Below are 72,089 nucleotides of genomic sequence, written 5' to 3' on the forward strand. Positions count from 1 at the left end.
AAACATTTGTTCCCTTACCTCAAGGCTGCATTGCGGCTGCACTGGTGCTGGTAAGTTGAATAGGATTGGTTCCTAAAGTCAGGACAAAAAGAACCTCTTCAGTGACTTTTGCCTCTTGAGGGCAGTTCCACACTTTTTGTCACAGATATAATTATAGCATGGCCACAGATGTTGTTTCCCACAGTAAATATGTAAAGTGTTTGCTGAGGAAAACATTGACACAACACTGGTGTTAACAACAGCATTTGTGCTAGATGCCCAAAGTGTGTGGAGTTGTTCTGAGTGACTCATTTGGGAAAGTGGAGATGTGATTTCTCCAGCTCCTCTCATAAAATCAGAAGCTGATTTTCAGGTCCTGAGCCAAGTTTGCTAACACCTGACTGTGTGTCCAATCCTACCCAACTTTCCAGCACCAGTGCAGCTGCAGTGCAGCCCTGAGGTAAGGGAACAAATGTTCCCTTGCCTTGAGGACTGCCTTCCCACCACAGGATGCAGTGCATGCCCTTTTAGCATGGCTATACCCACATCGGAAAATTTGATAGGATTGGGCTCTTTGCCGCCCAGCTCAGTATTTACCAAAATTCTCTGCCATCTTCCCAAAGACAGGAAATGAAGGAAGGGTTCCTTCAAGCTTAATGGCATTAATTATGGTGGTTTTAAAATAAAATAGAAGGTTTCTGAACTGAGGCAGCAGAACATTCAAAATCTGTTTTTGATTGCGGGAAAGTGATTAAGATTTTATCTCATCCATCACTTGAAACACTGAAAAATATCTTCATAATATGCCTGCTTTTTAAATAACTTGTAAATAACTACATTCATAAGCCAGGCTTAGCACAACACTCTGTTGTATTGCATTTGGCATCGCTTGCAAGAAGTGCAAACTGTAATCCAAGGGTGTGAATTTGGCACAGCTTTCTGTCATAAAGGTATGTGTCTGATGGCATGTCAAAGCTATCGTTTTTGCAGTGACTGATGAATGACACTCAAATCTTAACATTTTATGGAATATAATTTTGTAGGTAAGAGTACAGTCAAAGTAATTACAGAATAACCCTGTTCTTCTCACGATATATTCAGGGTGAGAGAATGTGCATAGAGAAGAGGTATGTGTGCTGTTAACAGAACCCAAACATTGGTTTCTTGCAGAGTCTCTTGGAAAAGATGTTCTGTGCTTGCAGGAAAGCCAGCCTCCTTTATACTTCAGAAGACAAGGGATTCAAGTGTCCCTGTGAAAGCATGCCCTGTGCTGTCTGAGAACTGATATTCTCATGGCTATTTAGAAGCTCTGCCAAAGGCAGCCGGGTACATGAATATTGTGTCACCCCAAAGTTGGGCAGCTGAAGTGTGTCAGCTCCCTCACCTCAGAATGAACTTCTTGTATGATGTTTGATAAGAAATAGAAATAATTAGGGTGCCTCTTTTAATTGACAGTTCCCTTCCCAAGCATGATTTATGGTATAGTTTTTAGGCCCCTTTGGATTAGAGTCAGAGGTTGGTCAAACAAGTATTGGTTTTCCCTTGTTGGTGAAATTTTAATCCTCCAGTGCAGGGGTGCCCAAACCCCGGCCCTGGGGCCACTTGTGGCCCTTGAGGACTCCCAATGTGGCCCTCAGGGAGCCCCCAGTCTCCAATGAGCCTATGGCCCTTGGGAGACTTGCTGGAGCCTGCACCAGCCCGACACAACTGCTTTCAGTGTGAGGGCAACTGTTTGACCTCTCATGTGAGTTGTGGGATGAGGGCTCCCTCCATGGCTTGCTGTTTCACTTCTGTGATGCAGTAGTGGCAGCAGAGGAAAGGCCAGCTTTGCTTTGTGCAAGGCCTTTTATAGGCCTTGAGCTATTGCAAGACCATTCATTCATATAAGTTCATCTTTAATATATTCATTTATGTAAACTTATGTAAATTTATTCAAATTTTAAATGTAAATTAATTCTTTTTTCCCCCAGCCCCTGACACAGTGTCACAGAGATGATGTGGCCCTCCTGCCAAAAACTTTGGACACCCCTGCTCCAGTGCACCAATCCTCTGCAGCCGAGGCCTCGATATTGTCTTCCACACCCCTACTACTTCAAGGTCAGTTAAGTTCCCTGCTGGTGTTTTGTGTTGTCTCTTCAAATTTTACTCCTTCTCCCTCACAAGTAAAGTTCCTTAGAGCGCAATCCTGAAGGTGCGCTCGGCCAGTGCAAGTCCCTTGCACTTGCCTGGGAAGGTCACAAACATGCTGTAAAGCACATTTGTGCCTCCTTGACTGTCCGTTTGGCGGGCGCAGGGATGTGCTCTGGCCTGCAAAGGCTACATCCCGCCTCCGCTGCACCGACAGAAAGTAAGTTTGCGCCGGTCGAGCTCAGCCAGCGTGGGGGATGGGGGGGTTTGTGGAGAGGGTGGGGAGGAGGTGGGGAGGAGGCGTTTTGAGGAGGCAGGAGAGAGGGGGTTGGGACCAGGACCTGGAAGTGGTGGGGGGTGGCGTGCTCCAAGCTGCTCAGCTCTGCTCAGATCTGTGCCACCACTTTAGGTGGTGCAGATCCAAGTAAACCCTTGGGGTTGCAGTGGCTCTCCCCAGGGTAAAGGGAAGCGATTCCCCTTGTCCCAAGCTGAGATGCTTGCAGCCCGAAACTCACACTGGATACACGGCAGGCCTGCCAGCCTCCCTGTTCCAGAGAAAGTTAGGATTGCTCTGCCTGACAAGTAACTTCCCTCTGCCTCAGCTTCCCCTCCCTTTCCTTCTCAGTCTGCTGTCTTGTGATTCCAGGCAGGCTGTCAGTCTTTCTCTTTCCTTCCTGTTCCCATAGCAACTCCAGACTCTCTAGTTATCCCATCATCATCCTCTGTCTCACTCAATGCACGTGCACATACAGAGAGAGAGTTTAATTTTATGTAGGCAGGAACGGTTTTATTTGCTTAGGTGATTTTTGCATAATCACATGCACCCATTTATAGTTATTAACAGCTTTATAATTGTATATTGTTTCTTTAACTCAGTATATCAATGTGATATTGTTGCTTTTAATCATTGTATTAATTGTTCTCAAAAGGTTGTTTGCTGGTAACTGAGCAGACTCTGAGTCACCACCTACTCTCCTTTTATCCTTATGGTGACAGTTTGTGGGTGTGTGCATCATGCCCAAAGGCTACAAGACTCCTGGAAATGCACATCTGGGGGCACATGATGCATGTGTCCCCAAAGCACGTGTGAACAATATGTTCCCTTGAATGTCGACATAGAGTCAATGTACATTCAAGTGGGTACATATAGGTCTCTCTCCCTGTGATGGGAACACCACTTTGTCAAAACAAAGACCCCAATTATGTTGAGAGTCCTTCACATGTATAGTTTAAATATAATATAAACACATTTATCCCACCTTACCATTAAAAGTGCTAAAGGCAGCTTGCTGTATGAAACATACACCAGTAAAATCAACAAATCAAAAATATATGTAAATATAGATATGTAAATATAGAGAAGAGACAGCAGATAAAATATTGCCAACAATACAGGGAGCTAGCATTTGGCAATCAGACTGGTTAAAAGCTAGCCTGAAAAGAAAGGTCTTCAGAAAATGGCAGAAGACTGAACAAGGCAAACCTCCTTAGGAAGTGTGTTCCATAATATAGGCAGCATCACAGAACATAGAGCATGGCAATTGCATTTAAAATCAGAAAAATGATCAGATATTTAAAAAGACTGCAGAACCACACAGAAATACACTGGAATTCAGCATTGACATCACCTCGAATCTCTATAATAACTGAGTAACCGAATGATTTCCACTCCAAAGAAAACAGCTACCATGGAAGCAATGTACTCTTATGTCTCCTGATTATTGATGTCAGCCTTCTGTTGGTTGCCCCTGAGGCCATGTGATTAAATGATGCTGTATGGACATCAGTTTCATTTCCATGGAACTTAACAGACCCCTGTTTAGACATTAGTGAAAGAAAGAGAAAGTGTTAGACCTCAGGGAAGACCAAGCAGGACCAAGGAAAGTAAGACAAAGTTCACTTGGGGTAGTGGCTGTGTGAATGTTAATATGATTGGCAATTAAGTTGCAAAATGTTGAGTAACCAAACTTGCTACATTGCCTCATTAAACTTCAAAGCTCACCTAAGTTCAAAGCTAAGGTAAATGAAACATACCACACCCCTTTAGATGATTAAGTCTGAATGTGAAGTGATGCAAATTGGTAACATTCCTTCTCCTGTAGAGGCTCCCACTTGAAGGGGTTATCACTGAGCAAAAGGAAGGAGGGGGCAGCCAGAATGCAAAATCTCTCATCAGTGGCATGGCGCACCCCTTCAAGTTTAAAAAAAACACATTCCTGCTCCTTCTTGAAGACAGCTGAGCCTCCACAAGGGATGGTACCTGGGATCAGGGCTTCACTGGTAGACGTTATTGCCCCGCAGGGCAGAGTGGCTCATGTGTATTTGAACTGAAGTTTTTTTGTGAGTTTCAAAAGGGAGATCTCCAGTTGTGGTGCACCCACTGTGAACAGTCCCCCACAGTCTCCTGCTGTCTGAATGTGACACTGACACACACTTGATTCTTAAAGAATGCACTTCGAGGAGCAAAATTAGTTTAGTTCAACAGCACCAGAATTTTCTTTTCTTTTATTACTTCTACCAGATCTGTTCCTGAAGTATCATCACCAGGAGGAAATGAAAACCAAGAATGTGTAGCCAAAATGATTCACTGACTGTACTGTAGCCACTGCAGCTTTCTTGGCAGAGCAGCTGCATTTTTTTCTATGAGCCCAGCTTTGCAGCATTGCCGGAGTCGGATTTGCATATTGCCTGTACAGTACAAGCTCCTAGTTATGTAGGTCATCCGTTGCGTGGAACTTGGTAAATGACGGAAAGGAAACCACATCATTTGTATGAAGTTGGGAATCACTGGAAAGAAAAGGGCAAGGAAAATGAGCGGCAGAACTTGAAGACGTTGTCGGGTCATGCTTCCCTTGCCAGGCTAGGATGTGGTTGACGTCACTGAACCCTGATGGAAAGGTTAGGTTCACTGTTCAGAGGTGCCACCTTGGAATTGGATTGTGGTTTCACAACAATATGTACAGGGCATGCCTAAACATCCTTTTTTGCCTTTTTCAACCACATTTATCAGCCAACTTCATCTTTATCCATGCTTGAGGGAACAGAATGTGTAAAGCTAAGCTATTTGGTTTACAGAAGTACACACGCGCACACACACATAAAAGCAGAAACTGTGACATTTTCATAAGCTAGGGCAGTGATTTTCAACCAGTGTGCTTTTCCCTCTCACATAACACCAGAACCAGGGGACATCCACTAAAGTTGAGTGTTGAGTGAGTTAGGACAGAAAAAGAAAATATTTCTTTACCCAGCATGTAATTAGTCTGTGGAACTCCTTGCCACAGGAAGTAGTGATGCCATCTTGCCTAGATGCCTTTAAGAGGGGATTGGACAAATTTCTGGAGGAAAAGTTTATCACGGGTTACAAGTCATGGTAGGTATGTGCAAGGTAGTGGTAGGCTGCCTTTGATTGCCAGATGCAGGGGAGAACACCAGGATTCAGGTTGTGTCTGTTGTCTAGTGTGTTCCCTGAGGCATTTGGTGGGCCACTGTGAGATACAGGAAGCTGGATTAGATGGGCCTTTGGCCTGATCCAGCGGGACTCTTCTTATGTGCTTATGAGGGAGGGTCATATATTAGTAGGGCCATTAGGGGATGTGAGCCCTCTGCAGGCAATGTGCTGTGCCTTGTTGATTGTGAAAAAAACTTATGGTGCACCTTGGCAATTATAGTGCCTTGCTAGTGTTGGTTTCAGAAGAAATGCACCATCCAAGGCCAATTCCTTCTCTCTGTGCAATTCTTGAAGTTGTGAAATGGCATTTCCCCCCACCACTTCCACCTTCCCATGGTGAGAGGAATGGACTTGATGGGTGTGCTTCCTGTGGTAATTTTCTCTTTAGTTGCTGCTTCCTTATGCTGTTTTATTAGATGGGCTGCCAGAACTTCTATTGTAAATCACAGTTTTCATTGCTCTGCTGTCCTGCCATAAAAACATGCTGCAACCTGAAATTTGGCCTCATCCCAGCCAAGCACAACTTTTTCCCCTGCACCTGCAAAATTCTATTTCTTGAGTTTTCTTTTCAATACTAGAGGGAAAAGACTCAAACTGGCCCTTTGACTGTAGTTAATCCACTGTCCTAAAGTCAAACTAGAAACTCAGTTGAAAATTGCCAGACACACATTTAACTCTTCCTCCGTAAGTAGAATTTACCCATGTGCTTCCTGACATCACAACATTCGCTGTTTCCCCTCCTCTTTGCCAGCAGCAGCCATTGATATGGAGTGAGGAGATGTAGACTACCATGACATGAGTGAATTGTACTAGATCAGTGGTTCCCTAAGTCCTACTCTGATGTTGGGAATCCTATAAGTCTTTGCATGGGGGGAGGAGGGCAGTAACACAATCACCAGGATCATGCTGCTGCTGCTGGGCAAGGAAGGGTGTTTTTTTCCACTTAACCTGGGGGTTGCTATGGCTCTCTGGAGGGTCTAAAACCCCCTCTGCAGCTCTCCTTGATGCTTGAAAATTTTGTATAAAGAAAAAAAAACCCACTTCCTGTTTTGGGATGAAAACCTTTCAAGCCTTGGGGAGGGCTGCAGAGGGGGTTGAAGAAGACCCTCTCCAAAGGGTCTGGGGAGCCATAGCAACCCCCTAGTAAGTACAAAAAATAAAAACCTTCCCTGCCTGGCAGTAGCACAATTGTGGCAATCATGTTGCTGCTTATTTCTGGGCCATTCCCCTTAAATGGGAATAGCCTTTTTCTGGTTTCCCTGATGGGTCACAACCCACCAGTTTGTGAACCACTGTAGTAGATTGTTCCAAGAGGTGGACTTTAACAGACTGCTGTCATTTTCCATGGTAACCCTACCTTTAGCATGCTATCTAGTTTGGTCCCTAGTGAGTGACAGGCATGACCCAGCAATTTATGTGCTTGTCTACAGGGCAAATTCCCAAACCATAGCTGAGTGTTCTAGTGCACACTTGGGAATGCAAGAAGGCTCCCCAGGAAAGATGGATATATGGCTGGTGAGGAGCAGTAGTTAGAGTGTTGGATTGGTCCATTTAGTTCAGTAGTAGCTATGATGACTGGTAATGACTCTGGCATGATTCCAACAGGAATCTTTGTCCTTCCAGGGGATACTGGGGATTGAACCCAAGTCCTTCTGAAGGCAAAGCATTCCACAAACGGTGGTCCCTGTCTCCTTAAACTAGGGGCTTAAGGAGACCTAGGTTCAAATCCCCACATACCCCTAAAGCTCACTGGATGACTTTTGGCCAGTTACCGCCTCTACAGACCAGCTGAAGCAATTGCCTTGAGCAGCAGGTGGAGGAGCTGGCAAATTGATGGGATTGCCCTACACCAGTGCCTGTCCACCAGACAACACCCACCCTTGGCCTGCCATCTGCTTAGTTGCTTCATTCAGCCACTGTCCCATTATATTGTCACATACTCTCTTTGAAGAATGCATAAGTAGAAAGGAGAGGGGCTTCCCTTCCCTTCCACCAGCACTTCTGCCCAGGGTAGCTGTTATTGCAATCCTCTTCCTTCCAGGAGAGCACATGGGGAGGGGGTCACTTCCTCCTTTGCTGCCTTTTCCCCCTACTGCATCTGCTAAATTAACTGGGTGTGGAGGATGCTGGGTGCAGAGAGGTTCCACTCCCAAAACTGTCCCTTCCCAGCCAATTTAGAAGTTGAAGCAGATGTGCTGATGGAGGAAGAGGAGTTGATGGATGAGTGCACACTGGAAAAGGGGTGGTGGTATGTGTGCAGGGATAGCAGAATTTGGGGGTGGATGGTGGAATTTGACACCATCTCAGGTGGTGGATGAGCTTGAGCCATCCTAACCACAGGAGGCTTATGAGGATGGAGGAGAGGACTGCCTATGCCACCTGGAGCTCTTTGGGGGAAGGCTATGGAATGCAATAAATAGGCCATTCTAGTTCTACGCTTAGCTACAGCAGCCAATGCAGTCTGAAGCAGAAACACATCTGGAATGCAGTGAAACTGAACATCTGATCCCCTGTTAAAATTACAGCTGTTTAAACATTCCATATGAAGCAGGCAAGGCAGATGAAACTGTAGGGGACCAGGACCTGTTGTTTGCTCTCCACAGTTTTCTGAATGCCCAACATCATATACAATATGCACCTCAAACAACTTTTTATTCTGAGTAAGAATCTACAATACAAACAGTGTTCAATGTATAAGGGTATACATCATCATTACATTTTTCATCCCAATAGCCAATACATCAAATACATCAAGCTTGACTTTTCTTTTCCCCTCTTATAATATGTTAATACAGATCCAGCCTATGTATACACGAATTTGACTCAACATGAATGGCCCCTGCAAATGAGAAGAAATGTGCTGATCCCTGGAGAAGGGGGAAAATGCATCCCTTTAAAATCAGTTAAAAAAACTGAACAGTCCTTTAACAATAGCCTCCTTAATGAGAGGGGGGGGCAGCTGGCTGACAATCCATCAATCCTTCTCTCTCCAGGCAACCCCTCCCTTCCCCCTAAGCATGTGAAAGAAAGGTGATCCCTTTGCATTGGTGAAGGTAGGGGCTGAGTGAAGCTCCTTTCTAAGCTCTTGGAGGATGACTGATTAGTGGATTGTCTTCTTAATGACTCTTATCTTACATCACAAAGGTCAGCAAGACTGTTTTTAAATCAATGGAGCAAAGAAACTTTGTTTTTTAAATTGATTTGCTATAGTGCATTTTTTGCCATGTGAGTGCTTAGAACCCCCACGAATAATGAGGCTCAACCTGTATCGCAATATTCCACATTTGTTTATACCAATCCTGTAGTGTAGGTGTTTGTGTGTTCCAGAGAGTTGTAAAACATTGTCTTGCTCTTAATTCCAAATCATGCATAATAATCAAGCCTCTTAAATGCTGGGGGGACACCCCCTCCCCCCATTCACTTAGGGCCCAATCCTATCCAACTTTCCAGCACTGGTGAGGTTGCAATGCAACCCTGAGGTAAGGGAACAAATGTTCACATACCTTGAGGAGGCCTCTGTGACTGCCTTCCCACTACAGCATGGCTCACATGTCCCATTGGCATGGCTGCACCAGCACTGGAAAATTAGATAGGATTTGGCCCTTAGAATGATTAACACAACCACAGGCACCACCTCAACCATGGGGAGATGCACCAATGAAACCGTATGTGAACACACAATTCGATACCAGGATACCACAACACCCCCACCTCTTCCAGGAATCACTGTGGCATCAGCAGCAAGGGGGCCAAAGCCAAGAACTGCTAGGAGCCCCTGCACCTAGAGTTCGGGTCCCCTCATCCCACCCATGTAAACACATACATCCAAGGAAAACCTTTTTGAGCAGAATAGAGCAAGGGTAGAAAGATAGCTCCTTTGGAAGAGGGCAGCCATGTGAAACAAACACACACAAGCCCCTCCATGGCAAGGGTTCTTCTGCCAACTGGAAAGAACCCTTTTGCCAAGGGAGGATCTGGGATACATCACAAGGGGAGCTTCAGCAGCATTCAGGCAAAGCGGGTTGCCAGTAGCTCACCGAACAAAGGCACATGCTGGGAGCCAGGTGAGATGGAGTTGTGCCAACAACTGAGCTACATCAGCACAGCATTGTACCTGTGTTGCACTGGCATCCATGGGACATTCCTTGGTGGGCAGACTTCTGCACCAGCATACGTGGACATATGCTGGCCTAACTCGAAGATAGGATTGGGCTGCTAAAATACAACTAAGGAATTAGCACTCAGTAAAGATAGGCAATAAAATCGACCGTACATCGCCAGTCCACATATAAATGGTGTATCAATAAACGAAATGTCAATTAAGCAAGTACCAATAGAGGACAGGAAGGAAAGACATCACATGGGGATAATTCCTGAAGACATCTCAAGAGAGCGGAAGGGATTCTGAAAAGAGAAATGCAATTTGCTTGTAAGGTTCCATTTCATCACAGTGAAACTGGGCCTCTTGCAAATGGCTGGGGTGCTCTGCACATTGACCCTCCTGTCTGTATTGGAGTAGCTGGTGAATTGAATTTCCAATGGTGCAGATCAGGTCACCTTGCCTGTACACCCCCAAGCTGCCTCTTCAGACAGTAAACAAAGACCTTGGGGTAGTCTGAAAATTGCATGTTATGTTGGTTACATAAAATGCAGATCTATTTCTCCTTCGCTTGCCCAGTTTACATTTGCCTTTCTGATTCTGTGGGGTCAGCACCAACACTATTACCCAGTAATATGCAGGGAGGGGCTGCGGTGCAGAGCAAAACAAAGAACAACTGTCCACTTGCCTTTGATTATGATGATGTCATGCCTTCCTCCATGAGGAACTAAGTCCAGAAATAAGGCACATAATGCATGCTTTATGCATCCAACCTAGAGGATATGCCTCTGGGATGGGAGGGAGTTCCTACAGCTCAAAGCTATAGAGTTCCCTGTATCCACCTTGCCCTGCCATATGATCTTGTGGAGGAGTGCACCAAGAAAAAGACATGATTGCTGTTCTCCATAATATGGTACTGAGTCATTTCCTCAGCACCGCTCCATCAGAGCTGATGTTTATGTTGATACTGTAAATGCCACTGTAACACCTGGATGAGCCCTTCTTCAATAGGCACAGTGATCTCTGCATCTCAAAGCTAAAACAGAATGTGCTTACAACCCATACCTGCCACAGGCTACAATCCTATCCATGCTTACCTGGGAGTAGGTCCCATTGAACTCAGTAGGACTTACATCTTAGTAGACATGCATAGGATTGGGCTGTCCATCACACAGAAAGTGGTGAGGTGAGGAAATCTGACTTTAAGAGCAAAAGAGATGTGTGGGTGAGAAGGGCTAAATTATCCTCCTTCCTGTAGCTTACCACAGCATAGCCATTCTTTCCAAGCACTGTTCCCCCAGCTAGACTCATTTCTAGCACTAGACAGTATCATAGGGACAAGTGCCATCAGGTAAGAGACTGCAGGCAGGTAAGCTGCAAGCTGCAAGGTTCTTCTTTACTCACCCACATGCCTCGTTTACTCTTAAAATTGGATTCCCTTCACTTGGTGGGGGTTATTCAACCTGATCTGGGTTCAAATACATGAAACTGCGGGTGCCATCTCCGGCTTGGCTTCAGAATAATGCTTGCAAAAGCAGATCCATGCCACTATATGTAGTCCCTGAACTACAGATGTTTGACTTATGGATATCTCAACTTAAAAACAGCTGACTGGTGTTTTTGCGCGGACACAGTCCGTTTAAGAACATAAGGACATAAGAACAGCTCCACTGGATCAGGCCATAGGCCCATCTAGTCCAGCTTCCTGTATCTCACAGCGGCCCCACCAAATGCCCCAGGGAGCACACCAGATAACAAGAGACCTGCATCCTGGTGCCCTCCCTTGCATCTGACATAGCCCATTTCTAAAATCAGGAGGTTGCACATACACATCATGGCGTGGAACCCACAGTGGATTTTTCCTTCAGAAACTTGTCCAATCCCCTTTTAAAGGAATCCAGGCCAGATGCCATCACCACATCCTGTGGCAAGGAGTTCCACAGACCGACCACACACTGAGTAAGGAAATATTTTCTTTTGTCTGTCCTAACCCTCCCAACACTCAATTTTAGTGGATGTCCCCTGGTTCTGGTGTTATGTGAGAGTGTAAAGAGCATCTCTCTATCCACTTTATCCTTCCCATGCATAATTTGTATGTCTCAATCATGTCCCCCCTCAAGCGTCTCTTTTCTAGGCTGAAGAGGCCCAAACGCCGTAGCCTTTCCTCATAAGGAAGGTGCCCCAGCCCAGTAATCATCTTAGTCGCTCTCTTTTGCACCTTTTCCATTTCCACTATGTCCTTTTTAAGGTGTGGTGACCAGAACTGGACACAATACTCCAGGTGTGGCCTTACCATAGATTTGTACAACTGCATTACAATATTAACCATTTTGTTCTCAATACCTTTTCTAATGATCCCAAGCATAGAATTGGCCTTCTTTACGGCCGCTGCACATTGAGTCGACACTTTCATCGACCTGTCCACCACCACCCCAAGATCTCTCTCCTGATCTGTCACAGACAGCTCAGAACCCATTAGCCTATACGCATGTGAAGTTTTGATTTTTTGCCCCAATGTGCATGACTTTACACTTACTTACACTGAAACGCATCTGCCATTTTGCTGCCCATTCTGCCAGTTTGGAGAGATCCTTCTGGAGCTCCTCACAATCACGTCTGGTCTTCACCACTTGGAAAAGTTTGGTGTCATCTGCAAACGTAGCCACCTCACTGCTCACCCCTTGTCTCCAGGTCATTTATGAAGAGGTTGAAAAGCACCCGTTCCAGGACAGATCCTTGGGGCACACTGCTTCTCACCTCTCTCCATTGTGAAAATTGCCCATTGACACCCACTCTCTGTTTCCTGGTCTTCAACCAGGTCTCAATCCAGGAGAGGACCTGCCCTCTAATTCCCTGACTGTGGAGATTTTTCAGTAGCCTTTGGTGAGGGACCGTGTCAAATGCCTTCTGAAAGTCCTGATATATAGTGTCCATGGGTTCTCCCATATCCACATGCCTGTTGACCTTTTCACAGAATTCTAAAACATTTGTGAGGCAAGACTTACCCTTACAGAAGCCATGCTGATTCTCCCTCAGCAAGGCTTGTTTGTCTATGTGTTTTGAGATTCTATCTTTGATGAGGCATTCTACCATCTTACCCGGTATAGTTGTTAGGCTGACCAGCCTATAGTTTCCCGGGTTCCCCCTCTTTCCCTTTTTAAAGATTTGGACTTGTACTTTTGTGCCTGTGTGACAGCACTGGCTGTTCCAACTTCCAGACAAACATCCAGAATGGAATCTGAACATAAGTTGGAGACTACCTATATCTGAATTCCTTGCTGATTTCATGTCTTGGACTATTTCTTAAAATTGTGATTTTACGACTTTTAAAAAGCTTGGGTTTTTTGACCATGTAGGACTGGTATCACTGTCCATTATTCACACTGTATGCATTGTCAAGAACTGGGGAAACTGACCCTTAATAAGTAATGTTTAAATTAGAGGTTGTTTGAAGTTCAAGATGATATTTTTAAATCCTAGATCTTTGGCCTTATTAATACAAATTTAACTTTGCCCAATGCAGCACAAAAAAAAAAAAAATACTTGAAATGCTATGTAAGTAGGTATGAATAATACTTTCTCTTCAAAATTTACAGTGATAAGCTACAAGTAGACATTTCTTGGGGGAATTGGAATGGCTGCTGCTTTTTGGCACAGATAAAAATGATTATATAACAAAAAAAATTACATTTAATTGTACATGAATGCCACTGTGTCAGCTTCAGGGCTTCCAGTAATTAACTAATGCTCAGGTTTTTAATTTAGGCTCTTAAATGCAGTGTCTGTTCATGAAGAATAATAACAGGCAAGAACAATATCCCTGCGTTAAGTATGTTTATTGCAGGGAACTAACAGATGGGATGTTATTTGTCAAGACTAGTTCTCCCAGATAACAGCTGAAGAGGAAACCCTTTTACTGGACTATACCATTTCACTATGCCTGAATGTATCTCCACAGAAGTTCCTAAGGGCACAATCCTAACCAGTTTTACAGCACTGGCATAGCTCTGCCAGTGGGGCATGTGCTATGTCCTGCAGTTGGGGGGCAGTCACGGAGGCCACCTCAAGGTAATGTAATGTTTGCTCCCTTACCTTAGAGTTGCACTGCCCTTACCTTGGTGCTGAAAAGTTGGTTAGGATTGCGCCCTGACACTAGGTGTTTGGGCTACGGTTCAACTAGAAGATATGGTTATTGTGTAACTAAGGGCGCAATCCAAACCTTGAGTTCGGCCGACCCAAGTCGCCTGGGAGGGTCACAAACATGCCATAAAGCACATTGTGCTCCCAGTAGCACTGGCCTGTGGAGGCCTCCCTGCTGGCTTCCTCCTGGCTCCTTGCATTGGCTCAGGTGAGCCAACACAAGGGTGACAGGTAGGCGTGGGGGAAGTGGGGATGGGGAGGGAGGGAGGTGTTCCTGGGCGGGGTGAGGGAGGGTGATGGGCAGCCCCAGGGGCAGGTGCGCAGGGAACTGGAGGCGGGGCTAGGATCCAGTAGTTATGCCGGATCCCAACCCCCGTCCCTGGGCAGAACGGAGAGGCTTGAAGCCGCTCCGCTCTCCTTGAACTTGTGCCACCTCAGAAGGTGGCACAAGTCCAAGGAGACCCATTGGAGCCAGAAGCCCTTACCCAGGGGTAAGGGGGAAAGTTTTCCCTTGCCTCTGGCTAAGCCACTGCTGGCCCCAATCCTGCACTGGATACAGCGCAAGCCTCCTGGCTTGCCTGTTCCAGTGCAAGTTAGGATTGTGCCTTAGGCCAAGTATGTGTGTTACTTGGTTGGTAACCAAATAGCAGCCACAGTTTGGTGGTCTGGATCAGGAACATTTTTTTTAAATAAACAGGCCCTAATCATGCAATAGGTGTATCATATTGACTTCTAAACACGCTAGTTTTCTTTGTGCAGAGATCCTTTTTGGTCTGGAAGAGGATTTTGCCACATAAAGCCATGGAAGCCCTCACATGTAGCAGGAGAGCCCAGAAATGCGTTTCCTCACATCTACTGCTTGTGGGAACTAATCCTCCAATGACCACATCAACAAGATTAAGGAAAGTACAGTAGTTGTATGTTTTTGAGCAAGTGTCACTGAGTACCTTTTTTTTAAAGCTGTCTGTGAGCACATCAGCCTTTTGAAGTGCAAATGGAACACCTATTAGCATGAATGATAATTGTTTTTGTGCTTGGTTAGCAGAATCTGTAGGAAACCAACCCCTGTGATAAGGTTGTATAATAAACGCTAAAATTAAAAGTAGTAATTACACTACATTGAAAGAATACCGATGCTACTTCGAACATTCAGTCACTAAATAAGTCTCTTCCTGTTTTCCTCTCACCTAAGGAAAGATGTGGGCAAGAGGTCTGGTCTAGAGGGTAGAGCCTCCGTCTGCCTGAAGATAACATCCACAAGGTCTCCAGTTCGAGGCCACCGGCACCATGCGACCTTGAAGCAGCTGACAAGCTGAAGCCGAGCTATTCCATCTGCTCTGAGCATGGGAGGATGGAGGCCAGAATGTGAAGCCAGATTGGAATGAAACACCTGAATGTAGTGGTTCTTGAAAGAAAGAACCTTCTTTCAAATTGTAAAAATCCCTATTTAATAAGGGATTTAAATAAAGCCTGCCTATGTAAACCGCCTTGAATAAAGTCTTGAATAAAGACCAAGAAAGGCGGTATATAAATACCTGTTGTTGTTGTTGTTATTTACATCTACTGATATCAGCAAGTTTTCTTTTTTTCTTTTTAACTGCTGATGACCTCCTGTGTCATCTGTGCACCGTGTACTGTGCAAACAGCATCCATCCCAAAGGTGAATGAAGCCTTGCGCGATGTTAGGACTGACTGAGAAAACCACTGCCATAGGGCATGCCTCTGGGACAGTTGACTGGGCTGGCATGAGGGTGTATCCCAAGAGAAAAGGACACCCATATGCCACTTTGCACATGCCCCGTTGCATACTGCAATACCAAATATATGAGCACAAGAGCAGTTGCCATGTAGCCATGGAAACAATTGCATTGCATGCTGACAGGCTAATATGAGAATAAAACCGATTCACAATTGTCAATGAAAGCACAGCAAGCCCTTTAAGACATATAGCAGTGTGTACTCTGGGCACCAATGTAGTGAAGATGACAGGCAGTTCCTCCCAAACCTATATGCAATAAGCATGCTGCCTGCCCAGCCCCCATGGGCATACAGACAATATGTGAATACACTCATCTGCATGATCAGGAACCTGCTATTTTCAGTATTCCATATTGCAGGCATGGAGCCTACACAGGAACATTGTGCGGACAAGTAGGATACACACATAGTGTCTGTTTGGTTACCAGTAGACTTAACGCACATAGGTCACGCCATTTCTTCCCCCACACAAGTCCAGTGTTCAGAGGATATGTTTCAAGAGGTTTGAGAACTTTATGATTAAAGATGAGTTTGTATTTCCAAGCTTTTGTCACTGTTAGCAAAAGCCTGCTAAAGCATGTTCTGAAACTACATGAGTCATATAATGTGCTGGTTTTGTAAAACTGGGATTGATCTCTTAAGATCAATGGCTACAAATTTCAATCTGTTTTGATAGTTTCCTTTATTTTGTACCAACCTCCAATGATGGTTCAATTTGCAGTTAGTCCAATGTACAATGCCCAGCTTTCTTAAACATGAGGATGATCTCTCCCTGGATCCAGTGTTTATCTCTTCAGATAAATGCTGTAGCCATGGAGGGTGCAGAGGGGCAGGAGCATGTTGGCACTGGAAGCCCATCTTTCTGACAGGCTCCCACTACCCCCCAATCATGCATTCCAATGAAAGGAAGTGTGTGAATAGGGCTATAGATACCTATAGTTTTCCTTTCATTCATTTATCATTATGGTGGTTGGCAACCTTCAGTCTCGAAAGACTATGGTATAAGCCTACAGCACCCGGTATTCCTAGGTGATCTCCCATCCAAGCACTAACCAGGCCTGACCCTGCTTAGCTTCTAAGATCAGACAAGATCAGGCATGTGCAGGGCTTTTATGAAAATGATATAAAAACCATTTAGAGTGCATGGCTATGGGCGCAGTCCTAACCCCTTATGTCAGTGCTTTCCAGCACTGGCACAGTGGTGCCAATGGGACGTGTGCTGCATCCTGCAGTCATGGAAGCCTCCTCAAAGTAAGGGAATGTTTGTTCCCTTACCTCGGAGCTTCATTGCCCTTATGTCGGTGCTTATGTCGGTGCGCCTGGATAAATGGACAAAAACGGGTAGATGAGCCTTGTCAGCCTGGGAAGGCAGCTCATCTAAGAGAAGGAAAACTCTAATCCCAAACCTCCACTGCCTTGTGGCTACATCCAGTTATGGAAAAGGCTTCAGGAGTCAACCTCGAGGCAAAATCCGGAGCTGGAGCCCCTGAGGCAGTTCATGGCTGAACACAGTCACGCTCTGGCAACTCCTGCAACGCTGCTGGAACCAACTGTATTGGCTTCTGCCTTTCCATTGGATCATTCCAGCGACGTGGAGAGGGGGGATTTGCTGCATGGGTAACAGCCTATCCTCCATACCTTCTTTACCCAGGCTTCGCACACTGGAGAGGACACTCCAACTTCGCCATACGGCATCGGCACAACACGGGAAGCAGCAGTTACCGGTTATAAGTCTTCGCTTGATTGGCGTAGAGCGTGATGCCAGGAGCTGCTTCCGACGGTGGGAGAGATCATTGCATCTCATTGTACAGCTACTGCCCACCTTAAGCTGGACAATCCCCAGCCAGTAAGGTGTTGCCTCGCCACAGTCCGTTAACCTCACAGGTGCGTGGGGTTTAGGGTGAAAACCGACAAGCGGATCAACAACTCTGCACCATGCAACAGAAAACAGAAAACTTCTGCCCTAAAGCTGGGCACCTGGACCTCTCCAGACTGAGAGCAAAGTCCAAAGTCCAGCTGAAATACAGAGCAGGGACAGACTGCACTTGCTCCCAGTGTGGAAGGGATTGTCACTCCCGAATTGGCCTTTTCAGCCACACTAGACGCTGTTCCAGAACCACCTTTCAGAGCGTGATACCAAAGTCTTTTGAGACTGAAGGTTGCCAACAACAATGTCGGGGTTAGGATTGCACCATATGTTTTCTAAGCCATAGACAGTTTCAGTGTTGGAAATTTATAATTAATGCATGATATGCTCACCTTACAGCCTACAAATGAATGTTTCCAATTTTGGAAACTCCATGATATATGAACTAGAATGTGATCAGACTGGTGACCTAGAAATGGAGGGGGTTCTCTTTCTGGGAGTCATAAAACTATCTCAGTGCTGATTGAGTGCTGAAAAGCTAACAACACATAGCTATGAACTGAGTGACAGCCCAAACCTATCAACCCCTTTCCACTGATGCAGTTGTGTCACTGGAGTGCATGCTGCATTCTGGGGGGGGGGGGCAGTCCCAAGATATCCTTCTGATAGGGGAACATTTATTCCCTTGCCCCAGGGTAACCCTCCACTGCTTGGATGGGCTTACTCAGACCTGCCCCAGCAATTTTGCTGGTGAAAGTGGACCCGGATAGGTGGATCCAGTCTGAGAAGGGAGACACTAGTATATCAGTGAAGCTGCTGCCGCTGAAAAACCCCCTTCCCACCCTTGACAAATCTCCATCCATGCCCCAGTCCCCACTCAGTTCTTCTGCATCTCCACCCTATTTAACTACCCACCATGCACACACCCCACACCAACTTACAGGCACTGGGGCTCATAGTGGCTGTTATTGCCCAACCATCGCTGCTCACCATTTGCAGGGTGGCCAGGCTGTGCTCTATATGGCACATTGCATTTTGCAACAGCCATAAAGCATGATGCACCCCCAGAGCACATGTTCTGGTGATGCAGGTGCCAGATAGGTATTGGGCTGTGAGTTGCTTTAGTAAGTGGACATGTGCAACCCATTCACATTTCTTTCAGCATTCATCTCTGAACTGAATTGCTCAAAACAGATAGACTGAGATACAGGTTGGTCCTTGGCATCCATGGGGGTTCCATTCCCGGACCTGCTACAGATGCCAAAAATCATGGATTGCGAAATCCGCTTTAAAAAGAGTGAATTGTGGTTTAAAACAGTTTTTCTTATCATTGCAGCACGGTATAGTGTCAGAAGATAATAGAACAGCTGAAAATAGAACAACGTTTTTGGGTCATGCAGAGACAAGTGACCCCCTCCCTTGGCCCTAGAGCACGAAAGAATGCAACGCAGAAGTGATTATATGCTTTCTGGGGTGACTATGGGTGAGTCACCCTTAAAGTGGCACCCAGGGCATATGCCCTATTTGCCATACCCTAGAAACGCCACTGCAGGGAAGCAAGATGGGAGGACAAATCAGTGGGTGTCCTGCGCGCGTGCACAGGAGGACCTTTGGACCCCAACCATTTACTTGAATAATATCAACAAAGCAGGGGGCAAAAAAGAACAGGCAGGGAGATAAACAGCTCAATGGTCGTGAGGCCTTGTTGAATTTCTAATAGGCAATATCCATTCTGCCGATTGCTAAATTGGAAAAAGGGGCATGATCTTCTCACATTAGATATTCACACTGTGTCAGCCCCAGTGCTCAGCAATAAGATGTTCAATTACTTGTGGCTAGAACAAAGAACATATTAGCATATATATCATTATACTTTAAAACAAGGCTGAGGACTCATTAGCCAGGAATAAATGAATGCAAATGAAATGATATCCTCACAGGCAGTTTTCCTAAAGCAAGATTTTGCCATTTTTAACCAACACCCTCTCTCCATCATTCCCAGTGTAAATAAGGGGGCCATGGACCCAAATACCTATGAAAAAAAGGGGAGGGAACAAATTTCAGTTTCAACTCAGGTAATGTTTACACCTGCTTGATTTGTCCCTGCTGCTCCGCTACCACTGAGCAGGTATAAAGAATCACCATATCAGATGATTTCCTATGGCATGTCTGCTACTTGTGCTAAGAAGCTTGATTAACAGATTTTGTGTGATTGAAGCATCTGTTCACTCATGCAGGTAGTTTATCCCCAGGTTTGCCATTTATTTAGCATACTCTGGGCTGGATTTCAAAACTGTTTTCATTTTTATTTTATTTTGTTAGATGGAAAAACAAAATAATTAAGCAATTTGAAGAAGCTGGGGGGGAGTCACAAGGGTAGAGAATCTGTCTAGAGTGCATGAATTTTTGCAAAGCAGAAAGTTAATGAATTTTGAATCCGTCCTGATGGAATGGAACCAAAGTGTGATTTCATTTGCTGTTGCTATAAGTAGTTGCTATAGGTAGTAACAACTTTATCACACTTTTCAAAAGGTAGAATTATTGTGCTTTAGTGGGGTATGACTGACTTCTGCAGATCAAACACAAATACATTTCATAGCACCATGCTAAGCCTTCAAAATTGAAATTCCATACACAAACCCTTTTAGATTGTGAGCCCTTTTGGGACAGGGAGCCATTAGTTATTTGATTTTTCTCTGTAAACCGCTTTGTGAACTTTTAGTTGAAAAGCAGTTGTGAGGCCTCCCTGTGGGGGGAGGGGAGGGCCCACCCAGCCTTTCCAAGAGGGACCCCCTTGTGAAGGCCTCAGAACAGTTCACCAGAAGAAGGGGGGGTTGTGTCACCCAGCTCCCCCTCTTTGGGTTGGCAGCATTTACCAGTCAGGAGCAGGGGCTGCTAGCAGCAGGTCCTCCTGCCTGCTCTTCTAACTCCCAACTGCCTTGTCATCCCTGGCCTCCAGGTTTATGTTGGGCAGACCCCTCCCCTTTGGCCCCTCCCCTTCCCTAACAGGGATGGTACAAAAAGGGCCTGTCTCTGGGACTGCCCTCCCCTGGGATTACTAAAACTCCTCCCCTTCCTCTCTCTGTTTCCCTCCCACCTCCTCTCACCTGGAGCTGCCAGGGTTGTTCCTGAGAGGGCTGGGAAGGCTGCTGGCTCTGCTCTGGTCTCTGCCTTTGGGGGATGGGCTGGCCCTACCCACCAGGGTCCTGTAGCTCTGCAGATGACTCCAGGAGGTCCAGCTGTGGGCTCCTGATGTCACAGCCAGGTGCCCTGCCCGGCAAGGCAGGCCCCGGCTGGTTGGGCAAGGGAGTGCTCCCCTTCCCACCCAAGGCGGGGGAGGGGCGGCTGCCTAGGAGCCGAATAGCCTGCATCCTATCTCCCCCCTCCCTCCTCCAAGGCTGGGGGTAAAACAGGGGGTTTGGCATGCAGGGTTCCTCTGCTGTGCCTTGCCGCCCACAGGAGTGCCCAGGCAGCCCATGGGGAGGTGGCCCCATGTTCCACTGGCTTCCTCCCTGATCCTCTGGCCCAGAAGCCTCCTCCCTGGGTAAGTTGGGGACTTGTGGAAGGAGGGGAACCCCGACAGCAGTATATAAATACTGTTATTAATAATAATAATAATAATAATAATAATAAACCCATAGAATCCTGGTACATGTTCTATTCATGTTGAGAGGCTTGGCACTCTATTTAGGTTTTGTTCTAAGTGGCTGCATCTGCCCTGGATATTCCAATAAGGCCAATGTGACCTGAAGTTCCACCCCGCACCGACTCCACAGTTGCTGCCTCTGCTATGGCACTATAGAAAGGGGGGAAGCTCCTTACCATGCTTCTTGCAGCTTCATCAAATCCAGAATTGCAAGACATCTGTTTTCTTTAAAGGGACAGCACACACTTTCCCTGTAAATAAAGCCAGAAGTCCCACACTATTGGCTTCAAGGAAACTGCAAGGGGAGCAAGGTAAGGAGGCAGATGATCCACTTCTCACTTGGAGGGAAGCAGCCACAGAACCAGGGTGAAGTGCACCCAAATCTGCTGTCCCTTGACCCCTTGCAATCAGCTACTGATGCAACCTGTTTCACCTTGCTTCATGACTGGGCCAGTAGTGATTCCAATGCCCGTCATATCGCTAATCATTGGGATAATCTATATACTCTATGTTTTGTAGATGATTTTTTAAAAAAAACAACCCATTCTATGTACAGCAATTGAAAGGACTGCACCATAATCCTAAACGACTGTTTCGTTCCCTTTTTGTGTGCCAATTCAAGACATTATTGATCAATTGGAGCACCCTCCTAAAAATAATACCATCAGTGTGCCAATTCAATACATCAGACACTCAAAAAGGTTTGTCCTTCATAAGAGTTAGTTTTTCAATTGAGCTTCAATTTGGTAGACATAAGACTGTCTTGCTACTTTTCCTTCTTCATCTGTTGAAGATTCTACATCTTGCAAAGTACACTTCTACCTTGATCATCCCAAAACTCTGTGAACTCCCTGAAACTTTTCATAGGGCTTCTTGGGAGTGTGTCAGTTTCAAGAAGGAATTGTTCGTTGTCCTTCCTGTAGTTACTCAGCATTCAAGGAACCTGATGTGATTCACATGCATCATCACTATGCCAGATCACAGGCTTTTTTTCTTTCCACAAAGCACAAAGAAATATGAAATAGTCCCTGTTTGTGCAGCTTACATTGCCTGGCTCCCTGTTCCACAATGGTATAGTGCAGCAGAGGAGGGTTGCAATAGCATACAGGTCAGGAGAGGTAAGAAAGAGAACGATGATTGCAATGGAGAGTATTAGCTCAGTGAGAACCACTACATTATTCATGCTGTCTTTGCTTCAACACAGTGGGACTGTCAAATGTGATCTGTTTAGAAAACCTGTGGTGTAACGTAACTGTTTGCATCACCTTAATGATTCTGCACGCACACACAAAGCACAACAAGACATTAGTAGTGCAGAATTCTAGTTCAGAATTCTAGTGCAGTTCTAGTTCTCTGAATCCCAGCAATGGATTCCTATGGGAAAGTCTGTTGAATTGAATTTTGGGGCATGCCCTTTGCACTGCTCTTCATTCAATATTGTTAATTACTTGCCTCAGTTAAAGGCTTCTGGGTATTTTACAGATGCATTTTTGCACAGAGGGAAGGGAGGAAACAAATGATCGGATCTGTAACCTTAAGGCTGCTAGAATTCTGTGCTTTGATCATGCATCTTTCAGTGGAGGTTACATTACAACCTAAGTTTAATAGTCATTCACTTGATTTACCCCAATGTTCCCCAAAGTGGTAAATATAAAGTAAAAGTTTCAGGTTGCAATAGTACTGTATGAAAGCACCTTTCATTTTGATCCAGAATCACATACAGTCAAGGGCAGGTCCAGCTGAAGTTAGCAGGCTGCCTAAGGCAGCTCAATAATAACACCAATGCCCACCTACTGGTGCCACTGCCGCCCCCCAAACTGCACATGCCTTACGTGACTGCTTCCTCCTTAGCTCTTGAATCAGAACACACAGAGATCTGTTCTCAGTGTGTGAGATCAGGCAATCTGATCTGTTTAGGCAGATCAGGCAATCAGCTTGCTAAGATGGCACAGCAAGGTCCCAGAGAGGCACATGATCAGGACAATCTATCATTGTCAATGTGTGTTTAGTGTTTTCTATCTGCTCACTGTTGTTGGCATCCTTCAGTCTCGGAAGACTATGGTGTCACGCTCTGAATAGTGGTTCTGGAACAGTGTCCTCTCCAGTGCACGAAGCCTGGGTAAAGTAGGGATGGAGGATAGACTGTTTTCCATGCAGCAAATCCCCCCTCTCCACGTCGCTGAAATGGTCCAATGGAAAGGCAGAGGCCAATACGGTTGGTTCCAGCGGCGTCGCAGGAGTTGCCAGAATGTGACTGTGTTCAGCCATGAACTGCCTCAGGGACTCCGGCTCCGGATTTTGCCTCGAGGTTGACTCCTGAAGCCTTTTCCATAACTGGCTGTAGCCACAAGGCAGTGGAGGTTTGGGATCAGTTTTCCTTCTCTCAGATGAGCTGCCTTCCCAGGCTAACGAGTCCCATCTACCCAGTGGCTGTTTAGTTGCCTCTTACAACAAGTACAGCCAAACTGAGGGCCTATTCTTATCCCCCAGCCCCCAGGGGTAATCTGCTCACTACCGGGCTCTAATTATTATATCCTCTCTGTTTTTTTTTTTCTCTCCGGCCATATGATCTCTGCTTATAAGCATTCTTGAAACTACAGTGGTGCCTCGCATAACGAATGCCCCGCGCAGCGAAAAACTCGCATAACGAAAGAGTTTTTCGATTGAGTTTGGTAACTTGCATAACGAAAATTTCTGGCCTTGCTTCGCATAACGAAAACTTTTTAGGTCCGTGCTTTGCATAACGAATTTTTTAAAAATTAAAAATTTCGTGTATGCTTCAAATTTTAGAAATCCTCTGTGCAGTATGTATGCCTTTAAAGAGCACATAATAAACACTTTGTAAACCAAATTTGACTTCATTTTGACCTTTTTTGCCCATAGGAACGCATTAATTAGATTTCAATGCATTCCTATGGGAAAAAGTGATTCGCGCAATGAAAATTTCGCATAACGAAAGGATTCACGGAACGGATTAATTTCGTTATGCGAGGCACCACTGTATAAGATTTGGAAGATTTCATTGCTTAGGGGATTATTGTACATCTGTACACTAGTAGCTAATTCTGGATAGACTGATCTTTATTTCCTTTTATTTGGCTTATAAATGAATACCTTATTCAGTCCGCTGAGCAGTTTAAGCACTTCAATACCACTCCTGAGATTTGAAGTTCACAAGTATGTAATACACAAGTATGCTCCAGCTACTCTAGGTATGAAGACAGACAGGAGTTGTACCACTGAGGCTATAATCCTATACACTTTCCTAGGGAGTAAGCCCATTGGTCACAATGGGACTTACTTCTGATTAGCACACATAGACTTGTGCCGTAACACTAGGATGGCTGAAATTGTGAATTAGGAAAAGCATAACAGTACTATAGCTAGACTTACCTGTACTAAAGTGTACCTATCTATACCTGGCTGATACGTAAATAACTTGCATTACAGGCATGTGCCTCTTAAAGACCTTCCACATATGGACCACATACAGGACGGTGGTCAAAGCACAACAAAGAAGTTATTAATGAGGCAGTCAGATCTTCCATAGAATTCAGCAGAGTGCCTGTTTACCCAACAAAGAGGCTCTTAATGCAAAGAAGAGGCAATTGGTCTCCAGTAGCCTGAGCAGCCAGCTAGTGTCTGGCAGGGAGTGTCTGTTTACACAAAAAAGACACTAGATTGGGCTGAATTTTCCCTTAACGACATAATCATGTAACAACAGATATAGGAGAATGCATCCCTGTTGTTAAGTGGTGCACACCTGTATTTGTTATTTATTATGATATTTATATACCATCTTTCTCAATAGACTCAAGGTGGTTTACAGAAGCTAACATAAATCCATTTTTTCAATGACATTTTTTCAAGTATTCTATGAGACACTCTCATAGAACCTCCATTTCTCCAGGTGTTCCCTTTGTAGTGTAGTCATTACCTGACTGCCAGCTCTTGCACTTTCCATAATCTCACAGGCCACTGAAAAAAGATCTTACTTATTTAAACACGCGGTATACTGGACAATTGTAAAGCATTTGAATGCCTTTTCTTGTGGCTTTACTGCCCAATTTTTTAAAATATTTCCTTCATCCGAAGGCTCTTTTGTCTAAAGCAAGGATCGAACTGATCTTCCTCTCTGTTCTACTTTGAAGACTTGCATAACTCAAGTTAATTCAGATATGCAAAACTTAGACCTCAGGTCTGTAACCACCACTGTATGTTTCCATAGTGTTCACCCCTTGCTTTTTAATGCAGGATGTTTGCCAGCTGACATGCCCTCTTTACATTGTCATTATGTGTGAAGCAAAAGTTCACTATCAAATATTTTCAACACACAAGGAAGATGGGTGTGTGAGGGGAGTGAATGGTTTCATAAGGTTCCCTGTCACCTTTTCTGCTTATTGTGATGACAGTTGTGCTTCCTCCTTCTGCTGCTAGATACCTTTTCTATCTCTCTACGTTTTTACTCACAATATCAGAGAGGGGGTAGAAAGCATTGCCTTCACTCTGATTTGCCTTCACTTCAAACATTTTCATATAGCCAAATATCACTGGCTGTGTTTGCTTGCCATGAAGGCAAAGGGAAGAAACATTACTCACATTAGGATTTCGCTTCATGATGATGTAATGTAACTTATAAAATTTGGCCAAGTGATGACAGAGGAAGCTAAATCAGAATGAGGGTCATGCTACCTACTTTCAGTATGGCACTGTGAGGTAAAATAGCACCCAGCAATTGGAGCAAACACTTGGTTCCTACCTGCAACCCCTTGACAAAAATCACTGAAAGGGGCATCCTGTTTGCAGTTTACAAAACTGGTGATGATGTTGAGAAGAGCCATTGGACCCAGCCTTACTACAGAATTACTACACAGAAAGCAGGATGCATGTGAAATGTACATTGTCTATCTAGAAGATCTATATGCCATCTTTCCTCAGGCAGGGAAGTTTACAAAAAGCTTTAAAACATATGAAAACATACCTAAAACATCAATATAGGTTAGAATCAAAGTGGCCAAAAAAACAGCAGATTAAAATATCAAACAAACAGCAGGTAAAAGGTCAGATTAAAAAGTAAGATAAAAAGTCCAGCAGATCCCCCAATAACCTCAACTGTCAGAAACTTCCTAACACATTTATTTTTAAGGATTTGCATACATATGTGGAATAATCACTTATGATTATGAAAACTTTATTATTATTTCAAACAGCCTTTGGTGGTGGATAGGATGATGATGAAGTCCTGGGAAGCCATTGGCGATCACAGCTTCCTAAGACACTTATTTTTAAGGATTTAACACGTATGTAATCACTTATGATTGGGAAAACTTTTTCTTATTATTTCAAACCATTTTTGGTGGTGGGTAGGACAGGGAGGAAGCTGTGATTGCCAGTGGCTTCCCAGGGCACATGAACATCAGTACACACACACACATTGTGTGTACACACATATTGCAAAACCCAATAGCACAGCAAGGTCTAAACAAAAATCATATTTGTTCTTAAAAGCCAATTTTATCACATTACAAAGAATTTTCCTGTGCACAGATCACCTCTGGGTAAACAAATATACACTTGTGTGAAGTGTAGCACAATTATTTTCTGCACTGCTAATATTTCAAGCTGGCAGATGACCCATTCGCATTTTGAAACATAATCCTTACCATCTCCAAGGAGAACATACTTAATTTTCAGATTTCAACATGCTTAAATTACAGAAGTTGTAACGCCAAAAAAATTCTTGAAGTCAAGATGAATAGGCCTTGGCTATAACTCGCTGTTACTTGGTTACTCATATGACAGATTTTCCATTGGATACAAGATATTGCACATGATGAAAATGCAACAAATAAATGATGACAGTACAACACAAAACAACTGTGCAAGCTTTCTTTTGTGGTCCTTGCCGATGTCCTCATTATACACAAATGGACATAATTGCAGGACATTTCCTTATTGATTGTCACATGTTGCTATCCTAGCTGAAAAAAGGAAGCACGGATAAAAATACATAATTTCAGTGAAATCTTTGACCTTTTACTATCTTTTAGCTTAGAAAAACGTCCTTTGTGAATTATTTTGCAGGCCACATTTAAAGGAACAAGACAGCTTTCTGAATGAAACCAGATTTACAAAAACAAAAAAAAATTTAAAAGAATAAAATGTTCTAAATGGGCTTAGCAGTCATTGATTCTCTCCCTCATTGTTAAGTGATTGCATTAGGACTATCATGTGCATCATAATGGAACCAAAAATAGAGTTACAAAAAGTGCTGCTGAGCTTAAAGGAACCTGAAAGTCATTTGACCAACAGCTGGTACAGAGACAAGGACTTCCATATCAAACAATAAGGACAAATGATCCACATACTAGAATTACATCACCTACGAATCTGTTCAAGCAGATTACAACATGCTGCAGTCATGGTACAGGAATGTCTAGAATGGTGGCAGACTCATCAACGCCTTCAAACATGGGTCTGCTTCAATCGCACCAAAAGCAAGAGATTAGGATACGACTTAAAGCACCAAAGGGCCATGCAGGTGGGGCCATGCAAAGGGCCATGCAGCTCTTTCTGTCTCCACCACTCTTAGTGCTGCAGTCAGTCAAACTGTCCCCACCCAAAGACAGGTCTCTGGTACCATAAGTGAGCCTAACTTGGAGAAAAGTGAGGGAAAGACAGCTGGAAGAGTTAGGTTTCAGTACCCTTTGCTTTCATACCTTTGGTACATGAAATTGCACCCCATCCTACTCCACTATAGACATGACTAGAGACTATAGGCTATAGACACTATAGACATGATCAGGAGAGACCAAACTTTGGAAGAAGACAGTTCTGTCACCAGGTTGTGTAGTTTGAGTGCCTGGTCTAGTCCTGGGTGCCTGGTCTTTCCAAGACCTGAACTCCTTTGTTTCAGATGGTAATGGTGGTGATGAAAGGTCTGCTCTTCTGTCTGGGGACTGAGGGTCCAATCCTACCCAAGTTTCCAGTGCCAATGGTGTAGCTGTGCCAATGGGTCATGCACTGCATCTTGTGGTAGGGCAGCAGTCACAGAGGCCCCCTTAAGGTATGGAAACATTTGTTCCCTTAACTTGGGGCTGCATTGCGGCTGCACCAGTGCTGGAAAATTGGATAGGATTGGGCCCTAAGGGCCTAGTTCAGGTTGTCCCTCAGAAGGAGGCCTCAAGTGCTGCCTCTCCTTTCAGAAATTAAGCTGTGCAAGGGCTGATGTCTTCCAGGAAAGCTGGCAGTTTATGCAAATGCCTTGCAATTTATCTGATGTGGTTATTATTACTCATTAAGAAGTATGAGCAAATTTTACATCACCCATGAAGAATGGGCTACTTCTCATTGGAAAAATATTTCTGAAGTTTCTGATTCATTTCTACTAAATTAGGTACTACTCTACTTCCATATTAAGGTACAAATCTTTTAAAAAGAATAAAATAAAATAAAATAAAAACTTTTACTAAATATAAGGGTCTGCAGCCCAAGTTCTGGCTGATGCAAATCAATATATAAATTTCACATGGCTGTTTCTTAGGCCCTAATCGTATCCCACAGCACTAAGGCCAATGCAGCCACACCAAAAGATGCATGCTGCGCCCTATTGGGGGGGGAAGGCAATGAGACAGCCTGCAGGAAGTGAGTAAAACCATTCTGTAATTATCTCCTGGTAAGCTGCCCATGGGTTTCCTCAGACCTGGGCCACCTCTTTTGGTGGTGTATATCCAAGGAGTGAAAAGAGGCAGGAAACTTTAACAAGAAGGGATAGGCTCTGGTGTGCACCATTGCTACTAGATCTGCCTCCTCCTCACCTGTGGTTCCTCTCCACTGAGAAACATCCCCATTCCTTCCACTTCCTCCCCCATCCCTCCCACTGCCTGCCCCCCCACCTTACCTATCTGGCAGACAGTGTCTCCACCACACCAGTGAGCACACATGGCCACTAGGAACTGTGCTGGCAGCCCTGTTGCACTTGCTGGTGGCATCACCAAGCACGACAATGTTATACAATGTGCGCCAGATCCAGGCACTTCTACCTGGATCTTGGTGCTTCTGCCAGCAGAAGCTTCACTGAGGAGCCCAGCTGATAGGATTGGGCTGTCAGTCTCCTGCCTATGCCCCCTTTTCTCCAGCTATCCTGCCCCTGGGCTCTGTTCTTAATCAGCCTCCTGGTTTGTTTGTTTTTACTCTAGCCCTTTACAGACATTATATATGTGCATTCAAGAGCTTGTGTGTGGAGCAGTGAGAGCGCACTAGGAAGCCCTGCCCCTTTGCTAATGTGCTCCCACCAACCAACCAGCCCCCACAAGTGCAGCATTTGACTGCAGCAGCCTTTGTCCTATTGTTGTCACCTGAGGATAGCATTGGGCTGTGAAACGCTCTTTGAAAGAGCATATAAAATCCACTCTTTCACTCCTGTCACTTGTGAACAAAAGAGTGGGGAAAGTTGTCAAGTTGGTAAGTAATCCAACCCTGCGTGGGACCCGGGAATGTCTCTTCAGCACAAGAAAAATACTGTTATCTAAACATGAGATATATCTCCTTTCCTTTAGTCTCCATATTTTCTGATCTTTTCTTGTGTTGTGGCAACGCTGGGCAGTAATCTAAGGCTTTTTTACTTCATCTTCACAGCTGCTAAGCACGTGGAATTCTGCACACCCCTTTCAGTTGGGTTTGAAAAGCTCTCAGTTCTTCTCATAGATCTGTATCCTGAGCACAAGGCTGTAAGAGAACTGTTGGGAAATTTACGCTGATTTCCAGTCCCACCCATCTGTTTCCAAGATCAGGAAAGGGGTACTGTGGAGGAAGGAGGTTAACCCTTTCCCCCTGTAGTGTCCCCTCCCCCCAAATCCCCCTGAAGCCATTAACTCTGGGAGAGAGGGATCTGTATGCCCCAGTCATGTTTTCTCCTGCAATTAGATTGCGGAACTGGTGCTGAATGGAAGGGTTACATATCCCTTTCCCCAGCATCACTTCTTGAATCTTCAAAGCGGCAACTGGAAATACAAACTGGAATAGGAACATTTGCTAAAGCAAAAAAACGGAGAATCATGCGCACACCACTCACAGATCTCCCACATCAGTTTGGCCCTAAATTATCACAAGATTGTCACAATCTATTTCCTGTATCAAAAGTGTCTGATCTTTGCTTGTTCAGATGCAGCCCTCTTCCACTATTGTATCAAGGATTTCGCAATCCTAAAGTATAACTCAAACTGAAAGGAACAGCAAGCAAGCAAGCAGTTGACCTTGTCTATCATGAGGCAGACAGTTTGTTTGCTTATAGCTTTGTTCTTTACTTCCTGTCACATTCCTCCCTGCAGCAGAACTTAATGCTGTCAAACACCATGGCCCCCTCTTTCCCAGAGGAAAAAAACAAATTTCCATCAATCAAAGACCAGATAGCTCACATTTGTGTCTGTCTCTATCCTCTTTCAAATGTGACAGCAGATATTGTCTGAATGTCTATTAGAGTTAGTGGAAAAATGAGCTTCTCACCTGTTTTACTTCCTTCTGATGCCTTGTAATGCTGATGTTGGAGACGGGGGAGGGATTTTCGAAGAAGGCCAATTGCACTTTAAAATCAATGGGCAGGAAAAGGATGCTTAACCCAGTGGTTCCCAAACTGTGAGCCTTCATTCCCTGGGGAGCCATGGAAACCAGCCAGAGGAGCTGTGCAGTCCTTACGAAAAACCTGCCGCCCTATACAACGTATAGGATGGTAGTCCTAATGGGGAGTTGCAGCCAATGGCACAGTAGGTCAAAGGAGTCACCAGTTGGAAAAGTTTGGGAACCACTGGCTTAACCCTTTTCCCACCTGTTATGCGTCTCTTGCAAATCCTATCTGGCTGTTTGACAGCCCTTATGCTGGCATAGTGGCCTGTTGCCAGCCTAGGGTGTTGCAAATATTCTGTAAATCACATTCGCAGCACTCTGGAAGTAAGGAGTGCTGGTGGGAAGGCCTGTGCCGTCCTGCCAATGCCAGATCGGGAGCAGTGTCCCAATGAAACAGATAGGAGTCGCTCCGAGCAGCACAGGGTCGGGGGAGGATGAAGAGGGGGAAGATCGGGCCTGGGAGGGGGTGGGATCAGCAGAGGAGTCCTCCAATGTATCATATTCCCCCTCCTGAGTCTCTTCCCCTAATATGACGCTTAGACTTGTGCTAGAGATTTAGCTGGTGCAGGTCCAAGTAGCCCCATTGTGCAGGCTGGGGCTCAACGCGGGGTAAAGGAACAAACGTTCCTTTGTATAAAGGAACAAATGTTCCAAGGAGACTGTCAGTGTATTCAGTCTCAGCACTAGATACAGATGGGCTGTATGGCCCCACTGCACCAGCACTGGATAGGTTTGGAGTACCCATCTCTTTGTCCCCTGCTGGGCTCCAAGATTGGTGGGGACCTGAACTGGTGGAAAAACACCTCAGAGAGTTTTGTAGGAGAGAATCTAGAGGCAGGGGAAAAGCTAAGCACCTTACCTCCTGCCTGCTGATCCAGCAAGTGCCCCTCATCTCTACATATATGTTACCTCCGGAAATTCAGGTTTAGGAATACACAGTTTTTGAGGTAACTAGTTCCACAGAGCTTCTTCTGAGGGCAGATGACAGAGCTCCTGTACAGGGTGGTTGGGAACTCTTCTTGCGCTGTTCAAATTTCTCTAAGCAAAAAAAAGCATTATGTAAACACAATAAACTTTAGATATAGGCTGATGGGTTCAGAGCTGTCTGTGACAGATCAGGAGAGAGATCTTGGGGTGGTGGTGGACAGGTCAATGAAAGTGTCGACCCAATGTGCGGCGGCAGTGAAGAAGGCCAATTCTATGCTTGGGATCATTAGGAAGGGTATTGAGAACAAAACGGCTAGTATTATAATGCCGTTGTACAAATCTATGGTAAGGCCACACCTGGAGTATTGTGTCCAGTTCTGGTTGCCGCATCTCAAAAAAGACATAGTGGAAATGGAAAAGGTGCAAAAGAGAGCGACTAAGATGATTATGGGGCTGGGGCACCTTCCTTATGAGGAAAGGCTACGGCGTTTGGGCCTCTTCAGCCTAGAAAAGAGACGCTTGAGGGGGGACATGATTGAGACATACAAAATTATGCAGGGAATGGACAGAGTGGATAGGGAGATGCTCTTTACACTCTCACATAATACCAGAACCAGGGGACATCCACTAAAATTGAGTGTTGGGCGGGTTAGGACAGACAAAAGAAAATATTTCTTTACTCAGCGTGTGGTCGGTCTGTGGAACTCCTTGCCACAGGATGTGGTGCTGGCATCTACCCTAGACGCCTTTAAAAGGGGATTGGACAAGTTTCTGGAGGAAAAATCCATTATGGGGTACAAGCCATGATGTGTATGCGCAACCTCCTGATTTTAGGAATGGGTTAAGTCAGAATGCCAGATGCAAGGGAGGGCACCAGGATGAGGTCTCTTGTTATCTGGTGTGCTCCCTGGGGCATTTGGTGGGCTGCTGTGAGATACAGGAAGCTGGACTAGATGGGCCTATGGCCTGATCCAGTGGGGCTGTTCTTATGTTCTTATGTTCTTAATCCAAATATGTTGGAAAAATAGCTTATAAATATGTGACTTATGATGGTACTCCCAACCACTGAACTTAATGCTGGAGCTGGGTACTTGGCCACCACTGGCACCACACATTATCCCAACTCATACTACAGTTATGGACCTAGTCATACTATAATCCTGAGAACAGGATTTCATCTGCTGTCTAGATTTAATGCCCTGTTGACAGAGGTTTATGTTCTTAACACTGCATATACACTTACATAGGTTTATGGGCATTTGGGCAATGCAGTTAATCATTCCAGAGGTGAACCAGTCATGTGGAGTGTACTTGAGTCTTCAGACAGACTAAAGGAATAACTGTCAGGCTCCCTGCACATAACAACCTATCTCCAGTGACACAGAAATATCACCAGAGCTGTTTATTTTTAAGTGGGTCATGTAAACAGTTCCAAAGGTGACGATACAATCAGTGGAACATGCTGAAGTTATTAACACTGATCATAATGGTCATGCTGAAGAGTTTGCTGTTCTAACATTGCCTTTCTACGAGTAAGAAAGCATATACAGAACCATTTGGTTTCTTTTTTCAGTTACATGCCACAGAAAATGGATGAACAGAACAGGATGGGGTTAACTCCAGTGATGCAAATCAAGAAGATAGTACAACTGCTACCATTTGATTGTGCAAGTAGTAAACATGGAATACAATATTACACCCAATATTATTCCTATGATCACTTGACCAAACATCATACACAAATGAATGTCATAAAAGGGCCTTTTTAGTGCCCAAGATCTGGAATGGAGCATTGCACCTGGTCCCATCACAGCCTGCTTTTAGGGCCAAACTCCCAAGTAATGTTAAATGTGCAGTTTGGCCTTGTATGGTTTAAACCAGTGGTTCTCACACATTTAGCACGAGGACCCACTTTTTAGAATAAGAATCTATCAGGACCCACCGGAAGTGATGTCATGATCAGAAATGATGCCATCAAGCAGGACAATTTTTAATAATCCTAGGCTACAATCCTACCCACAGCTGTAACTAGATCCAGAAGGGAAGCTTTCACTGGTGTCAATGTAATTTTCCTTCATGGGACTAATAGCAGCTCCATTCCTTGAGTCACAATTATGATCTTCATTGGGCCCCCTGTGACTTTTAAACCAGTTTTTCTCAAACTGTGGGTCGGGACCCACTAGGTGGGTTGCAAGCCAATTTCAGGTGGGTTCCCATTCATTTCAATATTTTATTTTTAATATATTAGTCCCATTGACTATCATTGTAAAAAGAATATACATAGTAGCTTGTTAAAAGTACAGACTTGTAACATTTCCCCAAATGCAATCACATACCGTACATAGTAGCATCAAGTCTAATATATTATATATAGACTTGATATAATATATAAAGGGGGGGGTGCCATCACAGACTTTTGCCCCGGATGTGGGGCTGGGGAGGTCCACTGCTGGCAAAAATATTCTGAGGGATTTAAAGGTAAACTTCTGCTCTTCTCAAGTATCAGTCCACAAGACTTTGGAACATGTTTGGCCATCCATGAGGCCAACTGAAGCAGAATGTGGGGGGGGGGGCACCCATCTCTGTCTACCAACTTGCTTCCACCACTCCTCCTCCTCCTTCCACTCCCTCGGGTGGAAAAGGAAGAGGAGGACAGAGAAGAAGAAGAAATGAGGGGGGGGGAGCAAGAGAATGCTGAATGAGAACATTGGAGAATGGGAGGAGCAGAGGCTGGCACATCATCGAGTAAATGGGGCAGCATTTGGCATACAGGCTCAGGCTTTAAGAGATCTTGGGTCAGCCCTGCTCTGGAAACACAGTTACAAGGACTTATTTGATGCTGCAGTAGATTTATGAGATGTATTAGTAAGAGCTCAGTCCTATTCAACTTTGCAGCACCAATGCAGTCATGCTAATGGGGCATGTGCTGCATCCTGTGGTAGGGAGGAATTCATGAAGGCCTCCTCCAGGTAAGGGAATGTTTGTTCCTTTACCTTGGGGCTGCATTGGGGTTGCATCAGAGCTAGAAAGTTGGATAGGATTGAAGCCTCAATGCTTTATAGGCGATGGGTTGCATTCAAAGATTCCCTTCCTCTGAAAGGAGTCTTTCTGCTGAAGAAGAGTCCTTTCTCCAGGGAGATTCCATCGGAGGAAGGTAACCTTTGGATTTAACCCACTGAATGTAAGCTTAATGTGGTATACATTGATTGGCTGCATCCTGTTCACACAACCGAATATCAATAATCATGTAATTTTCATAAACGACAAAAACCTCAGTTTTCTTATTATTCATCCTTTTGAAATGCCTGTAAGCAGTATCTGCTCATTAAATATAAGCAACTAGACTTAGACCTGCCTCTAAAGAGTTTGCTAAAGGTCAATAATAAGCTACATTTCCAAGTAGCAAGGAACACATGCTTTCAGAGTTCACTGACTAGATCCAAATTAAGTTTGCGTTAAGCAAGTGGGTAGCTAATATGAAAAGTTCTTGTGCTGTGTTGAGGGTATATCAAGGAGCTCTAATATAAGGCTACCAACATCAACACTGGGTCTATTAAAGTCCAAGCTGTATAATCTGTGCTGGAGTGGGTGCTGTCAGCAGTCAACAGGTTGCTGTGTGTTATGAGCCCTGTGTTGTCCATTAGATTGTCCACTTAGTAGTATAATGATTTCATTGCCTTGCTTACACAAGCAAATGAACAGTTGACAAAGTGAAACTATCCTCTGTGATTACTATCCTGAGCCAAATTTGAATCAATGACCCAAAATATAGGTATTAATTGTGCATTGGTGGCCATGACTCATTCTTTATCCTCAAACCGCTTACTCCGAACTCTACATGAGCTATAGACATATAACCAATTCCACAGTTCAGTAAGTAATCACAGGAACTGATTCTATCTTACATTCCCCCCCCCCATGACTATATATAGTTATTGGATTATGCAAGTAGCTCACGTTTGATATGCCTGAATTCACTAAAGCCATTGAGGGTTTTCACAAAACAAAATTAAGAAGAATAAATCCCAGAGGCTAACCCCTTATGTTCTATTAAAGTAAATTCCAAGCATTGATGAACCATGATATTAGATTTCAACACCATATATTTAAATGGCATTTAACATCTAAATTTGAATGTATTGGTCTAATTAAGCAGTAGCAATTCAATCAGAAAGATGTTTGCCACCATAGAAGTTAATAAGGCATAAAAAGCATGAAAGCAGACAGGAAGCTACAGATTATGAGTGCAAGATTACATCGTAGCAGGCTGGAGAAGTTAGAATTGAATTTTATAAGCAGTCATTTAGCTCCTAGCTCCTGGTGGCCTGTGGGTGTTTACTGTACATCCTGTCTGATGAGGACTCTCTCTGCTAATCAAAGCTGTTTGTCTTTTACCATGTTTCTTTACAATGAATAATGAATGAACCAATTAAAATAAAGATTGTGTTATCTCTCTATAAGAGATCTTGAGGGTATCTAGGGAAGATACAGAGGAGCTGCCCAGCTCAAGCAGCTCAATCTTCTTATTAAGGCCATTGCTTTCCTTTAACCATCAGAATCAACAGATTACAGGGAATCACATTTGTAATATACGTTCAAAGTAGTACACTGTTGTTGGCTCCAATGACATTGGTTCAGGTCACCCTTTGACAGGAATGTCTGCAGTGAAAATCAAATTCAAATTCAAAAAAATCCAAATCAAATTTAATCCCCCTTCCCCCAAAAAACCTCAACACCCCACGTTTTGAACTGAAATTTACCAGTCCCTCAAATAATGATACAATGTCTGTTGATTAAACAGGGAAGTGGTTCTTATCAATGCATGGGAATAACTTTCTGCCATGTATTCTCTTTCATTTGAGGGTAGTATATACATATAATAGAACTATTGATTACTTTTGACTTTTTTTGTCTGAATTTTCCAAGGAGGCATCATAAAGCAACCATAAAAGGAATACCGAGTATATTGTACCAGTTTTGTACCAATTGTAGCTTTCCACTCAAAGAGCCCTGGGAGTTGTAGTTTGGTGAAGTGCTGGCGATTCTCAGAGGTCCCTAGCCTTCTTTCACAGAACTATAGTCCCCAGTGTTTTCTGGGGTGATAAATTACTATTAAACCAGACTAATTGTGTGATCGCCAGTCTAACTTTCGTCAACCATCTGTGTTTGCACAGCAGTGGGTCAGTAGCAAGCATTATCACAAATAACCAAAAATAACTATAATTAAGTTTAATGAAGTTTAATTGAGATTTATTTTAAATATAATTTATAATTAAATATAATAAGTTCATAATTTTACTACTGCATCATGGCAAATATGGAAGCAACAGGTATACTGGAAACCAGGGGGGCTAAAGCACTGTATGTACATGTACAGCAGAGTACATGCATACATGTATGCACAAAAACAACATATTGAATATCATCATTCAATGTCATCACTGAGGGTGCTGGGCTCTGTCATAGTGCATGCAGCTAAGTGCATTTTTCCTACTGTAGCCCGGCAACCTTTGTGATTTCACAAGGGATCCTGAGGAACATCTCTCCCAAGCACATAGATCCATTGGTGCTCCTACAAAAATTGGAACCCCAAGCAATCACTTGGGGGAACACACAAGCAGGAAACCCCTGCTAGAAACTTCAGCACTACTTCTCGTTTTTTAATTATTCTAAACTAGAGCTTCCCACATTGCTTCCTGGCAAAGTGATCATCACACCCTTTCTTTGTAGTCTGCCCATAATGTAGGTGAACTGGTTTCCAAACCCACCCTTGCAGCTCAATCCTATGGTTTTTCCTGCCAAAGAATGCAGCCACACCAAAATGGGCTGGGGGGGGGGGATTGGAAGACTTGAGAAGGGGAAAAGGAAAATATTTTTCCCTTTCAATAAGCCCCATGACCTCAAATGGGTCTCCTCGAACTTGCACCAGCTCCTTAGCAGGAGATGTGGCTGCTTGCTCTCAAGGGGGTAGCATCTGGTGCAACTCACCTACACTGGCTGCCACCACCTCCCACCTCTGACATGCCTCCCACCCTCTTCCATTCTGCCTTCCCCTCTGACTTATCATCTGCAGAGGGCATTCCTCTTCCTGCCGTCATGTGTTGGACCTCTGCAGCCTCTTTAGTGGCAGTCAGGAAGTGCACAACTTCATGCGCTTCCAGAATACCTTTTGTGACAATGCGTTACACCTCTGGAACATTAGTTCCAGCAGCAGCAATGGCCCATTTACAGCCTATTGGATTGGGCTGTAAATCATAGCTCTTTAGCTACAAAGAAGGCACACACACATACTATAATGAATGATATTTAAATTATAGAAGGTATACAATTACAGGCAATAAAAGGTGGATAGAGTTCCAATGAACAAGGCAGTGCACCATCATATGGAAAACATTTTTCTGCGCGACCTTAGGGCATAGGTTCTTAGATGTTGGTATCTTTTCTGGACACTGACTACTTTATTCACATTACACTGTGGAAAACTTTGCAAAGTGGCTTCTACCAGCTAAATTCTGGATATGTCAAGTAAAGAACTTGCCAAGGAGAGGAAGGCTACAACAGCATGAACCAGATTTGACTGGCAATTTGGCACAGAGGGACTCTGTGCAAGTATTGCAACAACAAGATGAAGAAAAGCATGCTCTGTGTTCTCAGGTGTTGGATCTGTAAGAAATCCCACCTGTCCTTCTCCAGTCAATCATGCCAGAATAAAGTGTCTTCATAAATTTAAGCCTCAGTGTCCTCCCTAACTTGACAAGTCTAGGGCTGTCACCCAACTGAAGAAATCTTAGTTGTTTCATTGATTGATTAAAGTCATGCAGTCATCCTGAAGCAAGAAACAGGAGCACTGAAATAATGTCCGCAACACCATTTCTATTCCAAGCAGCAGAATGAGATCTTGGACATGGAAAATGAAGATAGTAACATGTGTAGAAGGAGTGTATGCACTAATGGTGCAAGGGGAAGATGATGTGGGTTTATTCTGTTTTAAGATCTGTTTTTAAAAGTTGGTCATTGCTTTGATTGCTTCTGGACAAAGAGTGATCTACAAATAAATTATGAAAAGGTGCCCATTAGACCCACAGGGCTCTCCTATGTTTCCAAGGACCTTGGTTTCTCACATTTGTACAGTGGCGTCACCCGGTATGGGAGGCCAGCACATCACCCCCATGATGGACCTCCTCCTACGCAGTGGGTGGGGCAATGCCCCTAGTGGTGGGCATAGTGATGTACCATCACCCTGCCCCCATTGGTTTTTGGGCTATATAGAAAGGAAGTACAGGAACCTATGTAAATCAGACAGGAAGTACAGGAACCTATGTAAAACAAAAACAAAGAAGTATGGACTTCTGAGAATGGTTTTGAATATTTCATTGTTGCATATGTATACATAGTCTTAGTACAGAGGTTCCCAAACTTCCTCTGTTCACAGTGCCCCTACAGCTTTCCATAATTTTTCACACTACCCTCACAGGTTTTACTGCTATTTCCCCCTTGGAAATTTAAAATATCTCACAGTGCCCCTGTAGTGCTGTGGTGCACAATTTGAAAACTGTGCTCTTAATATAGCTACTACTGATACTTTTAGTGCAATGTCTGAGGAAACCCAAACTTCTTTACCAGGCAAGGCGTATGAACTCCAAATGCAGGAAATACTTGTGTATCTCATAAAAGAGGCTCAAGAGCTTCGTCTTTGGAACCCGTTGTACCAGAAGCTCAAGGAAGCTTCCCAGCTTCAGTTTAACATCTGGAGGGGGTTTTTTGGACCAAAACAATGGAAAGCACCAAATGCCTCACATTAAAGGGAATTTGACATTTTCTTGTTGGCAACATCTAATTTCAACTGCTATGTGACATTTGGCTAGTTGTCATGAGAGGAAATGTACTAATTCCAGTGCCTTACTGGAGTGGGCTTTCAAAATTAAAGCACACACACACACACCCAAAAAAACACCTACAAACCCAACCTCCTCTTTTCACTGTAGAATTGACAATGGAAGAACTATTTCTAAGAGACCTGCACAAGGCTCAAACCATTTAGTATCAGTACAGCTTGCAAGTCTGAAACTCCTTCATACAGGAGGTATTAGGAAGAAGAATATTTTGGTCTGTAAGGCAGGCTTTCAAGTTGCCACAAGAAGTCAATGCAAAGCCTCTACCCTGGAAACTTGCCTGCTGAGCAATGCCTTCCTCCCTCTTGTCTTTTTGAGGTCAGAAAAAGGCCTTTCATTTTAGGCACACCATTGCCCCATAGGGCCTGTAGTCTCTGCAGCTATTTCTTATTTAATTACAAGTGCCAGGACTGTATATGTAGAACCCCACCTTGTAAAAGTTTTTTATTGCTGTTTATGGTTGGAAGTTAATGTGGTATATTTAATGGAGCTTTTTTTTTAAAGTACGTTTTGAGTTCTGTTTGCAATCCAGAAGGTTATCATTAAGGCTTTTTAACTTCTGCATTAGCAATCCACCAGAATTTCCAGGGATCAGTCGTATCTCAGCTAAATGTCAAGTTAGTTTATAAGCCATGCCAATGTGTCTACCATGTTTGTAAATTGTGCAGAGTGGTGCTGTTAGCTGCCAAGCTTAGGCTGTAGGGTTCCTGGAGCAGAAAAAAAAATTATAGGTCCTTTATCATATTAGCAAACATACAGAGCATCTCCAGTATTAAAGAGCTGCCATTTTCCTCTGGACCCAAAGCATGACTTGTTATCTCCTCAAAATTCAATCTTTAATTCTATTAAGTGCAACAGAAAAACAAAATATTAAGACCAATGTTTCATGTTTTCCCCACTCTTTATTGCCAACAAATGTAGATTTAAAATCACGGTTCCAAAAAAAATGTGTGTAATAAATACTTCACTTTGGGCTGTAATAAATAAAAAAATATTAACAAGGAATGCACTTTGCCAGCCACAAGTGTGATCAGTTCTTGGAAGAAAAAAAAATAGAAAGAAAAACGATATGGCCATAGTTCACAGTTATGCAGCCACAAAGCTGCCCCTTACAGTTAATTCTACAACACTGAGTTCTCCCTCCCTCCCAATTCCTCAAATGTTATTCACAGTTTTAAGTCCTCCATCAGAACTGTTTGCTGCAGAGCTTCAAGTCCTACTGATATCTTTCAAGAGGGAGTGAAGCAAGGAAAACTACATTCCATAGAATTCCTTTTTACACCATTACTCCACCAAGTAGAATGTAGGTTTCATGTCTGGTCCCAGCCCAGCACACAAGATGAAATATTTGTTCGTACCTGTCCCTACTCTTCACTCAGCCATCAACATACTAGTCTTTCCAACTTCCTCCACTGTAGACTTCAGTGAGAAAAGTCCTTTTGGTTTTAGAAGAGTTCTTTTAATTACATCGTTGCAATAGCATGTTCAATGCATATTCCATTCGCTGCTTTAGTTCCAAGGAGCACCCAGACATCAGAAGTGTTGTCAAGCGAAATGTCGTAGACACCCTGTCTTCATTGATGTAAGTAAGCAGATACTCCTCATTTTGGTTACAAATGATGATTTTTGTGTGATCGTGGTAGAAGTTCACCTGCCAAAAAGAATTAGACAACTCAGCTTAACGTGCTCCTTTCACTTCCCAAACAAAAACATAACATTTCACAATATCTTCTTTGGCTATTGGCACCGCTCCACTGGTTGCCATACTGGGACTAACTCAGCCTATTTACTACACCGACTTTAAAATCATCAGTATTTGAGTCAAGCTTTCCCTATTTTGAAATGTATTCTCTCCTAAACAAGCAGGATCAGTGGCTACAAATCACTCATATAAAGAATTGGTCTGAACTACTTTAGACTCTCCATACATCCTAGAAAAAATCCTTGTATCATGCAGTCCACGTGATCTCTAGAACAATTATCTACTTAGACAAGAAATTTTTGTTTTGATCTGTGCATACAAGCAGATAAAGCAAGATCACTTTAAGACCAAGATAAGATTCCTATACACACTTCTTTGGAAGCAAGCGGATTTTTTTTCTGCATAAGATCATGTTGCAAGTCATGAGCCATTAGTTATTTGATTTTTCTCTGTAAACCGCTTTGTGAACTTTTAGTTGAAAAGCGGTATATAAATACTGTTGTTGTTGTTATTGTTATTATTATTAATAATAATAATATTAATAATATTAATATTAATAATAATTCTCTACAATGGACTTTACACAAGGACTGGCAGATCTGGACAAGTCACATTTCTACACAAGATGGGAAGGACTGACCATTCTCTTTTGTTGGTAAAAGCATGAATTGTCATAGTTGAGTTGTGTAATGTGTTCAGCTCTCAAGTAGCTGGGAGAACATTAAATATGATCACCCTGCTGGGCTCCATCAAGATCCAGACTGCCAGAAACTACATCTCATGGACCCTAGCGCCTGTGACGACTTGGTAGTCCAAGTCCTGTAGGAAGCCCACAATATAGGATGTGTCATTTATAATAATGGCAGAAGCCATTAGTTCTCTCCCTAATCCCACCTACCCCCAGAAACAGAACAACAGTATTTCATTATTTGCTAGATGGTCATGATTCAGTTATAATTCATCAGGTTGATAAAACCCACGCTTAACATTTTTAATAAAAACAAGTTCAGGACTCCTTTCAGTGAAGTTGAAGACCCCCAAAAGAACACATTTTAGAAGTCATTTTTAAAATTCACACCAGTATATCTGTGGATAGTGTTGCCAGTGACACATTCAGACAGCTAGCCTATCTACTAAGCAGCAGCAAGATGCAATGCCTTAACAGAACCACAAGACTAGTATGGCCACAAAATCCATCCTCTTAATAATCCTCAGCAACTTGTTATTTTTGGCCAGCCAGACTAATAGCCATGGCCTACATTCTTCACGTAGTCATTTAATCTCCTTAGGAAATGATTTATGCTAGTTGCCATCATTTCATCCTATCAAAGCAAGTTCTTTGGATTGTATACTGAAATGTATACAGTAGTACTGTGAAATGTTTTAGAAGCCTCTGCCAATTGACTCCAATTGTTTGAGCAAATGAACAAAGAACACAGACTTACCTGAAAGGTGCCATCATTGAAGAGCATCATTAATGCCTTATCAGATTTTAGCCACTGCAGGAGGTACAACCTAGGTCTGCGAACATCAGTTACACTGGGCAGGTCCCCTCCCTAAAAAAAAAATAAAAAAATAAAAATAAATAAGGCACATACTTCAATTACAACAAAGTTCATCACCATGCAAGCAAACTGTCTACAAAGACCCAAGTTATATATCCACACAACTCACATCCATGAGGTTTTCCTCCATGTAATGCGAGAAGTACTTCAGGACAGTCACTTGACTGATAAACTGTTCAGGGGCCTCCGTAGCAGAGAAAACAGAGCACTGGCCAAGCTCTGCATAGTAATGGACTGTTCTGCAGGACAAAAAAAAAATACAGAGAACAGTGAGCCATAAGTTTAAGTAAAGAGGAAATATTCAGTTGACAGTTTGTTTTGTCAGCCAGCCACGTACTTTTTGTCTGGAAGGAGGCTCATGTGTGCACCATTGTTGAAAAGAACACCCACAGTGTGGTCCGATAGCTGATAACCAAATCCATATTTGTTGGAGTAGTCCACCCATTTTGTGACCCACTGGAAGGAGGCAGTCATCTGTTCTTTGGGAATATGATCCGAGTCTGGCATGTTTTCTAAACAGCCCCGCAGCACTCTTGCAACAGTGTCAGCTACACTTCCCATAGTGCTGTCTTCAAGGCCTAGGAGGAAAATTAAGGGGAGAGAACACATTAGCACAAATATGTCATGGTTTCTAGCAATTTGTCTTTTTCTTTCTTACATAACTTGAAACCTATCCCTACTACAACCTTCAAACTATAGTTCCCAGGTTTTCTTTGGGAGGCAAAACAGTTAAATTTATTCAAAGGAGGGGGCTACAGATGCTATCCAAACTTTCCTGTACTATTGCCAAACTGCAGTTTCTAGAATTATTTGGGGATCTGTGACAATTGCATTATAGTTACAGCAACACCACAGGTATGCCACATGAGCGTGAACTGAGAAAGTTATGTCAACCAGCTTCCTAAGATTTTTCAGTCTAACTTGAAGCACAGACTCAAAAACTTGAACTTGCTGAACAGGATTTGATTTAATTGGTATGTCCTACTTACATTCACTGCTGCTGCTGCAGCTTCCCAACGTGCCTCGAACTATCATCCGAATAGCATCACCTATTTGCTTGTTCTCGGTTAGCACACCTGGTTTGGCTACAGTGGTGGTGGAAGCCTGAATCTCCTGAAAGGGAAAGAGTACTATGTAATTATCAAAATAAGAGGCCCAGTGATGATTTTTTGCAGGACCCTAAAGCATTTTGTTGCTACAGGCTTAGTCACTCTAAAACCAGAGAACATCAAGACTACTTAAAAAAAAAAGTAATCTCTAAAGGGAATGATATTCTTTTCATAGGAGTTTCCCATACTCGTGCCATTTGTTTGGCATGGCAAGTCAATTCCACCACTATTTCTCCAATCTTCCTGCAGTTTTTCCCTCCCCCCCCCCATACATATGGCAATCTGAGATTGTACATCAGTTGTGTCTGCACACTGTTTAAACAGGTTTATCCTGGACTAAAAACTCATTTCAAGGCTGAGGAAGAGTGCCAGAATCACAACAGAGTACAGTGTGGGGCAGAGAGATACAGATGCTAGAAGATTTGTACTAATGAGTTATGTACATGACAGAAACAAATATCTGTTGTAGCCTTGATATCTATGTGGGTATTACAAATATGTCATAAGCTTACACCCCTTATGTTCTCAATTTTTGTTCTTGTAGGAAACACCATTAACCTTGTCCCAGAAGCATAAACATTTATCACACAACTATGTTGCACATACCTCCTCTGGATGGTGTTTCAGGGGCTGCTGGGTTATTGAGGTTTTCTTCAAGTCATGTCTAAGTTTATAGATTTCTTCATCTTCTTTAACCAGCCGATCTGAAAGAGTAAAACAAAATTTTACTTACTACTTTGTCCATTACTTGAGCCTTATATTAAGATCATAGTGCAAGACACATGTACTCCCTATCCAGTCTCATTTGCATTTGTACAATCTCACAGGGCAGAACATGCTATTATACCAAACCATCATTAATCAAGGAAATGGCTAAACAGGAACTGCAGCTTACAGTCTATATTAAAGCTGGCATGTAGGACAACAGTTTTGGCTTTTGGAAGTTTAGTTGTTCTCTATAAAGCTAAGACATGCCTGTATCCAACACAAGAAGCCTTTAGAGGTAGCAGAGAACTAGTATTTACTATTGGCATTTAGCTAGGAAGTAAGGCAAGCATGCGCTCTTTCCAACCACAAAACAAGATGAACAGCAAACTGCACTCAAACAGAAATAGCTGCTTACTGTGTGTGTCAAAATATCTTGCTTTTTCCTTCTTGCCCCCAAAGAGAGCTGCAGCCGCCTTTTTGAAGAAGTTCTTAGCCGGGCTTGACAAATTGAAGTCAGGAACTGTATGACAACAGCTAGGTGGAAGCCTCTCTGGAGTGAAGCCCTAAGGAGACAAGGTGCACAAACAAAGTCAGCAAACCGGAAGTTGAACTCTGAACAAAGCTAACCAAAATGCAGGAATGGATGGTACCAACCAGCAAGAAGTCATGCCGAACTACATCGTCCAAACTGGGGCGATCTTCAGGGTTTTTAGACAACATGCTTGCAATCAAGTGCTTCGCAGGGGGCAACAGTGAAGATGGTAACGAATATCTTGCTTCCCTTATACATCTGTAGGTTTCCTTTAGATTGGTTGTTTCAAATGGAGGCCTTCCTAACAGCATGGTGTACCTGATGGAAAGGAAAGAGAACACTCTCAGTATTTGAATTTCTACTGAAGGCAATCCACAATAAAAAAAAAAATCTGTATCCATCTGTAGTGTCCCCTATCTCTAGCTTTTTATTTCTAAAAAGCTCAGTTCAAATCTTCTATTTGGACATTAGTATTCTGTGCAAATGCAGGCACAGCAGGACACTTCAGAACTATGCAGAATCCAGACTCCAGCAAAATGTGGCCCATATGGCTGTAGGAGAAGTGGAGTTAGCTTGCTAGCTAAGCATGTACTTTGCATTGGATGCAGTCCCTGGCATCCAATTAAGATGCCTGGTAGCAGAGCTGGGAAGGACTTCTGACCAAGATCTTGGGAGTACAGAATACTGAACTAGATGGACCAATGGTCTGACTCCAATAGAGACAGATTCTTGGGTATACGTTTTGGCCTCCTGTATCAGTTTTGCCCCTAACTGTAATTAGCACAAGCAAAACTATTTATCCAGAATAAGTCACTCACTGCAACTCTGCTTATTTGTGTAATAATTATACAGATCAGAGTTCAGCAGGGTTCAGAGAGAACATGCACATTTCAAACTGATCTCACCCAGCAAGGGTCAGATCCCCATTAGCATCATTTTGTACATTGACCTGGAAGGTTAACTAAATACCCTCGAGATACTCACATGACACAGCCCAAGGCCCAAATGTCAGATTCACAGCCATGCCCTTGTTTGTTAAGGACTTCTGGAGAAAGGTAGTTTGGTGTGCCACATATTGTTCTGAAAGATAAAAATCAGATGAGTTAAAAAAAAAAAAGAAAGCAGTTGGACAATTAGACCTCCATCCCCCATGTTAACATGCTCATATTATGCCAGTAGTAGTTCTGCTGCCACCATACAAGGCTTAATAGCAGAGATTGTAATGGAAAGCTCAGTGCTAGCTATATTGCTGCCCCCAGTGGTTGGTTCATTCATTCTCTTATTCTTTTATGGAACTGTATAATCTGTTGGAAGCCTTTGCTTTACTGAAAAGCACTATCAACATTATGTACTATCATCTTGGGGGATTATTTAGATTGAAAAGCAGGATATAGCCATTTAAAATAAACAAAAACATCCCAGAAGGAGAGAATGCATGAAGATAGCTGGAATTTTAATGCACAAGATTCCTATGATGTACTGACCCATTAAAATGGTCAAAATATGTTGTATCGGATATAATTTTTGGAAGGGAAGAGGAGACAATAAATGATATTCATAAGTTAGATATCACGAGTCACAAGCTAACAATAATGACCTATTACAAGAGGCAACATCTCTCTTTATACTTAACTAGGATATTCAATTTTCCCTTCCCTCCACCCTCCATTGTGGCTTGGAATGAGAAATGGGAGGAAAAAATGGTCCTTCTCTTTCCCAGATCCTTACCTTCTCCTGTGTTCCAATGGTTCCAGCCTTGCTGCCAGCCCAAAGTCACCTACTTTCAATTCCATGGAATCGCTAATGAAAAAATTACCTGCAGAGACAAAAGGGGAGGAACCAACTGAGTCTCAATCAATGAAGTCGTGTATTAGACAAGTGCTGACTTGTGCCTAAAAGGAAGCCAGCAGATTGCTGGGCTTTTTTTTTCTTTTTAAAGCAAAGGAATACTTAATGTTATTACTCAAGCATTCCAGGATGCCATTGCAAGACTGGATCAGCTTATCAATTAATCCCAACTAGTGCAATTTTAACAGGGTCATAACTATGGAGCAGAATTGCCTTTTCAGGGCCTAATAGCTGGATACAATTCAAATGCCTGGAGAGAACGTCAACTTACCTAGCTTAAGATCTCTATGCAAAATCTCTTGCTCGTGAAGGTACTTTAATCCTGACACAATTTGTCTGAGGTAGTATCGCACTTCTGGCGCTGTCAAAACCTTCCTTGCTTTCAAGATATGAGCCATAGACTGGTGGGGGGAAAAAAACACAAAGTAAATTGGTTGAAGCCCACCATGAGGCATATGTAAGAAGGCTGTATTAATGTAAGGAATAAAGGACGGCCTAGAAAAGCCATGGAAGATACCTTTTACATATTAAACCTTTTACATTAACTGCCAATTCCAAGTAAGTGGGTATTGGATTGCTCTCATTGGATGCTCACCCTTCGGCTGCAGTACTCCAGGAGAATGTAAATGTTCTCCTTGTCCTCAAAGTAGTGGTAGAACTGCACGATGTGTCTGTGGTTGAGCATCCTGTGCAGCTCAATCTCTTTATCAATCTAGAAAAGGACACAATTAAAAAGAGTTATTGGCATCACTACCCACATGCTGTGGAAAGCCAGTGCTTACACGTGAGGAAGAGGGCAGGGCCACTGCAGGAAGAGGGCAGGGCCACCCAAGCGCATAAAGAGATTCCTGAGCGGGGAGTCACCAGGGCTCAAAACACACCTTTTCTCTTTGATGAGGCTTTGCTACTCGGCTGTGAGGAATGATCTTTGCAGCATAGACTTTGTTCGTGCTCAAATCTGTCATCTCGTAACACTTAGCAAAGCCACCCTGAAGAGAAATAAATGCAGGGAGAGAATATATTAGATGTGACAGCAGAACCTCTCCCTCCTTCCCAAGCGGAGTGTCCAAGCCAGAAGGGAAGTCTCAAATGGCAAGGGATGTAATTGTGAACTGTGCGCCACCAGGATTTTGTGGCAATGGGAGAGGGACAAGAGAACGTTCATCTCAGTACCACCCTTTCTCCAGTGCACTGCCAGGGGCAGGCAGAACCACAAAGGATCCTATCACATATATGCACAAGGAGGAACTAGCAAGAAAATGCTTTCCCCAGCATGTACGTGCAGCAGAGGCGACACACGTACATCGGTCATACATGATGGTTTACATGCCTTCTGCCACCCTACACAGAACTCTTCTCTGCTGCAAAGGAGCCCATTCAGGCAGTGATTTATGGTACAAGCAGTCTCTACTTCATCAAATGCCTCAAGTGAGCCAAGAAGGCGTCAGGTAGACAAAAGGCACTAGCTACTAAGTTAACAGGAGGCAAGGAGAATGAAAGGCAATACAGCCCAGGGCACCAATGCCCTAAATGGGGGGGGGGGAATCACTGGATTTTTGCAAGGAAGGAAGCTATGGGAAAATTACAGCTGGTGGTTGAGGTGGGGAGAGGAAAGGGAGGCGGGGGGGGCACCCTAAAGAAAGAGAGTCTCTGGTGAAACCGAGGCTGAACCAGGTCTGCGAGCAAAAAATGCCAAGGTGGGTGGCTAGACAAATTGGAGAGGGGGGGAAAGAGGTGATCATCTCTCCCCTTTCAATAATCCAACGACAGTCCCAGCAGATCCTCTGCAGGTCTACTCAGGAGCAAGCCCCATTCCATCCAAGGGGGCTTATTCCCAAGAAAGTGTGCGCGGTTAGGGTGGCAGCCACAGTCCCCAGAAGAACCAGCCCGCTGGGGATTTACCTTGCCTAGCACCTTGCCGCGGCAGTAGCGCCTTCCCGTGGTGGGGTCGGTAATAATCCGAGAGACCTCTGTGGAGGAGTGCGAGTGGTGGTGGTGGTGATGCTCCGGGTCCGCGGCGGGCGCTGTCACCGCCTTCTTCCTCCGCGATTCCCCGCTGCAGGTCTTGCCCAGCGCTTGCTCGCCCATCTTGCTGCTGCTGGTGGTGCTGCCGCCGCCGCTGGCTCCAGTACTACCCGGCTGGTAAGCGATAGTCCTCAATAAATCCATAGCCTCGTCGGCCGGCTCTTCCCAGCGCCCAAGCCCAGCTCCAGCTTCCCACCAGGCAACCGGCGCAGCTCTTACAATCACTGGCAATGAAGACGGCAGCGAGCGGGGCTCTCCTTTTATAGCGCTGGGGAGGCCCCACCCCCCGATTGTGACGTCACAATGCACAGCATTCCAGCCGGTCTCCGAACCAAGTTCTCTAACAGCTGGGGGAGCCCTGGCTGGCTGGGCTGGCTTTGCCGTGGGACAGGTAAGGAGGCTACAGCCGAGGGCTTCCTTAGCTGGGCGGCACCACCTGGGAGAAGGGCTTGTGCTGTGCAACAGCTAGTAGTACCAGCTGATCCCACTGCCATGCGCACTGAAGCTTACTCCCGAGTAAACCCTTGCAGGAGCACACCACCTGGACCTGGGAGAAGAGCTTGTGCAACAGCAAGTAGTACCAGCTGATCCCACTGCCATGCGCACTGAAGCTTACTCCCGAGTAAACTCTTGCAGGAGCAACACCACCTGGACCTGGGAGACGAGCTAGTGTAACAGCTAGTAGTCCCAGCTCATTCCACTGCCGAGCACACTAGAGCTTACTCCCGAGTAAACCATTGCGAGACTGGCACCACCTTGACCTGGGAGAAGGGCTTGTGCAACAGCTACTAGTTCTAGCTCACTCTACTACTATGCATATGCAGAGCACAGTGAGGCTTACTCACGAGTAAACCCTTACAGGAGCGACACCACCTGGGAGAAGGGCTTGTGCTGTGCAACAGCTAGTAGTTCCAGCTCATTCCACTTCTGTGCACACGCTGAGCACAGTGGAGCTTACTCCTGAGTAAACCCTTGCAGGATCGTGCTGCTGCTTCTCTTCATACTGTCCATTGTCCAGTACAACAGCGCTATAAATGGGCACCCATCGAGTGGGCACCCTTGGAGCGTTACATTTTGACCTGGCAACTACAGGTGCAACCACCAGCTGGGCAAAGGAGAGGCGCCACGCACACAACGCTCCTCTCACGGCTCCCCCACGAAACTCTCCCTTCCTCTGAAAATCCTGCAAAGCAAAAGTGCTGCCACCTAACAGCGGCTGCAATGCCCTTCGAAGCGCCCGACGTCCAAACGAAGAATTGTCAGCTGGCTCCCTCTACGGGGCAAAAGCCAAACTGCAACCAACCTGCCCCGCCTGGTCACAGAGTGAAAATGAAGCTCCACGCTATAGGCACCAGTGACGTTTCAAGGGGGGCTACTATGAGTCTCCCCCTCAGTGCTGGGAAAAGCAAGCAAGGAAATTTATTGGCCTGCCTCAGAGTCTAAACTCCTGACCATGCTGTGACCATAGAGCCTGGCTTGGTCTGCAGTGCAGTAGAGTGAGGTAGGAATGAGAGAGGAATTTTTTTCACCAGGTAGAAAGTTTCTTTTGAGTCCCTTCCCAAAGGTGAGGGGAGGGAGGGGATGAAACAGAGCAGGGTCGGGTGGTAACAAAAGTGGGCAGAACGGGTGGGAACAGGGCAAAATTGGGCAGGGGCTGGCAGCAACAGCTGCCAAAGTATTTGGAGCCAGGTCTGCTAAGCTTCCCAATGCAGAGCAGGGACATGCGGTGGGTGGAGAGGCAGGTGAGGCAGAGCCTCCCCACTGGAGTCCTTTGAAAAGCGCTACTGCCGTATGAGACACCCAAGCACCACAACCCATGCAGGTGTTTGGGTGCCTCACACAGTGGTAGCGATTTTTGAAGGATTCTAGTAGAGAGGCTTTGACTTACTTGCCTCCCCACCCACTGCATGTCCCTGATGCAGAGCCCCGGTCTACCTGCCCTTGTGGCATCGGCAGCTAGATACAGTAATACAGAAATTCAAATTCAAATTCAGGTGAGATTGGATCATGTCAGATCCCAGGAAATTTCTGGACCCCCTCCTTTGGCTCCTGAGACCCCTTTTTGACCCTGGGCCCAGGTACAAATTACCCCCTTTACCACCCCTCACAGGCCCTGGTAATGAGTTGTCAGAATAGGCTATATACCACTCAGACAGGAGGCAGAAGGATCACATTTCAATGCTTTTCTCTGTACACTTTTTTAAAAAATCAACTCTCTCCCTCCAGGAGAAATCTTATAAAGCAGGAAGCAACCTGAGTGGAGGGGAGGTTGCAAAGAGTTTTTACACAGGGGAACATTAAAAAAAAAAATCACACTGCACCAGTATTTCAAACTGATTCAGGTTGGGGGCACTTTCCTTGAATGTAGAAAACCCCCAGGTTCAGTCTCTGGTATCTCCAAGTAGCACTGGAGGCTTACAGCTCAATCCTATGCATGTCTACTCTAAGTTCCATTAGAGTCAGTGGGCACAATCCTAACCCCTTATGTCAGTGCTTTCCAGCACTGGCATAGCAGTGCCAATGGGGCATGTGCTGCATCCTGCAGTTGGGTGTCACTCACGGAGGCCTCCTCAAAGTAAGGGAATGTTTGTTCCCTCACCTCAGAGCTGCATTGGTCTTGCTGGAAAGCGCTCACATAAGGGGTTAGGATTGCGCCCAGTGCAGCTTACTCCCAGGAAAGTGTGGATAAGATTGGGCTGACAGTTAATCAGCATAGTTCATACTGACCCCAGGATTCCACTGGGGAAGGAGGTTCGATCGAAGGTTTATACTACTAAGGCCCAAATCCAAGCAGTGGCATAGCTGTGCCAATGGGACGTGTGCTGCGTCCTGCAGTTGGTGGCACTCACAGAGGCCTCCTCAAAGTAAGGGAATGTTTATTCCCTTACCTCAGTGCTGCATTGCCCTTATGTCAGTGCTGGAAAGTGGGTTAGGATTGTGCTCTAAGGGCCCAATCCTATCCAACTTTCCAGCACTGATGCAGCCACAACACAGCCCCAAGGTAAGGGAACAAACATTCCTTTACATTGAGGAGGCCTCCATGATCACCACCACGCACTGCAGGAAGCAGCCCATGCCACATTGGCATGGCTGCATCAGTGCTGGAAAGTTGGATAGGATTGGACCTTTAGTTATTAATGGATTTTTACCCTGCCTTTCAGTAAGGGCACTCAAGGCAGCTTACAACCATTTAAGACACAATAAAAAAACACTGTGACCTTCATGGTATTCTCACATAGTTCTTCCTGAACATGGCCTTATATGTCAGACTTTTTATTATACTCAGTGGCCTCCACTGCCTTCTGCGGTAATGGTTAGAACATTGACTTGCTCTTGGATGATGTGATATCTGTTCCTGAACTTGTGAAGTTTTACAAAGGATAGTTTCCACACATACATGGTCATAGGGCCATTGCCATTTACTAGGCTACACATTGATGCATGGGAAGAACAATTCTTCCTGTGAAACCCCTGTTAAGTGGTGTTATCTTGTTAAAGTCTGCAGCTAAAACGAATACATTTAATTCTACCTAAGTGGGGGAGAGGGGGTGTTGCAGCATAACGGGTGTGAAGTAATAGTGATGGCTAAAAGATAAATGCAGTAACCCCTTCTCTTTTGCCCTGAGATTCATACCTCACACCAACAGTTTTCAAACTTTTTCCCACATAGATTTGTCTGCCAAGGAAATCCCTTGCCCAGAAACCCCTACTACTAATGGGAGCTGTGGGGCACATTCTTGGTGTACTGTTACTTTCTGTATTGAGTTGGCCCTATCATAAGAATATAAGAAGAGCCCTGCTGAATTAGACAAAAAGAAAAAACCCATCTTGACTAGAATCCTGTTTCTCTTAGTGCCCCACCAGATGCCTTAAGTAAAAGTCCTTAAGCAGAAGCTATATCCCTCTCCTGCAACTGGTAAACAGAGACATATTACTGCTGAACTTGGGGGGGGGCATTTAGCTATCATGAATAGAAGTTATTTATGGACTTGTCCTCTGTGAATTTGTCTAATTCCCTTTTCAAGTTGTCTAAGCTGATGGCTGTTGCCACATCTTGTGATCATGAATTCCATAGCTTCATTACGCTCTGTATGAAGAAGCTCTTCCTTTTGACAGTCCTAAACCTTTTGCCAGTCCTTACACTGGATGTCCCCTGTCCTAGAGAGAAAGCAAAACACTTCACTCAGTCCACTTTCTCCACACTGGGCATAATTTCATGAGCCCTGCATTATCCTGCAGACATTCCAAGCGTGTTCTAAAATGTCCTCAGCAACCCCCATCAAATACCCACTGCAGGAGAAGACTGGTAATGATGGGCCAATGCCTTCCAGAGAATCTTTTCCACCTTTACTGATCTAATCGAAGAACCTTTTGAAAACTACTTCGTAAAAGATGGATGGCACAAAGAAGTACACCCTCAGACTCTCCCGTTAATTCCCTCCCAGTCATCAGTCTCTGTGCTGTCACATTCTCACCCCACATTTCCCTAATTCCACTTGGGGGCTACAACGATTTTGTTCTGTTAGAGCCTTTCTGTTTGTTCCAACAGAAACCCAGCAGGGATCATCTCAGCTGGAGTCCTCTTTGGGACATGCTGTCGATCTCCCTGCATCTCTTGGTCTCACTCCAAATAATACAGATCCTTTAGTGCTGTGGTTACTTAACTTACCCTGCTCATGGTACCCTTCTTTGATAGCACCCTGTCGCATCTGTGCCACAGGAAGATGAGCCAGCTGCCAGCACTCCCCCAAGTCTCGCATGATCACACAAGAGTTGTACAAGATCGACCTAGCCAAGATGGCAGCACCCAGGAGAGCTGGGATGAACAGGATGCTGGGGATATCCTATGAGTTCATTGTGGCACACAGTTTAGGAACCACTGCTTTAGTGGGAGGAAGGGAGAGGTCTAAACTCCCAAATTTGAAAGAGACCATGGTTGCAATCCTGTGTGCACTCTCCTGGGAGCAAATTGTATTGAATCAGGTGGAACTTACTTCTGAGTAGATTGCATAGGATTGTGCTGTAAATGGCTGTTACTCCAGGAGAGACCAGACAAATCCAGACTAGTGCTTTGGCAATAGACACTCCGCAGGCCAGATTCCCCTAGAATCCTGTTTGTGTATTGAAGGTGCCCTTTACATCCCCTAGAAAGGGAAACAGCTGCACACCAACCACTAAATCTCAAGGATTAATGTCCCAGGTGGAGGGAGAGAGGATGCCCTTGTTCTGTTCCTTAATTTTCTCTCCATATGGCTTTCTAATGAATAGTCCATGTGGTGAACACATGGTAGGCTTAAGAGACCCAAATTAACAAGGCTCAGTGATTGTTGCACAGAGGAGCAGCAGAGGGTCACTGTCCTACACTAATCAAGCCAAAGTCATTCAAGGACAATCCAAGCCTGGTCACTAAGACTAGCCTCAGTATAGGAGGAAAGGATATCAGCAACTATTCAAAAGCATTGCATCAAAGCATCCATTTTAAAACACAAAGAGAAAATTCATTTTTCCCTTCAAGCATAGTGGGGATGACTGATAAAAATGTCTCAGGCTAAAGCATGCATTTTTTGCACAACAAATCTGGTGTTTTCTTTCAAACCCTGTGTTTTCTTTTCACTAAAAGCAACCAGCAGGTAGTATTTATTCCATTTAAAGTTTCCATGCAAAATTAGTGATGTCTTTGTAATCTCTGGATAAAACCAGACATCACAGATTGGGGGCTGACACTGCAGACAGTGAAACAATAGGGCGGGGGCACAGCAAACCAGATGTATCAATATCATTGTCTTCTGCCTTGACATTGTAACTTAAAGGCAGATCTTCTGGATTTGAGGCTCTTGGCTGCAGATGCTTTGCCAATCAATGGTCTCCCAGTTTAAAGATCTAACTGTTGCTAAGTGGGTTATGAACCTGGCTTGTAGATCCAGGGTCAATGAAGTTCATTAAGCAACGTGGTTAAATGAAACCAGGAGTGACCTCTAGTGGTGCATGCAGTTATTACATGTGCTACTCAGAGAAGCTGCTTCCTGGGAAACTGAATGCTGTGATTTAATGGACCAGCAAGCCAACAGGCTGAGTTACTAACTGTGGAATGCTAATTGCTAGTTATTGCCCTCAGTTTTGCCAGGACCTACATATGAAAAAAAAACTTGCCCTGTTTTCCCAACCATCAGGTCTGACTGGGCAACTAGGCAAACAGAGATTAATTTCCAATCATTTCTCCAAAAGTGGGGAAATTCATCTTGTGCACCGAAATTACTTAGACCAGTGTTGCTCAACTGGCAGATTACTTAAAGCAGATGAAAACTCTTTCCAGTCTTGTGAACTCAGCTGTCACAGTCATCCTGGCAACCATGATCCTTAACTATTTCTTCACAAGGGTACATGTTGCATGTATACAGGTATGCTGTTATAAGGAAGAGTTCATAGGTCAGTGGCAGAGCAGCACTTGCTTTGTGCTGTACAGAGGATTCTGGCTTCAGGCATCTCCAGATAGGGATTGAAAAGACCCTTGTCTGAAACCAAATGAGTAACTGGTAGTAAGTACAGTGGGTCCTCAGTATCCAAGGCAGATCCATTCCAGGAATCTGGAAGTTTCCTTGGAGTAAGTCCCACAGAACACAATAGAACTTACTTCTGAGTAGACCTAGCTAGGTTTGTGCCTTTTGTCTTACAATAGCAGCCAACATGGGAAGTTCCCCCCCCCCCAGGAGGCAGGAGGAAAAAGGGGGATGGCTGAAAAGGAATGGGTATTTTTATTTTTTAATCACTTTTTGGAGGCAAAGCCATCAAGAGTGGCTTTTTTTCTTTTTTGAAGGGGAGGAAAAAGAGAAAGGTGAGGATCCTGGGTTAAGATGACACAGACCCCACGCCTATGTAGGTCTACTCAGAAGTAAGTCCCATTTGAGTCAATGGGGCAACTAGGATTGCAGCTATACAGAGCAAGATTACAACTCACCCAAAGCTGTGATTACAAAGATTACAACTCAAAGTAGATGGGGGCTGCTCACACACATACACCCAACATGCAGATGCCACCCCTGTTCCCCCCAGGCGAGATGGAGGGATGCAGGCTGGGGCATTTGGACAACCCCCCCCCAAAGCAGGCTGGGCTCCCTCTTTCCCAAGTGGAGGAAAGTGCTGTGCTGCCTGTACTTACTCTTCCCTCCCAGTTTGAAGCCTGCCAGGAGCCCTGTGCTGATGAGATGCAGCACCTCCACCTCTGCCCAGCCAGCCTTCTCTCCCACCTCCCCACCACCATGTTTCACAGCCCCCCCACCTCACACTGCCCCACCCACCTGGTTCACAGCCACAGAACAGCAGCAAGTAGGGAGGCAGCAGGTGCAGCTGAGCTGAGCAGCTACAGCCACCTCTCTCCCCCAGATGCCACACCTCCCTAGGGAGGCCCCACACACAGATTGAATACCTCAGCTCTATGTAGTTACCTGGGAGTAAGACCCATTGAACACAATGAGACTTACTTCTGAGTAGACAGAGATTGGCTGAGGGGGGCAGGGCTGCAGAAGCAGGTCAGCTGCTTGGCTGATACTCAGCCAGTGGAGAGTCCTGAGTGCCTGTGGAACAATCACCCATTCTGTATAGCCAGCCTCCCTCCCTCATCCAGCTCACACAACCTTCTTCCCCTCCCAGCACACCCCTCGCCCTGGGCATCCTGGGATTGGTCAAAGCTGGAGGAGAGGAGAAGAGTACAGGGGTGCCTAGAGGGCGAGCAAGCATTGAGCATTTTGCTGCTTTTCCACAGAGATCATGAGTGCTCCTTCTTCTTTAAGAAAAGGGCAAAAGGGAGGGGAGGGGGTGAGGCTGGTGGAGCCACCCCCAGAGGGTCAGCGCTTGGGGCATTTGCCCTGTTTGTCCCACCCTAGGTCTGCCAGTGATTGGAGGAGCAGAAGTTCAGCAAGGTAGGAGAGGCTTGGCAGACCTAATGTGCCCTGTGGGAGACTAATTGCATAGGAGAGCATAAGTGACATTCAAAATCCCAGCACTGGACCATCCCCTCCAAGTCAGGCCTTAGATCATGTTACAAGTACCATTGCTTGTGTGATGTCAAAAAAGAGGAGTCTGTTCTGGGCATGTTTACCAAATAGATACTTTCCCCAGAAAGGTCTAGAAATGACCAGGAAGACTGCATGATAAACACAGTCAATCCAGTCTCAGTGCCAAGTGAAGTTCACCAGACCCAGACCAAAGAAGTGTACTTGTGGGTAGGTGCACAATATTTTGAATTTAAACACACAATGAGATGGAGAGACAGGATTTTCAGCAAAATCTTTGCTAAAGAGACTTCATCACTTCCTGTCATATCTATTTTCAAACAGACCAAAGGGAATTTTTGGCTATGCTGCAATTGGGCCATATGAAAGATGGATGAGTTTCCAGGCAGACAGTGATGTCTGAAAATGGCATAAGCATTCCTTCCAACAGGCCTTTTCCTAGCATTGTGACCGAGAAAATAATCTGTATGTTTAGTGCCACCATGCGGAAAAACACAAAAAATACAAGAAAGGGGAGTGCTGTGAAAGTAAGAACACACTTTCCTGGTGCGTCTAATATTTTATATTTTGCATTTGGGAGAAATAGCCACTTTGGGGGTTGAATTTCAGCAGGAAAATGGTGCCAGGAGATAGAGCTAAGAATTCCCCACCCCAGCCTCTGATTTTAGGGCATGGTGCTTCTGGTATGGAGCGCAACTCTGTAGCATGCATTTGCTTTGCATGAACATCTAATTTTTACCCTAAGACTGCCAATCCCAAAGGTACAAATGTCACATAGCAAACCACCCAAAGTATTTGAAAAACATAGATTCTTGATAGAACCAGTGGAAATGCAGACTTGCTTTTTCCATGTTTCCATATCAGTTCCACTGTGGAAGAGATGAGTAGCAGACCAGCAGGTGTGGTGTGGTGCTTGAGTGGAAGGTTGCTGAAGAATGCTAAGCAGGAGTGGTCCTAGTTGAATTTTGAATGGGAGATGGTAAGCTGATAAAGCTGTTGTGAGACAACACAGCCAGGAGGAGTCACTGTTTACAGCTTGGCTCCTTACTGGAAGCTGCCATAGGTGAAGACCACGCTGTGAAGGATCTGGAAGAGAAGGGTTCTATGAGCTGCCAGTAGAATAAATATTGTAAAAAAAAAAAAAACTCATTTGTACTCTACTATGGAGCTTTGTAAGCTGCCCTGGGCATATGCTTTAGCATGGTTAAGGCCAGATATAAATTTATCAAATAAACAGTAGCACCTACTGGTGGAAATATCAGTGCTCAACTCAACTGTATTAACTCAGCATGATTCTCCACAAGGTATCCTTTACACCAGAAAGAAACACAGGTGGTAAAGGAGATGCAAGAACATGTGAGGAAACATCAGGCATGTCTTAAAACAACAAGCCTTGGGAATGTAGTCTTCATTCCATCCCACTTTGAGGCTTGTTTGATATGCTCCATACCTGAAAAAACTGCTTTTCTTTACACACGCACACTCCATATCTTGAGGACTTTTTCATGCCATAAACTATATTTGTTTCATAAGAGAATTGTGAAGGAAAACTCTGTTATAGACCACAAGGGAAAAAGCACGTAGCATTCCCTTTCTTCAGTTGGCCCATGTAACTCCTCAGCAGGGATGAGCCATGATGTGGATGACTCGAATTTGAGTTGTGAAAACACGTTTTTCATGAATCATATGGACTTGAGTCACACATGTCAAAAACTTGAGCACTGACTCGGGACTTGGGGTGGTTTACCTTATAAATGAAAAGACTTGAATAGGCTCAAGTCAAGACTCACTTTTTGTGTGTTTATGACTCTGTTTTGTGTGTGTGCTTGCTTACTTGCTTGTGTTTTGTTTTTGCTGTTTCCAAGGCCTGACTTGCTTTTCAAAAAGACTCAGACTCAAGTCAAAATGACTCAAAAGATGGCTGTGGATGAGTCATGACAGCTGCCCTTATGACTCGTGGGCAACTCAAGTCAAGGGGATGGAGATTCAGGACTTGACTCCAGACTTGGTGCTGTGGCTCTGGCACATCCCTAACTAGTCAGGCTGCCAATAGTGGTATGGTTTGATTTGCACCTGCACCCATAATGGCAGCTTAGATTTGTGTCATGTTTACATGGATGCATGCTACTTCATGCATGCTACTTCAGTCTGAAACCTCACCCAATCATATTCAGCAGGCTGTCACTGCAGGTTGTTAACTTGGGACTTGGCATGGCTCATCTTCTTTGTGCTCTATTATTAACAGTATTTATTGATAGCTTGCTTGGATAACTTGTTCATAACTTGCTTTAATAAACAGAAGTTCTTTTTCACCCACCAGCCATTGCCTTCACATCCCAATGAGCCATTGCACCCCTGGCAAGACACAAGATGGCTGAAGCACCGGAGTGACTCTTCCATCTCTAGGGATCTTGGATGTGTGCTGCAATGTGCTGTTCTTGCTCCAGTCTGACTGGCACCAGCGCTTGCAACATCTTCTGTTTCATCAGTCTGCTCTGCCGCTTTGCTTATATCAGTGACTGTTATGACCTGGGCGTTCACAAAACAGAAACACTGTACAATAGGCAGCCCTCTATGTCTTCCTTGCTTTCCTCATTCGTGTTGAGAGCATTCATTACTCAGGCACAGCTTATCCAATCGCTCCCTCTGGTGGGTGGAAAGTGAACATTCTAACATCTCTCCAACCTCATTCCTTACATTTAAATTAAGAGACTGTCTTGTGTTTAATCCATAGTTTGCCCCATATATATTAGTGTTTCATTTTAAGAAAATGCATGTGTGTGTACTTTTGATGATATTAGTCACAATACATACTACAGAATTTTAATAAAATGCTCCTGAACATTTTATGACTTGTATTCCTCAAATGAGAGCAGCAGAGGCGGTGAACCTCATGCTCATATATTGGCTTATTGTGTTTCAGGCATATTTTCCTAGCACTTTCTAACATGTGGTGCATTTTACATTCTTCATCTTTGTTTTTGTTTTTCTTCTTCATATCAGTCCTGTGGAGCTTGATCCCTGTTCCAATTTTGTCAGATGGCAACTGATATTAGTAAAGTGAATGACTTGGCAAAGTGAGAATTCTTTCAGACATCACAGATGGGTGGAAGCTCACTGCGTGGACTTGTAACTTCCCTTGTAACTTGTGAAGGAACACAGGTGCCTTTTATCCAGTGTGTATATGGATGGTGAGAAAGCAAGACCAGTTGCATGGCATTGTTCTTTCAGAAAATGTGTCTTCATGTGACCATTTCTTATAATGTACACCATAGGTACATTAATGTATACCATGGCTGTTGGGAGCTTGAGTTTAGTTTTCCTGGGACTGAATTGTGTGCTATCCATTGGAAGATATTGATTGATGTAGAGCAGTGTTTCTCAAACTGTGGGTCGGGACCCACAAGGTGGGTCACAAGCCAATTTCAGGTTGGACCCCATTCATTTCAATATTTTATTTTTAATATATTAGACTACCATGCTACCATGGTATGTGACTGCATTTGGGGAAATGTTACAGACCTGTACTTTTAACAAGCTACTATGTATATTCTTTTAACAATGATAGTAAATGGGACTTACTCCTGGGTACGTGTGGGTAGGATTGCAGCCTAGGATTGTTAAAAATTTTCCTGCTTGATGATGTCACATCCGGTGGGTGCTGACATATTCTCATTCTAAAAAGTAGGTCCTGGTGCTAAATGTGTGAGAACCACTATTGTAGAGGGATTGACAGCATCAAACAGGATGCAGTTTGATCGAAAGAACTGATTGGCATATTATATAAATGTTTTAGCTTTCTAATGTATGGGGCCACAGGGTGGCACACTATTGTATTTTTCCCCCAATTCATCATTTGTGGTTTTATTCCTTGGGAAAGGACTAGATTCTCGGTGGTTTGAACACAGGTAGAGATATGCAAGTCCAAAATCACACATGCCAGCCAGGTTGGTTGTGAAAATGCATGTATATGTCTGTGATATTAATCATGTATCTATTTTAAAATACATGGAAAGCACAAACCCAGATATTGGCCAGTGGTGTGTGTTATGGAGCATGTTCTCAGCCTGCAAATTTACATTTTGCTTTGAGCTGTGACAGAGCTAAGGGTTGCAGTAGGCAACTAGGTAAAACTGTACTTCTGACATAAGAAATATATTTGGCTTTTAGAGCATACACACAAGTCTTTGTCTGGCATTCCTTCCCACACAAAAGGAAAGGTAGAATGCATCTTTGAAGGTGGTGCTTTTGTCATCTGCAATTTTTTTATTAGTATCTGTATTAAATATGATTGTTTTTTCTATAGAATCATAGAGTTGGAATGACTCACAAGTCATCTAGTCTAACCCCAAGCTTGTAGCAGAAAATTTTCCTAGAGCATCCTAGAGCAGGGGTGCTCACACTTTTTTGGCTCGAGAGCTACTTTGAAACCCAGCAAGGCCCGGAGATCTACCAGTTTTTTTACAATGTTCACGCCATCATAACATATAACATTTATGTGTACAATGTATGTTGGTGTACCTTGCATAACCGCATGAGCCAATATTGCACAACACAACATAATTAACTATAAACATTTTTGTAATTACTTGAGTTTACTTTGATGACTTGCACTGAAGTGAATCAGCCAAGGATGCCTAGTCCGGACAGTAGCTGCTGACAGCCAGCCTCAAGCACACTTCCAAATGTTCATCAGTCATGGTGGAACTTAATGATCTTCATGTAGGAAAAGGCTGACTCACATAAATAAGTGGAGCCCTTCCTGCCACAGGTGCTCTTATATCCCTGAGGGCCCTATTGCCTTCAAGTGGTTGCAGCTGTGCAGCACACTCTGCTGGATGCCCAGACCTTACCCTTAAAGGGGCCACTGCTGACACCACGTCTACCTCCTCACCAGATCTTCCTCAATTCCAATACAAGGGGGGGGGGAGCAGATCTCTATACAGACCTGTGCAAAAACAGGGGAAAGGTGTGGGGGAGGGAAGATCCCTATATAGACATCACAGCAAGACCAGTGCAAAACCCCTTGCACACAGAACCAACAGATGGAAGTTGGGGGGGGGCAGATCTCAATACATACCAGTGCAAAAACAGGGGGAAGGTAAGTCAGCCCCAGTAGAGTCAATGGGGCTCACTCCCAGGGATGCATGGACAGGAGAGAAGCCTGCCAGCAGCTCCTCTCCCAGGGAGGAGCCTGCCAGGTGCTCACTCCCTGGGCTCACTCCCTGGGCTCACAAGCCTGCCAGGGGCTCACTCCCAGGAATGCGTGGACGGGAGAGAAGCCTGCGATCGACTCATTTTGCCTTGCGATCGACCAGTCAATCGCGATCGACGTATTGAGCACCCCTGTCCTAGTGCATCTCTAGCGGGTGCCTGTCAGCCCTCAGCTTGATGATCTCCAGTGAGGGAGAATCCACCACCTTACTCCATATTATGTTTCATTGTGGAACTGCCCTTACCAGCAATAAATTTTCCTGATATCCAACCACTATTTCTTCTCTTGCTGTTTGTACCCAGAGGCAGTTGAGAACAAATTTGTCCCTTCTTCCATATGATAGCCTTTCAGGTATTTGAAGAGTGCTATCATATCCTCATTCAGCCTTCTTTCTCCAGGCTAACCATACTAGGTTCCTTCAACCTCTTCTCTTAGTGCTTGTTCTCTAGCCCTCTTACCATCACTCTTCTCTGAACCCACTTGTTTGGCTGCATCTTTCCTCAAGTGTGGCTGCAACTTTCCTTAAGTTCATCCTGTGATTCACTGCAACTCCAAGATCCCTCTCACATGTTGTGCTTCCAAGCCAAGTATCTCTCATTCTGTACCTGCATCTTTGATTATTTTTACCCAAGTGCAGAACCCTGCACTTGTCCCTATTGAATTTCATATTCATGTTGTGATCCACTGCAACTCCCTCTCATATGTTGTACTGCCAAGCCAGGTGTCTCCCAATCTATATCTGCATCTTTGGTTATTTTTGCCTATGTGCATAGGGTCTTCCTGAAGATTTCTACTGTCTTCTATTGTGTTTGCCACACCTCCCAGCTTGGTGTCATCTGCAAATTTGATGAGGCTCCCTTGTATCCCCTCATCCAAGTCATTGCTGAAGATGCCAAAGAGAACCAGGCCCAAGACATAGCCATGGGGCACACTGCTCAAAATTGTTCTCCAGGTTGATGTGAATCCATTGAAAAGGACTCTTTGGGTGCGGTCATCCAACCCCTTGCAAATCCACCTAACAATTGTATCATCCATCTAACCCTGCGGTTTTCAAACTTGCAGGGAGTTTGAATCCAGCAGTAAGTCTTTGCGGGGATGGGGTGGAGGCAGCGGCGTGATCCCCAGGATCGCGCCGCTCAGGGGGGCTGCAGGGGGTTGGTGCACTTGCTCAAGACCCCTGCTGCTCCCCAGGGGTGCGGAGAGCCCTGTGTGACCTTCGGCAAGGCTCCCTGGGTCAGGGAAGGTGACAGCAGAGCGATCGCGCCCCACTCTGCTAAACCGGAAGTGGTGCGTGATCGCCCCACTTCCCCTTTTGACCGGGCTCCAGGGACCGGGGTGCACCCTCCAGTCCCTGCAGCAGCCGTCCCTGGCTGTGGGGAGCCGGGCGCGAACGCCTGCAGGGCTCCCTGGGTCAGGGAAAGTGAGAGTGGGACGATCGCGCTCCGCAGGTGCTATAAGTGTTCCCTCCCCTCCCGTTTGAGGTAGTACATAGGATGTGGCACCATAGTTGTGCTTCCTAAGGAAGTCCTGCCTGGTGCCAATATCATTATTTTATGGGCTTTGAGGAAAAGAACAAGTTGATGTTTATATAATGCTGTTCTTGTTGATGTGATGTTGCTGTGGCTTGACACTCTTGTGAAACTTGTTGTTTTCCTTTGACAGTTTTAAAATGGTGCTCATGATTATTTTTAGCCCCCTTGATGGTCTTTGAGGGACTCAGGGCCTGATCCAGTTGGGCCAGCGCTGGCACCAAGTGTTGCAAACATGCCATAAGGCACGCATGCAACACTTACCACTGGGCAAGCAAGCCCACACTGAACCAGCGCTGGGCGGAAGGTGGTCACATGCGAGTGCCAGGCTCTGGAACAGTTAGTTGCAGCTTAGGGGAGGCATTCTGGGGTGGGAAAAGGATGGGGGGGAAGGCGGGACAGGGGTGGAGGCAGGGTGAAGGAGGGTGGTGATAGCGGCAGGCTCTGCCGCCATATCCTAGCCCCCACCCAGCTCAATAATGGGCGTAGATCCGAGGAGACCCATTGGGGCCACCTGGCCACTTTGCAGGGGAAGGGAGCACGGGTGTAAGCTCCCTTACCCCAAGGAGACCTGACGCTGCTTCCCAGCCCTGTTGGATGCAGCGGTCGCCGTTTCGGTGCCGCTGCAGCTGTGGGCACTGGGAAACATAGAATTGAGCTGTCAGATAGCAATGTTGGGTGTGACTGTTTTGCATAAATACTTACATTTCAGTGGAAGAAAATTAAGAATGTACTTCATCATTCCCATTGCCATCAACATGACTTTAAAATGCTTGTCTTAGGGCCCAATCCTATCCAATTTTCCAGTGTCAGTGCAGCTGTGCCAGTGGGGTGTGCACTGCATCCTGTGGTGGGGAGGCATTCACAGAGGCCTCTTCAAGGTATGGGAACATTTGTTCCCTTGCATCAGGGCTGCATTATGGTTGCACCGGTGCTGGAAAGTTGGATAGGATTGGGCCCTTTGTCTGTATTGTTTCCTTGCTTTATTAATTTTCTGAAAAAGTTCCCATGAGGCAAAAAAAAAGAAGCCATGATGTATCCTTTGTCATCTTCCTACCCCTGACTAAGATCTGGAGGTTTTCTTTTTTGCCTCTTTCCTTGCCAAAATCTCCCATTTTATAATTGCCACCTGAAAATGATCTGTTTCCCATCCCTTGTCTTTGACGCTGGGTCCTACAGCAGTGCACCCTGGGAAATGCCTTTTATTAAAGTGAGTTTTTAGTATGGTCAGAAATCTCTAGAGCTTGAAGGAACTCAATTGATTTTCCTCTCTGCTAAAGAGCAACAGTCAAGGGCTTTTTTAGGCTTGAGAGGAGTAGGGCAAACGAAAAATGACTGCAAAGTGATAAAATCAAGAGTTGGTTCGTCTTCCTGAATCCTGAGCTTCTTTCAACGGCTGGGTCGTGTCACCCCCAACCAAAGAGGCTGCCCAGCTCTCAAACTTGACCACGAGTTCCATTTCACAGCAGCAGTTCATATGATCCTCTCAGGCTTTGTAGTTAAAATATAAATGGAAACATGAGCAAAAGCATATGTGGAATGTTTAATTTATAGAGCACAGCACACAAAAGAGTGGTGTATGCCAGTGTTTCTCACCGTTTGTCCACTGTTGCAGGACTTTGCATGGTGCACCTATTGGAAGTACCACAGAAGTAACTGGTGATGATACTGTCACCAGTTACTTCTGGGTTGGGAGGCCAGATGCGACACACCAGTAAGAGGCTCAAGGTGGAAGGGAAGGCTTTTCCGAGCATGGTAAAGCATGCTTTGGAGCCTCCTACTGCTTTGTTGTGTCGTGTTCCTGGTCTTGTTGCCAGATGACAAGTGTCTAGGGGTCCAGCAAGTACCACCAGACACCACCTCAAGTACCACTGGTGGTACCCATACGTCTGGTTTAGAAACACTGGTGTATGCTGTATAGTAAACACATATTTTTGTTTTGTTTAAATGTCTAGCAAAGTTAGGCTTAAGCAGTGTTTCTCAACCAATGGGTACTGCCAGTAGTACTTAAGGTGGTGCCTGGTGGTACCTGTGGGATACTCAGAAACCTGCTGCCCCACAGCAAGACCAGTGACACAACACAACAGACAGCAGTGGGAGGCTTGGCTTGGTGGGCAGAGCTCCAAAGCACGCTTTTTGCATGCTTGAAGAAACCCACTTGTCCACCCTGAGCCTCTTGCTAGTGTTTGTCACATCATATCTGGCCTCCCAACTCAGAAGTAAGTGGCAATGATGTCATCAACAGTTACTTCTGGTGGTACTTCCAATAGGTGCACCATGCAAAGTGGTACAGCAGGAGTCAAATGTTGAGGAACACTGGGCTAGAGAATCTACTGTAACCAAGGTTGTCTACCAACAAAAACAGCAATCATATGCCTTTTCTTCTCTCAAAATGCAAGGTGTGCTATCCATATGAGCTTAATTTTCCTGCTATCATGAATGGTAGCCAATGAAACAGAAATGGCAGGGAAACATGGGGCACATCTGTAGAATATGTTACTGTTGCTTTAAGACCAACACCCAAAGGACCTTCAGAAAGCAGACCAGAAGCCACTCAAAGCAATATGTTCTGAATGCTTAGGGTAGGACACCTGAAAGGCTTCAGCATATCATCGAAGATCCAGTTGCAAGTATATGATCTGGTTCTCCAAAGCACATCTAAGAAAGAAGTGTTGATTACAAGTACATTGTCAAGTGCAGCCTTGCCAAACTTCAGACTACCAGATCACAGCAATGCACAAGAAAAGATATACACTTTTCAAGAACAGGTTTTTTAAAGCAGGTGGAACAATCGCCAAGCCAAATTCCTGAATTACTGACTTTTTCCAATCTCTTACATGCTGGGCGGCTATAATGGAGGAAGCAAGCATGTGCAAGGGGGGAAAAACCATTTTATTTTTGTTTTATTGTCATGTGAATGTACATTAAATAATGTACATTCATTCTCAATATGTTCTTTAAAAAATTAAATTCTTACTTTAATTTGCAAATTTATTTTAATTTGCTTTTGCTTTGCTTTTTACAGACTTCAAGTACGGTAATATAGCACAGCCAGATCTGGTAGTAAGTCTTCTGTTTGCTCTTCTTGCAGTGGCAATTTATTTTTTTTACCCATAGGACTTGTGAAACAGCATCATCACAGGGCAGCACAGGATAAAAAAAAAGTCCTCTACCATTTAAAAAGAAAAATGGCAGCCTCCCCTAACTAAAAGCAGAGGGTATATCAGATTGCCCAAACCACTGTTCACATGATTAGTCTGACTGGGCTGTTAAAGGCACTGTCTTGAACCAGTAAACAGGAAAGAAAGTGTAAGGGAAGGTCAGATGTTGTCTGGGCATTAGGAGAAGAGATGGGAAATGTTACCGAGACAGATCTTGAATCAAACCAGGAAACCAATGTATATAATTTTCGGGTGACCTCATCAATATTGGACTCTATACTGGGTTTAATTTGAGCTGGGGCTTAGCTATGGAACTTATTTAACACATCATATATTAGTGTAGAAGAGGACTTTTAAGCACATCCAAATGTCTTTCTTTCATCACTGAGACACTGCCTATATCTTGATTTAGGATGAGCAAGGCAAGTTGCCAGTCAGAAGGGAGAAATATATATATCTGTGCTCTGGCCACTGTATTACCCCCTATGGAGCGCAGACTTTTAACTGCCTGATCATATCCCAAATTCACAGAACAATAATACTGACCAGAAAAAGTGAGCTCCCTTGCTTTTGAAAGATACAAAGCTATGTGCTGTCTATCATGTGCATAATTACAGAAACAGAACTTCAGGAAACTGTGAAATTGGGTGATAGATCATTATATCCTATCACCCTTAAAACTCACTCTGTCATTTCATTTGGCTCTGAGGTTTGGCAGCCATAATTGGATATCTGCAGCTTTCTACCTTGGAGATGTCAGTTCAAATTCAAGCCACGTTGTTAATGGCCAGGAGTCATCATCTGATAGCTGCTTGCTGACCTGTAAGAAATGAATGTGTGAGCTCAGACCAGCTCTTACTGGACATCAAGAGCAATGATGCTATAACCAAAGACCAGAGGCATTCTTACTTGAGAGTTAATCTGATATAGCTATTCAGCCTTTGAGTTATCTTTGGATGAACTATTTAAAAAGAAATTGCAGGAGGTTCATCACCCACGGTGAGAAGTCATCTTTGCTCCTTGCTAGTCAGGCAGACATACAAGCAAGTTGAATATATGGTGCCCCACTTCACTCTATATTTTTTTGTTTTTGCCATCATCCTTGCTGCATTCTTTTTTAGTTAGGGAAATAGGCCGATGTGATGCTTCCAGCATGCTGCTAGCATGCTTCCAGTGTGATTATTTTAAAAACAACAAAATGGCACCCCATCATTAACATCAGTTGCCATGTTTTCACCATACACTATGGAGGCCACCATGTTTCTGACAGGTTCCTGCATGCGTTTTGATTGAAAATAGGTGGACATGACATAAGCATGGTGGCAGCTATCTTTCTTAGCTCTGAGCTCACTTGGAAAAATTCTAGCATGACTAGCATGCTAGAAACTAAAAAAAACCAACACACTACCTAAGCATACTAGTTTTGTTTTTTTTTAAAAAAAGGAGGGAGACATTGTAAAAATGCAGCCATTGTAAAAAATAAGCAGACTGGCACAACTGCTCTGAGGATTGTGGGAAAGATGTTGGTGACATCAATTAAGTACTGGTCAATTAAGGAGCCCCACGTCTGATTTTCCCCAGTTCAAAATGAACCTCAATTTAAACTTGCAGGGACACTTTTGTCAGAGCTTACTCAGGGAGAGGAAAAGCAACAGTTGTGTGATGAGCAGTGGTACCCTCTCTAGCCATCCTAGCCTAGGTGATACTGCAGTGCAGGAAAGATGAGGTCAATAGTTCCTTCTGTGTGAGAACTGACAGGTGGAGTAGGGAGGAAAGTGTCTAGGCTGGCTGCTGGAGACCCTGGTTCAAGACTCTTCTCACATTCTCACACACACTTATCTTGGTGAGTGACCTTGGATCTGTCAGTGGGCGGGAAGGTAGGCAGATTGGGGGATGCTGCAGGAGGGAGTGGATCCGGTGACAGTAGCATGGCAACCTCCCCACCCCATTTCTCTTCTTCTAAAAATCTGGAACAGGTCTGAGGAGACCCATTGCAGAGTGAGAGGCTTACAGAGGTGTAAAGGGACTTAAATCTCCTTCCCCCTCCAAAGCTTCCCAGTTGGCTCCCCCTCCCCACTGGATATAACACATCTGTTTTTGGCACAGCTGCATCAGCATGGGGGAATAGGATTGGGCCCAACTTTGTGTAGAGGGTGTAGTTCAGACTCCCCCCATGCAATTAAGCAATGGCACTCCAACACAAGGGGGAGAGATTAAGGACATGCATGCTCATGACACATTCATATCCTTAACATATGGGGCTGTCAGCAATGTGTCACCTGAACTGGCCTTCTGAGATTATGCTTTAGGATAATAGCATATAACCTATATGCTAGGTGATTGCTTAGAACTGCCTTAAACTTTTATAGGGGAAATAATTCTAGAGCTTCTGCAGGCCATTTTGCAGGATCGTGAAAGGACCTAAAGTTCATCTTCTTGTACTCCCTCTGGTAGGGAGGACCATCTGCAATGCACACCATTTAATTTGATCTATCACTCCCTTGCTCTTGAGATCCCTTGCTCTAGCTACGTGATTCCTGTCATTAAACACAGAGGACCCAATCACCTGGAAACGATTGCCTATTAGGAGAAATAGCTTTTACAGACAATTGTAAGATTCATGCATGCACCCCAAGTGCAGAGGGGTATTTGAGATATTCAGAGCAAGGGCTGTTTTTATCAGGACAATTTTGGAATAGACAAGAATTTAGAGCAAGGCCTACCAGAATCTTTTGGACCTCCAACTATAAACCTATCACCAGCATAAACCCTCAAATGAGATGGACATGCGAGAGGGACGAGGTAGATATACACTGTGTCTTAAACCCCCTCCAGATGACAGACATAAGAACATAAGAACATAAGAACATAAGAACAGCCCCACTGGATCAGGCCATAGGCCCATCTAGTCCAGCTTCCTGTATCTCACAGCGGCCCACCAAATGCCCCAGGGAGCACACCAGATAACAAGAGACCTCGTCCTGGTGCTCTCCCCTACATCTGGCATTCTGACTTAACCCATTCCTAAAATCAGGAGGTTGCGCATACACATCATGGCTTGTACCCCATAATGGATTTTTCCTCCAGAAACTCGTCCAATCCCCTTTTAAAGGCGTCTAGGCTAGACGCCAGCACCACATCCTGTGGCAAGGAGTTCCACAGACTGACCACGCGCTGAGTAAAGAAATATTTTCTTTTGTCTGTCCTAACCCGCCCAACACTCAATTTTAGTGGATGTCCCCTGGTTCTGGTATTATGTGAGAGTGTAAAGAGCATCTCCCTATCCACTCTGTCCATCCCCTGCATAATTTTGTATGTCTCAATCATGTCCCCCCTCAAGCGTCTCTTTTCTAGGCTGAAGAGGCCCAAACGCCGTAGCCTTTCCTCATAAGGAAGGTGCCCCAGCCCCATAATCATCTTAGTCGCTCTCTTTTGCACGTTTTCCATTTCCACTATGTCTTTTTTGAGATGCGGCGACCAGAACTGGACACAATACTCCAGGTGTGGCCTTACCATCGATTTGTACAACGGCATTATAATATTAGCCGTTTTGTTCTCAATACCCTTCCTAATGATCCCAAGCATAGAATTGGCCTTCTTCACTGCCGCCGCACATTGGGTCGACACTTTCATCGACCTGTCCACCACCACCCCAAGATCTCTCTCCTGATCTGTCACAGACAGCTCAGAACCCATCAGCCTATATCTAAAGTTTTGATTTTTTTGCCCCAATGTGCATGACTTTACACTTACTGACATTGAAGCGCATCTGCCATTTTGCTGCCCATTCTGCCAGTCTGGAGAGATCCTTCTGGAGCTCCTCACAATCACTTCTGGTCTTTACCACTCGGAAAAGACACATTCCAAATGTTGGCAAAAATACTACATCAATGTCAGAGCAGGCATAGAAGTTGATAACCCATAGGAAACAAGGGGGAAGGGGAAAATACAAAAAATTTCAACTTCCACCACCTACCCTCCAACCTACCCACTTTCCTACTTTGGAGCACAGGATACAAACTACACTTCGCAGCCAGTCACAGCCCCCTGAAACTCCAGACACGGAGACTAGATGATGAGGTACATGACATGGAGTTGTACCTCTTTGGTTTCATGTCACACACACTTAGAGCATGCATACAGGAACTTTAGCGATGGCTCTGTGGAGAAAGGGCACTTTGCACACAAAGGGAGTACTTTGCTCAAGCAGACTGCTACCCTCACAACAGGTGTGGCAAGACAACTGTGATAACATTTTTCTTCTCAGAATACCGATTACAGGGACTTTGCCCCAGGAGGACTCCACACACAGATGCCAAAGCAGAACCTCCACTCCACCACCCCAACAGGGGGAACAAAGACAATGTACCCCACACAGATAAGCAAAGTAGAGGAGGGAATTCCATTCCATAGCACACTGATGCTGTATATCTGTCTCATGTCTCTATCTGCCCCTCCCCACCAAATACTGACCTTGCAGTATTGTCAGATTTGCTACAAACAGAGCTGCCTAACCATCTCTTCCTTTCGCAAGAGCTAATAATAGTATCTGTTCTCTCTTGGCAAATAGACACTCCAACCATTGCCTCCATTAACCACAGGTTCATCTGGAACCTGTTTGTTTTTCAGGATAGCAGCTTTGCCACATGGGGCAGAACTGTCATTTCTCATAGAGTTTATTTTCAACCCCAATCAGGGGAGGGAAAGGTAATGCTCTGAACTCCCATGCTCTCACCCTCAGCAGAACACTGCTGCTTGTGCATCCAAGTAGCACCACTCTTTCTCGCAAACACTGAGCATGCATTCTGACCTGGAGACAATGTGTTGATTGTGTTGCTGTCTATGTCCCGCTATGCAATCTGTGTTTCTCTTTGGTTTCCACGGACAGGTGTTCAACAGAGGGAATCAGGACCCTGCACATGGCAAGTTGTCCAGACCACAAGGGAAAACCACAGCATGCCTGGCAGCAGTGACAAGTGTTACCCAGCTCTGTGAGGTAGCTGACTTCCTTATTCCAGACAGGCTCATGTTGCTTTGTACTCCATGACAGACAGTGAACTAACTGGTGTCACCAGACCACATCGAATCTATCCTTTTACTGCTGCAGTTTTCAAACTCGCAGGAAGTTTGAATCCCACAGTAAGTCTTTGTGGGGTCGGGGGGAGGCAGCGGCGCGATC

The 72,089-nt window shown here is 44.6% G+C and overlaps 1 protein-coding gene across 1 annotated transcript; it reads right to left on the minus strand.

Annotated features, from left to right (window-relative positions):
- Window positions 1–40,389: 40,389 nt before the first annotated feature.
- PLK2 (polo like kinase 2) lies at window positions 40,390–49,210 on the minus strand. Its single transcript, XM_066613864.1, has 14 exons — window positions 48,874–49,210; window positions 47,853–47,960; window positions 47,567–47,683; window positions 47,243–47,372; window positions 46,852–46,939; window positions 46,108–46,203; window positions 45,246–45,441; window positions 45,007–45,154; window positions 44,490–44,587; window positions 43,764–43,887; window positions 43,112–43,352; window positions 42,884–43,013; window positions 42,655–42,765; window positions 40,390–41,158 (listed from the first exon to the last, which is right to left on the minus strand). The coding sequence occupies exons 1-14, from the start codon at window positions 49,138–49,140 to the stop codon at window positions 40,967–40,969; spliced, it is 2,046 nt and encodes a 681-aa protein (XP_066469961.1). The 5' UTR covers window positions 49,141–49,210; the 3' UTR covers window positions 40,390–40,966.
- Window positions 49,211–72,089: the final 22,879 nt, after the last annotated feature.

This window comes from Tiliqua scincoides, chromosome 2 (assembly GCF_035046505.1).
Source record: "Tiliqua scincoides isolate rTilSci1 chromosome 2, rTilSci1.hap2, whole genome shotgun sequence".
NCBI lineage: Eukaryota > Metazoa > Chordata > Lepidosauria > Squamata > Scincidae > Tiliqua > Tiliqua scincoides.

Coding starts and splice junctions, on each gene's coding strand:
- PLK2 (XM_066613864.1), bottom strand. CDS start 49,140: ATGGATTTATTGAGGACTATCGCTTACCAGCCGGGTAGTACTGGAGCC. Junction 47,684..47,852: donor AGCCTCATCAAAGAGAAAAG/GTGTGTTTTGAG, acceptor GTCCTTTTCTAG/ATTGATAAAGAGATTGAGCT. Junction 43,888..44,489: donor TGAAACACCATCCAGAGGAG/GTATGTGCAACA, acceptor TTTCCCTTTCAG/GAGATTCAGGCTTCCACCAC.